The 57450-nt window shown below is 38.0% G+C and overlaps 2 protein-coding genes across 4 annotated transcripts; both read right to left on the bottom strand.

Moving 5' to 3' along the window:
• Window positions 1-2397: 2397 nt before the first annotated feature.
• On the bottom strand, window positions 2398-28862 carry LOC149832189 (uncharacterized). Its single transcript, XM_090013184.1, has 2 exons — window positions 28477-28862; window positions 2398-3865 (listed from the first exon to the last, which is right to left on the bottom strand). Exon 2 carries the CDS (start codon window positions 3856-3858, stop codon window positions 2398-2400), a length of 1461 nt encoding a protein of 486 aa, XP_089869310.1. The 5' UTR covers window positions 3859-3865; window positions 28477-28862.
• Window positions 28850-33991, bottom strand: LOC149832188 (calmodulin-like). 3 transcript variants are annotated; one of them, XM_090014356.1, is made up of 4 exons: window positions 33860-33991; window positions 30373-30530; window positions 29067-29147; window positions 28850-28991 (listed from the first exon to the last, which is right to left on the bottom strand). In XM_090014356.1, exons 1-3 carry the CDS (start codon window positions 33933-33935, stop codon window positions 29091-29093), a joined length of 291 nt encoding a protein of 96 aa, XP_089870482.1. In that variant the 5' UTR covers window positions 33936-33991; the 3' UTR covers window positions 28850-28991; window positions 29067-29090. The 3 variants fall into 3 exon arrangements, with proteins under 3 accessions (XP_089870482.1, XP_089870481.1, XP_089870483.1); XM_090014355.1 differs by lacking the exons at window positions 28850-28991; window positions 29067-29147 and adding an exon at window positions 29168-29853; XM_090014357.1 differs by lacking the exons at window positions 28850-28991; window positions 29067-29147 and adding an exon at window positions 29856-29978.
• Between the last annotated feature and the right edge of the window lie 23459 nt (window positions 33992-57450).

Raw genomic sequence — 57450 nt, 5'->3', positions numbered from 1 at the left:
TTTCCTTATCTATTGATTATTTAACACAAATACCTTTTCACGATTATCGTATATGGATACAAACCTTTGTGCCATCAGAACTCGTTAAATTATTGTTCATGGCTTAGATCGCCAATACTTTGTGCGCTATTCTTTCGAGGCGAAGACAAATACAGCGATTGCTAAACAGAAATGCTATATCTTAGCGATGCCAAAGAGGTTAGGCAATGCCACGATTTTTGAAGAAACATCTATTTTCGTTTAAAGTTTATTTATTACCGAGACCCAAAGTCGGAAAGATGTAATAATAAAGAATTAAACAGTAAAAGAATTTCACGTTACCGCAACTCATTATAAAATTACAACAAATGTATAGCGTGATAAAAATGAAAATCTAGGATTTATTCTGAGTCACTGGACGAATCTGATGAAATTTTATAGACTTGTCTCTCACTTTTTATTGGTGGACTGTCTATCCTGGGTGGCCTCTTCGTTGCGAAACCTTGCCTAAGAAGACTGGTCATCATGTCCACCACTGCAGTCAATTGAATGCCCATAGTGCTTACTTCTGTCCTTAATTTCTTATTCTCCCTCTCAATAAGTTCGAATCTTGCGTCAGATACAGTCTTCTCTTTTGGAGCAAGTGTTCGGTCTTCCTCGTGATTTGTTACTGGTGGACCAGTCGTATTAACCAGAGCGAGACGATGTTTTGGTTATAGAGGCTGGGCTACAACATGAGAAGGGACAGTTGGGAGGCATGGGTTGACAATTTTCTCAATCTTCCGATTTCGCCGCATTGGTTCCCAATAGCTTTCGAAATAAAAGAGATCAAATTGTCGTCCTTCATGATCATACGGTACGGCAGGGAAACCACCTGAGTTCCAATTTAATAATTCGTCCCTGTAGCGATCGCTCCAATTCACGTGCCTGCCCCCACCAATATTCATCTTCCTTCTCACCTCCAAAGGCTTATTTGGGATAGACTGCCCCAAGCCAGATTGTAGGAGAACTCGACTACCTTGTTGCAACTCGGCTTCAAAATTGCAGAATAGCCACAAATCGCGGTCAGACAATCGGACAGCCTCCGCAACAACGTCTTCATCATCGCCTCCATCTCCATAAGGTCTCCACAAAACCTGTACATTGGTAATTCTTTTTAATAATGAATGACAAATATATTAAAATTTATTTACGCATGATATGGCAACAACGATATGCACTACGGAAGACAATCCTGCAGCGATGTATACTTAAGAATGCTGAACATTACAACGATTTATAATACTCAATGGTAAATGCTGATGCGATTGTAAACAATTTTAGAACGTTTACCTCATTTAATTACAGCCCATCTAAAATGGACTTAGCATTATAAACTGTGACGTTTATTCTGACCCAGCGACCGATCTTTGAAAAACCACAAATCGGAGGGCCACACCGTGGACGCAATGGGATAATATGTTCCAACGCCCAGGCCTAACAAAAAAAATATTATTAGCAACGCCACAGACTGCAATGAGATTTGTCTACAAATACTAAGTATGTAATCAACAAATGGCCAAAATCCGCCAACTGTTTTCGTACCATTACTCGCACGGTGGAGTTGACTGTACAGGTGTGCGAGCATAGCGGCACCCCAGGCATAGTTGTCGATTTCGTCTAAGTCTGCCAGGTACTGCAGCCACATGGAACTTATTCTCGAACCAGAACAATCGGAAAATAATGTAAGAGCAAAAAAATATAGAAGGAAGCCGCGCAACTCTTGGTTAGCTGTTTCAGATGCACAAGTAGCGGAGTGGCCTTCCCATTTATTATGAAAAACTGAGACCTTCATTGATGTGGAATTGCTTCCACCAGAAATACATTGACTTCATTCGTCCATCGACATTCCTAGAAGGGCAGTGCAGTTTTCCCTTGCGTTATAGTTTGAATGCTGTAATAGGACAGCACTGCCATCGCACTTAAGGCCAGTGATCCTCGCCACATCTTCTAGAGTCATGGTGATCTCAAAAGAATCAAACTGGAATGTGTTAGTCTTATCATTCCACTTATTTACCAGGTGAGTCATGGTATTCCAGCAAGTTTCAAAATATTGCTGGTCCAAAAGGCCACCGAAGTGCATATTTCGTAGTCGGTCCTTCTGATATGCAGTCAGTTGACCAAACCAAAACAGAACTACAGGCCATTGACAGCGACCTCCGAGCTTTTCACCTGGTGCTCTACTTCTTCTGTGACCTCCCTGTAACACAAAATAACATATTATTCCTACAAATTATAAATTACTTCCATTTGTACTTATAAATATTATTCTACTAACCGCTATAAATAATATCGGTTGCAGACATACTATCGCAGTAATCGCTATAAATATCAATATCTAACACAGTAATCGTTATACCAAAATCGCTAAACATATTATTAAATTTTCGTAGACAGGACAGATATATTTACCTTGGTCGCTATTTTCTGCTGTTCTCCCTCCAACCTGGGACTTTCTGGTGGGTCCACTGCCTCCAACTGCCTTTCAATCTCCATCTCTATCGGCTCCATCGTTGCATGCCTTTCTCTCGCCTTCCTTTTCTCATCCTCCTTCTGCTTCCTTTCTCTGTCCCTGTTCTCCTCCTCCTCCTTCTGCTTCCTTTCTCTCTCCTTTTCCGCCTGCTCCTTCTGATTCCTTTCTCTCTCGCGTTTCTCCTCCTCCTTCTCCTTCCTTTCTCTCTCCCTTTTCTCCTCCTCCTCCTTCTCCTTCCTTTCTCTCTCCCTTTTCTCCTCCTCCTCCTTCTGCTTCCTTTCTCTCTGCCTTTTCTCCTCCTCCTTCTCCTTCCTTTCTTTCTCCCTTTTCTCTTCCTCCTTCTGCTTCCTTTCTCTCTGCCTTTTCTCCTCCTCCTTCTCCTTCCTTTCTCTCTCCCTTTTCTCCTCCTGCATCCTTTCTCTTTCCTTTTTCGCATCCTCCTCTTTCTCCTTCCTTTCTCTCTCCTTTATCTCCTCCTCCTTCTGCTTCCTTTGTCTCTCCCTTTTCGCCTCTTCCTCCTGCTTCTTCCTTTCCCTTTCCTTTTCTTCCTCCTCCTCCTTCATCCGCCTTTCTTTCTCTTCGATTTCTTGTTTCCTTCTTTGCCGCAGTTCTTCCACCTGCTTCTTCCTTTCCCTTTCATTTTCTTCCTCCTTCTCCTTCCGCCGCCTTTCTTTCTCTTCGATTTCTTGTTTCCTTCTTTCCTGCAATTCTTCCTCCTGCTTCTTCCTTTCTCTTTCCTTCTCTACCTCCTTCTCCTTCTTCTTCCGTTGCCTTTCCTTCTTTTCCTCATTCTCCTTCTGCTGCCTTTGCATTTCCTTAGTTTCCTCGAACTCCAACTCCCTCCTTCGCCTTTCCTTTTCTTCCTCAAACTGAGGAATATTCTGTTCCTTCTCTTCCTCCTCCTTATTCATTTGCCTTCGCCTCTCCTCCGCTTCCTTCAGTAGCCTTGCCTTGTGTCGCATTGCTCTACTCTCCAAGTTTCTCCTATGAGCCTCCGCCAGCATATTGCTAACATCCCTTTCCCACTCCTCCACCTTCTTCTTCCTCTTTTCCATCTGCTGTGCGTTAATCCTCCGCCTTCTATTTATATTCTCATCAATATTTCTGGCCTTTGCCTTCTCTTCGTCATCCTTGTTCTGCATCTTTCGTTCTTCAGAGTTCTTCCTTTGGTCTGCAGCCTCGATATCTGATGGATAATCCTCCGCATAATACGATTCCAAGGCTTTTTCCCTGTCTTCATCGTTCTCAATCTTAAGTATATTTTGGTATCTTTCAAAAACTTTAGATAGATGGGACTGGCGGATCACTTCTCTAATAGACAACTCATAGAACGACGAGGTATCTCTAATCTGATGAGGCGCAGACATTGCGAACCTGCACAATACAATACACGATCATCATCATTAGAAATCGTCGGAATATTTGGGTTCATAATACAAATCCTTGTATAAGAACCAATCTTCAGATTGAAGAAAGAAAACTTACACGAAACTCACCGAAACGATGGGAATTTGGATATTCCAACTGTAGAGTAAGCAACAGTAACAACTAATACGCAACAGAAGGTGGCAACGATGCTGCGACTGCGCGTAAGACAGAAACAGATGCTCTGGTAAAAAGGAAAGGATGCTCCGGCAACTCGAGATGAAAGCAAAGAATCTCTGGTAGAGTGCTTAGAGCGAGAAAGGATTTTTTTGAACTATTTGTATCATACAACATAACGCTTGCTACATACGCAAACTCTGCGGAACGTTTTCCCGCGATATCGATGGAGGGCAGTTTTGTCATTTTCATGAACCGACGATTCAGTTTTCTAGAAGGAGGGCATTTATGTTCGTCCGAGGAAGAGGAACCGACGATTCAGTTTTCTAGAAGGAGGGCATTTATTTCTGTAAATTTTCAGCGATTTCTATTGTCATTTCATTCCCCATTTTAACTTCAACGATACATTACAACCACAATCATCAAAAAAAAGATTGCCTAAGCTAAGAGTCTTGAGAGAGTAGAGGAGGGCCTCACCACCCACCGAATAACAAAAAATACGACGACTCAACTTCAAGTGCAGTAAGGACCCAGAGTCGAATAAATTTAGAGGCAGCTCATCAGTAAGGACCCACAACAGTCAATGTGCAGGTCAGTCGGTGCTTGATGGAGCAATATAGGATCTTGTGATGGATGTGCATAGAAGCAGAAATAGAAGGGAGAGAGAGCGAGAGAGGGTTGATGAGCCCCCGGACCCCCCTCCTGTAAGGGCAAAAGGCCATGAACACGCTGGGAGGAGCCCTCAGACCCCCCTTCTGTAAGGGTAAAAGCTCTGAATCAGACTCCATAACTCTTCAAGTTGAATGATGCTACCCACACTGAGAGGAGCCCCCAGACCCTCCTCCTGTAAGGGTAAAAACTCTGAATCAGGCTCCACAACAGTAAATGTGCAGGTCAGTCGGTGCTTGATGGAGCAATGTATGATCTTCTAATGGATGTGCACAGAAGCAGAAATAGAAGGGAGAGAGAGAGAGTAAGAGGGTTAATGTTCATGGCCTCCTCCAGGGGAGATTTCTTTCTCGGATAATCCTGCAGTGCAGAGACTGGGTCTTAAATAATCATCTTTGGGGCACTTAAGTCTTTACAACCACTCCTTTTCAAGAACCGTCATTTTTTTTGCACCAATGGAGGAGAGGGTACTTAAGTCTTTGCAATCGCATCAAACTCCAACGCTAATTAATGCTGACAAACATGGGGATACGAGACGCACATGCTTACATACGTGGTGCTCTTTGGGACCCCCGATCATGAGATGTAGCTAACTGCCCTGTTCGGGGGGGGAACATATAACCGGCTTTGGTCGCAGATCGGCTTGTATAGACTTGTTTATTTATAATAAATATGTTTTACATATATTTTATATTATAGAATGAAGATCGTTGAAGTATTTGTCCTCCAAGTGGGGTTCAAATCTTATTGCTTGTAAGTTTTATTTTGCAAATGAGTTAGTTTGAGTTTGGCGGAGTAGAATTATGATATAAATTTTATTGTTTTTAACTTTTAAAAATAACAGTTTTTTTATAAATGAACTTGCTCGTGTTCGTCTCGTTTCGCTCAGGCTTTTTCATGAGTTCAAGTTCGACTTGGTTCAGCTCGACACAGGAAACAAGCCAATCTTGGACACCCTCTGTTGGGTTTGTTCACCTCATTTACCAGCCCTAGACAAGAGCCCTTACTCACCGAGTGCAGGACCGGTCACGGAATTTGACAAAATACTTTTTTGTGTGTTTTGAAATCCCATTTATAATGCATAAACACTTAATTCGACAAAATACAATGTTTGTGTTTTGAAATCACATTTATAATTCATTAACGCTTAGCTCTCTCTCTCTCTCTCTCTCTCTCTCTCTTATATATTAACCTAAGATCTTGTTAATGGAATCAAGTGCATTATACATTATGGCGAGGCATGTGGAGCACCCGAGCCTAATTAAGCCTGATGTGGCAGATCTCAACCCAGAATTTTCTGTTGCTGAGTTTTGATATAAAGAGCCAAATTTCATAAATTTTAATTTTAAAAAAAATTCTAAAACTTGGATATCGGGTGACCTTGTGTCAGATAATCAACCTTCTATATCGGGATCCATATATTGCATATATACAGCGGGTCTGACACAGGCCACTTAGCTACTAGTCCCGTTACATTAAAGCCCAAACCAGGTTTTATGCATGGACTCAGACTTGACCCATTCAAAGACCTAAGCAGGATTGAATTGACTGCTTTCGTGACAGCTATACAGGGCACAAGGGGTATCATAGGATGATTTTCACTAATTTAGCAATTAGTCTGGTTAAGGCCTACTCTTTTGAATTTACATAATCAAACTAAGTTGGCGCTGTCCGAGAAGGCTCATCACGGCCAAACTAGCTATCACTACTGCAAGGTTTATTTAGGTGATCTGCCAGCTTGAAAACGCAGAACACAGTCACAACACACACAATCGCCATTTTTAATGTGGTCCGGTCTTAACGTGACCTACGTCCACGAGATCCCTCTCTCTCTCTTTCTCACACAACAGAGAAGAGAAGGTCTATGTTTATTTATAGATGTATGTATAAGTCCAACGGACGATCCACTCTTCTATCTTAAACTCACCTTGAGAGGACTCCCTTTTGGATTCACATTGGGGGCAGAAGTCCTCTCATTGGTACAAGTCTTCTTCTCTCTTGGATTTACGTTAAGAGGAGTTTCTTGCTTCTTGGACTCACATTGATGAGTCGTTGGATTGTCTTAACATGCCTCTCAAGCCAATCTCTGTGAGATTGGGCTTGTTTCTCAAGAAGCCAAATGTATGTTAAAAAAGAGGCTAAGTAGGAATCAACAACTTGATCTTGAGAATAAATAAACTGAACATTACTTTTTTCTTTGAAACCTTCTCCCGAATAAAATGACAATCTATCTCAACGGGTTTGGCTCTAACATGAAAGACACGTGACACCCAAATTGCCACACCACAGGACTAGAGTTTCATATGAAAAAATATTCATCTCAGTTAACAATTGTTTGAGCCATACAAGTTCAGAAATTGCTTATGTAATTCTCATATATTCAGCTTCAGTACTTAACCTCGACACAAGGTGCAATTTAATTGAGCTCCATGATAAAATGTTGGTTTCCATGTAGATGAGGTAACAACTTATAGACTTACTAACATCGCATCAATATCAAAGAATGCAGACAAGCAAAGAGAAGGTGACTTCTTGATTTTAAGCCCTAGATTTATAATTTTCTTGAGATATTTTATGATCCTTTTACCATATGTCCAATGGTAATGATTTGGTTTATGCATAAACTGACATACTTTGTTAGTTGCAAAGGGTATGCCTGGTCTATTAAATGTGACATATTGAAAAGTATCAACAATGCTTCTGTATTGGGTAGAATCTTCAAGTAATGACCAGTAAAACCTACCCGGCAGAGTCGGGTAGGGAGGATAAACATAAAAACAAAATAAAATTTTAAATAAAAGGGGGGAAGACGGTTCCTCCAATGAAGAACCGCCTCCCCCTCTCTCCAGCAGAAGGGGCGAGGATAAGCCTCGCCCTCCCCACAACACAGGAGGTGGGGAGTTATCTTGACCAACCATGAGGGCTCTATAAGAGCCTTCACGGCGCGTCTCCCTGCCCCGCTCGATGAGAAAGAGAATGGCAAAGAGGTTAAGATATCAGGAAAGAGGGAGGAAGTCCACCAGAGCACCGCCGATGGCCACCACAGGTAAACAATCCTCCTTCAATTTTGAGAGAAAGCCGACAACCATAGCTACTAATGTGTGTGAAGGAAGGAAGCCGATAAAAATGGCTACCAACGTGTTTGAAGGGAGGAAGCAGGTAGCCACTGGTTGCCAGGATCATCCCAAAGAGAGAAAGATGGAGGAAGCCAACAACTGGAGGTTGCCGGCGACCTCATCCTAGTCAGTAGGACTGACTCGGTCTGGGTGTAAACCAGACCGAGTCAGGTCTGTCGATACCCAGATGGGTTAGCCTAGGTGAGACCCAAATCGAACCGACTTAAAAAAAATGTCTCGATCAGTAGTCGAATGACTCGATCGAGACTGAATTAGACCTAGTCTGTCTGACCAAACCGGTCTAGTGTGAACCTAGACTAGGTCGGGTATGACGGAGACTGACTCGATCCGAGTCCAGCCAGGTCGAGTCTGATCAATGTGTTTAAAAACAAAGTAGTCTCGATCAAACGAACCAGTTTGAATTGAACCGGACCGAATTGGTCCGACCGAACTGGTCTGGGTGTGAACCCAGACCGACTCAATTTCAATCCACCCATACCCAGTCTGGTCAATGTATTAAAGAATCAAGAATGGTTAAGCCCTATCTCGGTTTTCTTATTTTGGATTTGTATTGAACTGAACCAGACTGGGTTTAGGTTCAGTTCAATCGAATTAGTCTGGACTGGTCCAGGTTGGACCAGACCCAAACTGAATCAGGTCTGGATCTCGTATGTGACCAGAAGGACTAGTCCTAAATCAAGACCAGGACTGGATCTAGATCTAGATCAAGATTGGACCTGGTTTTAATCCTTGACTAGTTGGATAAACTTTAGATCTCAACTAGATTTAGTCCAGTCTATTCCTTACTAAGACTCAAGTGAATTCAGTCGAGTCCATTCCTCCATTCTTGACTGGAAAATAAATTGGAATGTTCTATACACCAAACTGGATATGAATTTGCACCACTTAGTGAGTGAATCCGATAGAGAAATTTAAAGATGTCCAGGTGGGTCTGCAATCAAACTCAGTTGAATCCAAACTAGATTATGTAAACCTAGTATTTTAAACTCAAACTAAGTCCAGTCTAACTTGGGCTAAGCCAGGTCTGATCGTAGTAAGTTGAAATTATCAAACTACTCTTGTACGTGTGACTCGATATCAAGTTAGTAAAAGAAGCATAACTGCACACCCCAAATTCATAATTGAGTGAGGTTTGGTTCATTGAGTTCATGTCGTATAGAGCAATCAGATTGTCATATGGTTCTACCAAACCAAGGGCATTAAAATCGATGTTTGACATAACACCTTGGGAAAATATTTTGGTAATTTTGATAAAGTATAAAGAATGTTTGTTACTAATATGAGCATACTTGTGTGATGATTAGATTCTACTAATTAGAGTTACAAGAGACTCGCCTGCAAATTAGAGTCCAGTATTTGCATAACATTATATGCTGACGTATTTGTGAATTAGACTACATGAAAGCATGCTTACTTGATATTACAATTGTATTCTAATGAGTTTGCAACTGCATATTAGAAATATATTTTTCTAATGATTAGATAATGAATGCATGTGAATTAGTCCTAATGTCATAAATGATTTCATATATATATGCTACTTTAATATGAGTTGCATGTATAAAATTATTGTACTTTAGATGAAATGCATAATTGAGTTTGTGAAACTTAGAAATACTTGCTTGAGAACATAATTCTTGAGATGAGATTTGAGTCTCATACTAGTTATAGATGTGCTACTGTGACTTGAAGTACTTTAGCATGCTAAAATCCCATAAATTATTAGGGGTGACAGGCGAAAATGGCAACCTGATGATCGTCAGCCTAAGAGTCACCATTGTCGAAGCCCTCAGGATTTATAGATGTAGAAAGACTACATCTTTGAATGTTTAAAAAATTGGTGATCTTCATATTCCTAGGATTATCCTTTGAAAACACTTGTCGGGAGACAGTAAGTATAAACTCGAGTAAGAGTTTATGTGAATTTATGAAATGCATATTATATATTTTCTCAAGAATTTTACGGTTTCATTGAGATATTTGGGGTTCTAGAGTTAGATTAAGATTAGCATGAACCACGAAAACATGAAACAAATATAGCTCTAGTTACTGACTTGCTGGTTCGCTATTGGGGGTCCTACACTGTAGTAGATAGAGACAGATTGAGTGATTTATAGTCTAACCAACACCGTAAAATTGAAGTATTTTATATGGGTTGCTACGCCCATATTGGGCTATTACCAGTATAGCTGAAGTAGATAGTGGTTAGTATAAAGAAAATGCTCACTTTTATGAGAATCGAGTAAGAAACTGAGAGATTTAAAAGACACAAACATGTGTGTATTGTGTGATCGAAAACTAAAATAAGACTAGGGGCTTAGAGCCCACTAAAGTTGTAATTTTGAGTTTTTCTTCTTATAATTTATTTATTATTAAGTCGTAGACTCATCCTTCTTGTAATTATTAAAACTGTAGGTTTCAGGTGACTTTATGGGACAAGACTTGGTGTTAAGAGACTGCTAGTCTACTTCAGGACGTATGTGGCATCATCTTCTGTGAGAGCAATGTTCTCTTTCTTCTTTATTTATTGAACTTGAGAAGTGATAATTCATTTGGATGATGTAGCCTTTATGGCTTATGTGAGATTTCTTTATTTAAATTTAATTGATAATCGTTTATTTAAAAAAAAAATCGATGCCATGTTTTTGCTCGCTACTTTGATATTTTTCTTTGAGAAGTAATACCCACTAACCCAGACTCCAGAGGTTCTAGATAGAGATGTTACACGATCCACCGTATCTGAACAATGTAACATTTTGTGTGGTTGAAGTAATAGCTTGTTTACAATTTGTCCTGCCTATTTTGATTAAAAGATCTAGAATACACTTTGACACAATACGATTTTTAAGAATCCATGGACCACTTCATTTCCACGAAAATAATGCGAAGAACCCAAGTTCTTTATAGAAAAATCACAAATGAAATCATGTGTAATATGCTTCATAGTGTCACATGAATTTCTTGTCACAATGATGCCATCAACATATACCAAGATAAACATCTATAGGTCACTGCTATGATGAACAAAAAGTGATGGCTTAACTTTTGGTTTGGCAAAAATCATCTTTTTGAAATAAAGGCGAAGTCTTTCAAACCACATGCAATGAGCATGTTTTAGTCCATATTGGGCATGATTGGGCTTGCAAAAAATATTAGGATGGTTTTCTTTGAACCAGTCTAGGTTTGATTTGATAAAGTGTCACAATTTATTCTTTTATAGTTTAATGTCACTTGAGTACAATGTTGGCTTCATCAAAGGAATTAGGTTACTCTTTTTGGCTTCACTAACAAGAGTTGCAAGATATTTGGAAACATGGTTTTAGTGTCGCATACTGAGATAGTGTGACCATGTTGGTGTGAGTTTTGAAAAACACTTTTTAAAACAATATTTTTAAATAAAATTCAAGTGAAAGTCAGACACCAAAATTAATAAAAACTGGCTCGCTCGAGTGGTGGAGACTGGACCGGGTCAATGGCAGAAAACAGGATATACTTTGTATTCAAACACACAACTTAACTATGCTTTATTGCAAAAAAAAAAATTAATTAATCTAAATAAAAGAGTATGGCCCTCTACAGAGAGATTAAACAAATAAATAAATAATTTTATTACAGACCAAATTGAATTAATAAAATAAACCTTAATCTAAAAGAAATAAAAAATGGGCTTAGTGCTTCAAGTCTTTTCTTGTCCCTTCTTTAATGGAATAGGTAATGCATGTTTTCTTGAGGCTCTTGTAAGGCCTTTTGAGAGGACCTTTTAGGGACCTCAGAGAGATTTTTGGGAGCTTAAAATAAAGCTCATCGCACATTCGATCGCTCCCTACAGAAATCACAACTACAAAACGGAACAGAAATGAAAAAAAGTAATATTAAATCTAAACAGAAACTAAGGCACTAGAAAATGAAATAGAAAAACTAACAAACTAGTAAGAATTTTAAAAAACTAACTACTTAAATCAAATAAGCAACTAATGAATTCAAATCAAAGACAAAAAGATGAAACCGACTACCAGTATGTAAAGACGTCAAATAACCAACTAAATTAACAATAATACTATGAATTTAGGTTAATAAAAGTAAAACAAGATGGCAAATAATCAATCTCTAAAAACGTGAATTCAGAATTAATTACAAGTTAACTAAACATGCTATAAATTGAAGCAAACTAAGTGTTTCCTTGTGACTTACATTGTAAAGTTACGTCTAGAGTTTGTTTACTTTTGTTGAGTCTGATGTAAGCTACCCGATTCAAGTGAATTAATACTCCAAAAGGGCAGCCCGTATACTTGAACTATAAGAGTCTGCGAGCAAAATTATAAATGAATCAAATGCATTGAGCTTTCTTTTGTTCACCCTCATTGTGATTGATTCTTGTGATTGCAATTCTTCTTCCTCCATTTTCTCTTGCTCTCTTGCACTATGATTACAAGCTTCCACGACTGGCAAGCGAGCGATAAGTTGGCTTGCGATGGTGAGGAAGGATCATCGCGTTGCGCTAGCCCATTGAAGAAAATAAGTTTGTGACAAGTGGTACCAGAGCCCGTTATTGTGCTGAAAAAGGAACTCTGGAGTCTGTGTTGATAGACACACCGATAGGTTGTGATTTGTGAGCAAAACATCATGATGCCCTATCAAAACTTGCGTAACACCAGAGGAAAGACAGTTATCGAAGCTGAAGAGATGGGTTCACCTCAAAGCCATGAACAAATGGTTGCAATTGTCAAAAAGCTGGTAGAAGATATGACTTTGCACGAAGAAGCGATTTCATATGTGGTTGAATCATTCGATGGACTGAATGATATGGTGGCAAGCCTACAAGAACATGTGATCTTACTAATGGGGCAGGTCACTTCGTTGACGACAACAGTGGACAACTTTCAGACTGAAGTAGGAGAGCTTTAATTGAAAAATTGCACATTGCAACGAAAAGTGACCCTAAATGGGGGAAATTGTGAGAGGCCATCAAGGATTGATATGCCAATAGAATGTGACACTTAAAGATCTCAAGATTAAGGTTGCAACAACCCTACTGGATGGGGATGCTATCGCTTAGTGGAGGCGAAAGCGCAATGATATGGAGATGAGTCAATGTGTGATAAACACTTTTGACGAATTCAAAATAGAGCTTCACAACTACTTCATGCCGATGAATGCACAAAGACAGACTTACACATTGGTGACAGATCTTAAACATATTGGTTCATTGTAAGACTATGTCAAAATGTTTCAAAAGCTTATGCTTGAGGTGCCTAACATTGTCCTCATCTGGCTAATTGTGGGACTTCAACCATGGGCACAATCTGAGGTAGAAAGGAACTCAGTACTTTAAAAGATGCATATGTGACGACAGAGTGCTTAGCTAACACTCAGCGCAAGCCTTTCACCGCATCAACCAAGGTTGGGAAGAAGCCTAACTACAAAGGCAAGAAGGATGAGTGACGCGATGCGACAGCAAAGGTGAGGCGTCGACACGCCATCAATCCAACAAAAAACAGAACTACACAAAGTATAACAACAACAAGGGTGCGGTTGTGACATGTTGATTCTATGACGATAGACATATCACCAGGGAGTGCCTGAAGCGCCTCACGAAAGACGACGGGTAAGCCAATGTTGCACAGGCCAAGAGCAATGACACTGAGACTATGCAACCACAGATGGGAGTCATGTGGTCGATCAACGTAGCTAGAAGTTGTGCAGTTAAGAACATGCAGGTTAGCAAAGAACTGATGTATCTCAAAGTCATTACGAATGAAAAGTCTACTTCAGCAATGCTAGAGTCCAAGGCGACACACAACTTCGGCTTGAGGGAAGAGGCAGAGCGGTTGGGCTTGAAGCCCGGGTCAAAGCAAAGGATCATCAAAACGGTGAACTCTGAGGCGAAGCTCATTCTTGGTGAAGCAAGAGATGTGGTTATCCAAGTGGAGAGTTGGCCCAACAAAGCCAACTTCTCTGTGGTGCCCTTAGACGATTTTAAGATGATTTTAGGTATGGAGTTTCTGTGGAGCTAGAACGTTATGATACTACCAAAGTTTAACACGTTGACAATCATGTGGCCAAACATATCCCACACAATGCAATGTCTTACGCAGAAAGGCAAGTCTTTAGTGTTATCGACAATGCAATTGAAGAAGGGTATCAAGAATGGAGAGTAGACATTCTTAGTCGTCATGCACGCAAAAGAAAAGAAGGTGCAAGCAGCAGTGTCGTCGACCCTAGCCCCAGTGTTAGCAAAGTTTCGGGGGGATGGTGCCTCCAGAATTGCTTAAGCGTCTACACCAAGGCGCGAGGTCAACCATAAGATTGAGTTGACCTCGAGAGTAAAGCCTCCGGAAATGGTTTCATACTGCATGGGGTCAGCTGAGCTGAAAGAGCTACGCAGGTAGTTGAACAAGATGTTGGATGCATGCATCGTTCGTCCATCAAAAGCACCATTTGGCGCCCCGGTCCTATTTCAAATGAAACATGATGGCTCCAAACAGTTATGTGTGGATTATAATGCTTTGAACAAGGTCACGATGAAGAAGTACATGTTGTCACTGATAGCAGACTTGTTCGATCAGTTAGGTAGTGCACATATCTTTTCCAAGTTAGATCTGTAATCAGGTTACTCGCAGGTGAGGATTGCTGAAGGTGACGAGCCAAAAACAATTTGTATCACCCGCTATGGTGCTTATAAATTCTTAGTAATGCCATTCGGGTTGACGAATACTCAAGTCACGTTCACGACTTTAATGAACCAGATCTTCTACCCTTACTTAGACAAGTTCGTGGTAGTTTACCTAGATGATATTGTGATCTATATCAGCAACATAGAGGAACACGTCGGGCACTTGCGAACAATATTTCAGGTGTTGAAAAAGAATGACCTTTGTGTTAAACGAGAGAAGTGTCTCTTCAAGGAAGAGGAGATCAGCTTCCTTAGCCACGTTATGGGGCGTGGTATGCTGCATAAGGATGAAAAAAAGATAAAGGTGGTCATCCAGGAATGAGTTTCACCAAGCAAAGTGTTAGAGTTGTAGTGTACCTCTTACATATTTGTTAAAGAATAATCAGATATGATTATGGACAGAAGCATGCCAAGATGCTTTCGACGGCTTGAGAAAAGCTTTAGTGAGCGAGTCAGTGTTACGACTGTCAAATCATTTGAGTCCCTTTGAGATCCACATAAATGCCTCAGACTTTGTCATTGGCAATGTTATTATGCAGGATAGTCATTAAATCACATATGAGAATCATAAGCAAAAAGATGCAGAGTGGCGTTACACGGTGCATGAACATGAGATGATTGCCATCGTGTAATGCCTCAGGACCTGACGACATTATCTTTTGAGTGCCCAGTTCGTCATCAAGACCAACAATGTTGCTACGAGCTATTTTCAAACATAAAAAATTGTCACCAAAGCAAGCTCGATGCCAAATGTTTTTGGTTGAGTTCGACTTTGCCTTAGAGTACAAAGTTAGAAAGACCAATGTTGTGACGGATGCCCCGAGTCGCAGGGTCGAACTAGCAGTTGCGTGCATGGAGCATTCTGAAGTCCATTTGGAGAGCGCATTATTGGGCCGCATCCGCGAAGGCAAGCAACAGGATTCGACAGCACAACACCTTGTTTCTTTGACGTAGGCAGAGAAGACTCGACGATTTTGGCTACAGGACGACCTCCTCGTGACAAAAGGAGGGCACGTCTTTGTGCCACGGTGAAGAAACCTCTGCCGAAAACTACTTGAGTGTCATGATAATATTGGGGAAACCTCCGCGGTCAGGAGAAAACCTTAGCACTCCTTGAGCGCGACTATTATTGACCGCAGATGAGAGACGACGTTGAAGGGTATGTGCGAACATGCCTCATCTGCCAGCAAGATAAGAGGACAAACCAGAACGTTGTCGGTTTCCTTGAGCCTCTACCAATTTCAGAACGTCATTAGAATAGCATCTCCATGAACTTCATTGTTAGTCTGCCAAAGGTAGAGGGCCTCAGTTCTATCCGGGTTGTGGTGGATCGTTTCTCAAAGTATGTCACCTTTATCCCAACTTTGAAGAAGTGCCCTACAGAGAATATTACAGAGTTGTTTGTAAGGCATGTGGTGAAGCACTAGGGCATACTAAAGAGCATTGAGTGATCGTGATGCTCGCTTCACGGGCAAGTTCTGACATAAAGTATTTTGATTACTTGGCTCTGATTTGTTGTTTTCAACTAGCTTCCATCCGCAGACAGATAGTCAAACATAACGCATAAACGAGATACTCGAGCAATATCTTAAGCACTTTGTTAATGCCAATCAGAAAAATTAGGTAAAGCTCCTTGACGTGGCACAATTCTGTTACAATCTGCAAAAGAGTGAGTCTTCATGCTACAGCCCATTCGAAATAACCACGGAGCAGTAGCCGCTGACCCTGTACACTCTTGTCGTGCAAGAAAAGGAAAGGTCATCCTTCACCTATCAATTTGTTCGAGACTGACACAAGCAGAATGAGTTGGCGAAAGCATTCTTATATAAGGCGACAAAGAAAATGAAGAAGTGGGCGAACAAGCATTGTCGGCCCGCTGGGTTCCAAGTTGGAGACCAAGTGTTGGTGAAGCTTTATCTTGGTCGCACATGCATCTTTCGTGGGCTACACCGCAAACTGAGCAAAAAGTATGAAGGATCATTCACCATCACAAAGAAAGTGGGCAAACTAGCGTACAAGCTGGAGTTGCCCCTATATTTTAAAGGGCACCCAGTGTTCAACGTGTGAAACCTCAAGTAGTTTCATCCAGACGATGAAAATCTGAAATGCACTGTCACAACACGCTCTCATAATGCAGAGGTCCCCGACAACATAACAGGCCGAGAAGCACCTCAGTCAGATCCTTCATCATATAAGGTTAACTACTTGAGCGAAGCGAAGAGGTACCTAGTGCAGTGGGAGGAGACTGTGAAACCTACGTGGGAGCCAGCATTCTCGATGAACAGTCGTTACCCGACTGAACTCAAGGCTTACCATGAAACAGATGACGTCGAGGACGCCGCATGATTTGAAGGGGGAGCATGTTCCCTTGTGACCTACATTATAAAATTGCATCTAAAGTCTGTTTTGCTTTTATTGAGTCTGATGTAAATTGCCCGGTTCAGGTGAATTAATACGCCGAAAAGGCAGCCCGTATATTTGAACTGTAAGAGCCTGCAGGCAAAATTGTGAATGAATCAAATGCATTGAACTTTCTTTTGTTCACCCTCGTTGTGATTGCAATTCTTCTCCCTCCATTTTCTCTTGCTCTCCGATTACAAGCTTCCGCGACTGGCAAGCGAGCGGTAAGTTGGCTTACGACGGTGAGGAAGGACTGTCGCGCCGCACTGGCTCGTTAAAGGAAATAGGTTTGTGACACTAAGTGTATTAAATCAAAACAATAATGTGACTAAACTTAATTAATACTCTAATTCATAGAGAAATTGAAACTATATGTTGCTGAATAAGAATTGTTAATATTAAAACTACATCTACACCAATCTAAGTCAACTGAATAGGGAAAACATCTACATAACTATCAAACAAAAAAAGACGTAAGTGATTTTAGCGTGGATTGCTGAATCACGCTACGGGTGAACCGACATTAAGGTCAATGAGAAAACTCGTAATTGATGTTAATTCACGCAACTATGCTTCGAATCAAAATAAAATGCACTGATTAAAAATCGATTGATAAAAAATAAAACGTTGTATGCAAAGAAATGACTTTGATTTGCTAATAAAATGACCAATCTATTGTTGTATTTATAAGAAACATTAAATCTATGAACCTAAAACTAAAAAGACTTGAAAACTAATGCTAATACCGTAATTGGCTAATACAAAGAAATTTTTTAATTAATTAATTAATAAAAATGAAAACACTAAGTCTAATCTAAACCTAAATCTAGAATTAAACTAAACTGCAACTTGTGAACATATCAGAAACTCTACGCTACAACTACCAATTCAATTAAAATATTATTAACCTACACGTAGATCAATAAAAATAATTAAAATAGACGAAGCTAAATATAATATTTTATATTTTATTTTTTGATAAAAATATGATAAATCTAAATTAGATGTGATGAATATAACATGAATAAACAAAAACTACATGCAATGCTATGATTGGTAAGATGCAAAAACTACAAATTATGATGAAACAAGAAAAAACATGATGGTTTTTACCTTCTTACACCGAAACTGACTTCAGCCTTTTCTCGGGCAGAGGAAATGCGAGAAACCGACTACAAGGAGGTTTAGAAGGAGTGAAAAGCAAACGAAGCAAAGAAAAAGATAGACAGCCCGACGATCAAAAAGAAGGGAAAAAGAAAAAATGGGAGGCAGAGAAGAGAGAGAGAGAGAGGCACATGCTACATAGGTTAAAAATGTGTTTCTAAAATATTATTTATAATCCCTAATTAGGTTAAAAACCAATTTTTCAAAAAGTGTCTAAAGATTTTTCAATAATTTTCAAAAAGGCTCTTCTCAAAAAATATGTTTTTGAGAAAAAATTAAAAAAAATTATAAACTAATTAAAATTAGTTATTAAGTCCTAATCTAGCTAAATTATAATTATGAAAATTCTAAATTACTAAAAATGCAGGGCTGAATTAGAAAATGCGATATTTTCTCAAAAAAAATGATTTAAAACAAAACCTCGAAAACAACAATAATCATGAATTTTTAATATGATTTTATCATGAATCATGCATAAATAAAGATAAATAAAATATGAATATTATGCATGATCACATGTAATGGGTCATAAAAAAATGTTTGCTTTGAGAGATCAACAATTAAGCTTAGACCGACGGACAACAAATACTAAGCTCGCTAGGTTCGCTTGACGAGTAGGCCTAGGAATTTCAAGTTTATTTGATGCTTCTAGTTTCATGGTAATTTTGTCATATGGGATTTATAGATGGGAATACAAACGTTGCATTAGGTAACAATATAAGATTTGTAAGATGGCTCTTTCCAATTTGGAGTATGGTAAGACTCATTTTGGATCTAATTCAACATTTTTTGGTAAGTGACAGGCTCCTTTCGAGCATAAAGAATTTCGCTAAAAATAAAATATCTTGATAAATATATTTGATTTTCAAATCTAGCATAAAACACCTAAAAGAATGAATTTTTAAAGGGCCAAACAGCACAATCCCCATCCTCAACAACAAATATATATTTATAGTGTTATTCGCAAAAAACATTCAATCAAAAATTAGAAAAGCAATGCAAGTATTAGATAGTGTGGTACCACAGGTAGTACCAAATATAAACCTTTATTAAATCAAAAACTGAAAAGTCTCGGGCAAGTTGTTTTACATTGTTGAAGGAATCACTATTTCTAATCATAATTTCAAATATTATTGGGGAGGTTTTGAAAATATCATAATTTTGTTGCGATATTTCAAAAATAATAAAATTGTGATATTCTCATATTATCACAAATTTGTCATGATATTATTGTCACTTTATCATGGTTTGAAGTTTATGCTTTGCATACTTCTAAAATTTTATATCTTAAACATGCCATTATTTTCCCTAGATATCCCTAAGAAAGAAAGGATATATTACAAGATTTTCCCTCAGCTAAAGTTTGTCAATACATTACCGACTACCAAAACAGCATCGCAACAGGCATGCTCGAGAAGGTTAAAAAGTTAAATCAGAACCAAATGTCCTAACCTTAAAACAAAACCAAATGTCCTTCGATAATTCAAAACTCAGATCACTTGCTGAAGCAATAAGAGGAAACTAAAAGGCATTTTAATATTGTTCAAATGATGTTGAAAAACGAAACAGATGAGCAGGATATCACGATCAAAATGATGGAAATTCCAGTATACATGGAAGATCTATCATAATAGTATCATATATAGCTAAAACAGAGAACACACCCTAATCCGAAAGTAGAATTCCAAAAAGGATGCAAAAACAAGTATGGGTGTTCCATTGCTAAGGCATGTTGGATTATAAATCTACCGAAACTAAAACATGATCGATAGCATGCTCTCGCTGAACTATTGAAATAAAAAATAGAACAGAATCAAAAGTGGAAGCAATACCTGAATCTATAGCGCTTTGGTTGATCGTTAACGAGTATGATCTTTCAAAACCTGTATATTTGGTCATTTTCTTTCTCTAAACCTGATGAGAGAGACTGAATCACTTTCTGACAATAGAGTCTGAAGAGTGGGGGCCTTAATATAAAGTTTAAGGACTATAACCTAATGTATTTAGGATTATGTCTCAACTCAACACATTATAGAGTTACAAACAGAGCAGGTCCCTCCACATAGTGTTTCATACCATTTGAAATACTACAGGGCTCATCCGGATTAGACCACATGAACTAGTCCTCAACCTAAGACAGACTTATGATGTGTAGTCCAACGTATGTAGCCCACACGATTTTTTAACAATCCCCTACTTGGGCCACATACATAACCTTATAATCACACATTGTAACCTTATGAGCTCACAAATATTGTCTTATCAATTGATATCTCTACCAATCCGGTCCATTGATCATGTCAACATAAAACCAAAGCGTTTTTCATTACAAATAACGTAATTCGATCTATCAATGATCATGTATATTGACACAACCAAATGACATAGATCAAGTATGGATGTGAAACATGAAAATTACATGCAATGTGATTAAACATACCTATTTTCAACTGGTCTTTTCTAAAAACTTTAATGAGATCACAACATAATGAGTACAGAATGCAACTAAAACTTTACCTTTATACCAAAGTGGTAAAAGAGAATTTTATTATATCATAAAACTAAATACAAACTCCCACTAAACCAACATATCATAAAATGATAAAACACTCATGCGAGCAGTATGCTCATGAAAAACCTTGGTTAGCAAACCTTTAGTAAGCAGATTCGCAATCATGAAATTTGTGCTAATATGTTTTATCAATATCTGATCATTCTGCACTCTTTCTTTAATAACAAGAAACTTAATGTCAATATGATTTGACTTAGATGAGTTCTTGTTATTATTGAAATATAACACTGCTGAATTATTATCACAAAATAACTTAAGCAATCTTTCAACATTATCCAAAATCCGCAGACCAATGACAAAATTATGTAGCCATATCACATGGTTGGATGCCTCATAACAAGCAACGATTTATATTGCCATGGTGAAAGAAGCAATGAGTGTCTACTTGGCACTCTTCCAGGAAATAGCTCCTCCGACCAAAAAAAATATATAGCTTAACGTGGATCTGCGACTATCTTGGCATCCCGCAAAATCACAATCAAAATACCCAATGATCTCCAACTGATCTGACTTCCTCTATCTGAGCATGTAACCTTTTGTTCTTTGCAAATACTGCATAACCTGGTTGGTTGCTTTCCAATGATTCATACCTGGGTTACTAAGATATTTGCCTAACATCCCAACAACGTACGGTAAATCCAAACACGTACATACCTGAGCATACATAAAACTCCCCACAACAGATGCATAGAAAATTTGTTCCATATCTTTAATTTCAGACTGATGTTTGAAGCACTGAGTGAAACTAAACTTGTCTCATTTTGCAACGAGAGTACCCCCAATTTGCATTCCTTCATGTCATATTTTTCCACAATCCTTTCGATATAACTCTTTTGTGATAATCCAAAAATACCCCAAGAATGGTCTCGATGCATTTGTATCTCTAATACAAAAAAGGCATCCCCAATATCTTTCATTTCAAATTTTTTGTCAGAAATCTGTATGCCTATATTATTTCTAGCAAACAATTTGTCATCCACATACAAAACTAGAAAAATAAATTTACTCACTGAACTTATGGTATATGCATTTATCAATCACATTCATCTCAAAACCAACAACAACAACAACAACGCCTTCATCCTAAACAATTGGGGTCGGCGAAATGAACCAAAAGGAAAATCATTTTGGGTTCTCCACACGAATCCTTATCCTCCAATCATTTCTATCGAATGTCATGTCCTCGATGAGGTTCAAAGCATTCATATCCTTTCTTATCATCTCCATCCAAGTCTTCTTAGACCTACCCCGACCTCTTTTAGCTAAAAGATTTTCCCATTTCTCCACTCTTTTAACAGGAGCGTCATTAGGCCTTCGTCGAATATGCCCAAACCATCGTAAATGATTCTCCCTCGTCTTGTTTTCAATGGATGCAATGCCGACCTTCTTACGTATTTCCTCATTCCGAATCTTATCTTTTAGTGTATTTCTACACATCCATCGAAGCATACGCATCTCAGTTACACTCATTTTTTGAAAATGATGTCTCTTGGCAGCCCAACATTCCGTACCATATAATAAAGCGGGTCTAATTGTCGTCCTATAGAACTTCCCGTTCGACCTCAATGACATTCTACGATCGCACAACACTCCAGTTGCACTTTTCCATTTCATCCACCCAACCTTAATCCTATGATTTACATCTCCATCAATTTCTCCATTCTTTTGAATGATAGATCTCAAATATTTGAAACAGTCATCCACCGCTATTTGTTGCTCACCAAGCTTCACTACACTATCGTCACTACTTCGTTGCTTACTAAACCAACATTCCATATATTCTGTCGTACTCTTAATCAATGTAAAACCACTTGCTTCCAAAGTCTGTTTCCATAATTCTAACTTAGCATTAACCCCAACTCTAGACGCATCAATCAAAACAATATCATCAGCAAACAACATACACCACGACACATTTTCTTGAATTGATCTCGTAAGTTCATCTATCATTATAGCAAAAAGGAAAGGACTTAATGCAGATCCTTGATGTAACCCAACCGTTATATGAAAATTGTTTGTCACCCCTCCACAAGTGCGAACATTGGTTATTACTCCTTCGTACATATCTTTAATTACACTAATGTACCTGAGAGAGATACTTTTCATCATTGTCCACCAGAGAACATCCCTAGGTACTCTATCGTATGCCTTCTCCAAATCAATAAAAACTATATGTAAATCTTTGTTCCCCTCTCTATATCTCTCAATAAGTTGTCTAAGAAGATGCATAGCTTCCATAGTTGATCTTCTAGACATAAAACCAAATTGATTCTCCAATATCATGGCAACCTTCCACAACCTATACTCAATCACCCTCTTCCAAAGTTTCATAGTATGACACATGAGTTTTATACAACGATAGTTTGTGCAATCTTTTATATCACCCTTATTCTTATAGAGAGACACCAAAGTACTCTTCCTCCACTTATTAGGTATCTTATTTGTCTGTCAAATCTTGTTAAGAAGATTTGTCAACCATACTAAACCTTTCTCCCCCAAGCATTTTCAAGTCTCGATAGGTATACCATCCGAGACAACTGTCTTTCTGGATTGCATTTTCTTCAAAGCCTCTGCAATTTCTTTCTTTTGAATCTTGCGCATGAAGTCACAATTCATCTCATGAAAAGGAATAGAGAAGTCTCCAAGATCCTGAGCATGTCTTTCATTAAATAGCTTATCAAAATAATCTTTTCATCTCTCCTTAATCTCCTCATCTTTACCTAAAATCATTTGTGTTCCATCTTTGATACATCTAACCATACTCAGATCCCTTGAATTCATATCTCTCATCTTTGCAAGTCTATAAATATCCTTTTCGCCCTCCATGGTATCCAACTTATCATAGACCTCCTTATATACCTTATCCCTCGTGTTTCAAACTACTTTTTTAGCTTCCTTCTTTGCTACCATATACTTATCCAAATTCTCATTATCACGACTCTTACTTAGATTTCTATAATACTCTCTTTTAACCTTGATAGCTAATTTGACATCTTCGTTTCACCATGATGTATCCTTACCTAGCGGTGCACCGCCTTTAGACTCACCCAAAACCTCCTTTGCCACCTTTCGCATGCAACCCGCTGTCTTATTCCACATTGATTTTGCATCCTCCTCGAGACATCAATTAGCTTATTTAGCTATCTATTTTACAAACCAAACGAGGACAATTTGATGAAATTTATGATACCACTGACAGGAGGCTTGCTTAAGTCCATAAATGAATTTTTTTAGTTTGCAAATCATTTTCTTGACATTGTCTGAGACAAAATATTTTGGTTGGACCATGTATATTGTTTCATCGATATCTCCATTAAGGAATGCAATTTTAACTGTTGCAGCTCTAAGTCATAATGAGCTACAAGTGCCATCATAATCCTAAAAGAGTTTTTCATAAAAATCGAAGAGAAAGTCTCTGTATAGTCAATGCATTCCCTTTGAGTAAACCCTTTTGCAACAAGTCGAGCCTTATATCTTTCCACATTACCCTTTAAATTCCTTTTAGTTTTAAATATTAATTTACAACCAATGAGTTTCACATCTTCAGGTAATGGGACAAAATCTCACACATCATTGTCATTCATGGATTTAATCTTATCATGCATTGCTTCAATCCAGTTTTGAGAGTTAAAACTTTATATGGCTTGATGGAAGTTGATTGGATCATCTTCTATTAGGACAATATCACCCTCATGTTCTCGTAGAAAGACAATATAATCATCCAAAATTGTCCTTTTCTGTTTAGTGGATTTTCTTAATGGCACAAGTTCTTGAAGTGATTCTTGAGGTTGTTGAGTTTGAACTTCAGGAGTAAAAGCTTGATTTTGGGTAAGGAGATCTAAAACATTACCTTGATCCGAATTTGCAAAAAACAATGTTAAGAATAAAAATTTGATCGTTGTCATCCACAAATGTAGGAAGAGAGCGACTTTTCTTCAAAGGCAATGTCTTTTACTTTATCACTCTCCCTAAACTCAGCACCCTTAAAGAAACAAGCATTTTCTGTTTCAAAAAAGACGTATTCGCATGATTATAAAACTTATAACCCCTAAATCTTTCAAAATACCCAACAAAATAGTAGCTAACTGTTCTGGAATCTAGTTTATTTTTATATAGCCTAGCCTCAACTGGACATCCTCAAATATGAAAATGTTTTAAACTAGGCTTTCGAAATGTCCACAATTCATATGAGGTCTTGGTTACTGCTTTAAAGGGTACCCTATTCAAAACATAGGATGCAATCTTTAATGCTTCTCCTTAGAGAAACTCTGTTAAGGTATAATAAAAAATCATACTCTTTACCATATCTTTAAGAGTTTTGCTTTGTCTTTCAGCAATATTATTCATGCTATAGGTGCCTGACATGATATACTGAGAGACAATTTCACATTTTTCTAAAAACCTAGCAAAAGGCCTTAGAAGTTGTTCACCCGATCCATCATATATGCTATAGTACTCACCACCACGGTCAAATCTGACTGACCTTAATTATTTTCATAAGTTGGTTTTCAACTTCGGCCTTATACAATTTGAACGCATCCAAGAACTGAAACTTTTCATGAATTAAATATAGTACTCATAACGAAAATCACCGTTTATGAACGTAATAAAATATTGTTAGCCATTTCAAGAAACTGTAAGAAAGAGTCCACAAATATCTTTATGGATTAGTTCTAAGACGTTTTTCCCCTTTCAACACCTAATTTCCTAATGTTTGTTTGTTTTCCTTTTATACACCCAACACAAACCTGAAAGTCAGTGAAATCAAAAGAACCAAGAATCTCACGTGACACAAGCCTTTTAATTCTTTGTTTAAAAATATGGCTTAAGAGCTTATGTGATAACAAAACAGAATTCTCATTTGTTAATTTTAGTTTTATACCACGAGAACTTATTTGCAAGGTTTCATTAAACGAGATAATAGTATCAAGCATATAAGGGTTGTCAATTGTAGATAAACAATCGATTCCAATAAGATTTGAGTCAAGAAATAATTTAATTCATTATTTCTAAATAAACAAAAAATAAATGTATTTGTCCAAAATGAAAATAAAAACTAAATTTTGCCTAAAAGACAACACAATAAATGTTTCTTTTAAATCTAAAAAAAAACAATCTTTAATGATAACCTAAATGTCCCTATTGTCTCGATTTCAACTGTTTTGTCATCACTTACATAGATGAATCTTACAACATCAATTGGTAGTCGGCAACTTAGGCAATCCTGCAAATACACACTTATGTGACTGGTAGTACCAAAATCCATTCATCAAGTGTGTTTGAGCACATAAGTCAAATTAACTTCAGAACAAACCAAAATAAGGAGCGTACATTTCTTCTCTGTCAAGCATAATACTTGGTAAAGACCTTTTCCATGTGAAGCACCCTTTTGCAAAACAAACTAGACTTTGAATCTTGATGTCTTTTCTGTTTCTTCTGCGATTGAAGGTCAACTGCAGCTTTCTTAATATTTTTTTTTTAACATATCCTTAGATATTACTGTCAGATGAACATTTTCGATCTTCTCTTACTTCGTCATATCCTCTTCTTGTATACAGTGTAAAATAAGCTCATTAAGAATCCATTTTTTCTTCTAACAGTTATAACTTACCTTAAATTGGTTGTACTATGTAAGAAGGGATATCAAAACCAAATGCACGAGTAAGTCCTCAAACAACCCTAACTTTAGTGCATTAAATTTTAAAGCAAGACGAGACATCACCATGATATATTCACATGCAATAACATAAAAGATACACATTCAAATAATGGTGAAACCCATCACAAGATACCTAACACAACATAAACACTTAGTCTTTGAATATAAGTGTCAACTTGTAAGTGGTACTCTCAATACAGTAATCAAAATATGACCAGTCAGTCAAACAACGAGCCTTTCTTTGGACCGACTTCTTATTCACATGAAAAACTAAATGATTGTCTCATATTCATTATTAAAAGTATACATTTGGGCTCAACCAAATAATAATCTTCCTTTGGGCCGATCACTATTCGCATGAACCACAAACATATAGCCATCACAATAGATTACTTTGGCAACATGTTGATTCAATTAATTCAATTTAAAATACCTAACACATAATAAAAAACAATATCAATGACATATAATGAAAAACAATACCAACGTTCAAAAATGTTGATAAGTGCATATGAAAAGTAAAGCAAACACAATAATATGTATGTGCCAAAACGTAACTAAATATCAACCCACCAAAGTGACCCATAAAGTGCTCCAAATAACCATATAAAGGTTGAGTGCACATATTCGACCAGTCAAGCCCGAACGAACCCACCTGCAGGTCACGAAGTAGATCTGACCCAAAACAGGTCAAACCCTGAGCCTTTTGGTCGGATCCATCAAAGTCTCGACCCATAGAAGGCTTGTACCGATAGGTCAAATTCAAAAGGGTCTAAAACTGACCGAGTTCAACCCGCTAAACTCATGGAGTTGAACCGGAAAGCAATCCTTTAACCCTGCACAAAAAGAACTTGGTTCAATCCCCGTAACCAAATTGAGCTGAATCGGGTCTGCCAAACACCCCACCCCCAATGCTGCCTTGAATTGAGTCAAACCTGACATAGTCGAGAAGGCGCTCAATCAGCTAGAACCAAACAGGGGACCCGCTCGATTCCAATATCATGTGAGGCCTGAACCGATAAACCAACATGCAGTCAATACGACCTGCACCTAATGGTCGAATCGGCCTAAAACAAGAGCCTGACCCGACCCGAGGTCGATATATGAATCGCCCTACCAGACTGAGTCGGCAGATGGCGTTGAACTAATCCTGGACTCAGTTGAAGGGAAATCGAACCAGCCCTGCAAAAAAAAAAAAAACAGCAATGGCCGAAAAAAATTGGTTGGTTCCCACCAATCAACGGCTAAACCAAACACCATCAGTCGTCGACAGAGGGCCAAACCTAAGGTTGTCACTGCCAATCTGACGATGACCCCAAAAAGACTGCAGTCCTCAACGAGCATGTGCAGAATCTTTCCGACGATGGTCAAGATTAACCCTCGATGCCAGCAAAGATGAAAATAAATCCCGATTACCGTCAGCCCAAAACTATCCTGCAATAAAACAGGACGAAGTCATAGAACATCATCGAGTCAATCCCGACGTTGAATCCCTATCGATTGACGATCGAAGTAAATCAAGATGTCAGGCGGGTGGACGATCGATCCAGTTGAGAGGCTCAACGTCAATGACCGAAAGGTAACACCGATCAAAATATTATGGCAGCCAAATGCATGTTCGGCGTTGCGATCCAATAACAGTTCGCCAAACGACTATAAAAGGTAAACCGCTATCCAGTGATGGTCAGAAGGGGACATCATAACCCTTTCGATCGAGGTCCAACAACCGACTCCAGGGCTAGTAAAATAACAAAACAAAAAGAGTATAAGCCTTGACTTTCAAGCAATCAAACCAATCATTTGTCAATCCGGTGGTCAAAATAAGGGTAAGCCCCCTGTACCACCTGACGACAATCCAACGATAAAAAAAAGCCCTCCCATTAAATCGGTAACCATACGAAGGGCTCGATAGCTCTTCATGTCTGGCAATCCCAATGGGGATAGAACCCCCATGTCGTTCGATAATGATCCGCAATCATAACGGATCATCGCCATGAAAACAAAAAATATATATGAAATCATAAAATTTTCAACTATTCAACGAAAACATACGCTTTGATACCAATTGTTGGATTATAAATCCACCGAAAACTAAAACATGATCGATAACATGCTCTCGTTGAACTATTGAAATAAAAAATAGAACAAAACAAAAAACGGAAGCAATACCTAAATCCATAGCGCTCTGATTGATCGTTGACGGGTATGATCTTTCAAAACCTTTATATTTGGTCATTTCCTTTCTCTGAACCTGATGAGAGAGACTGAATCACTTTTTGACAATGAAGAGTCTGAAAGGGGCATTAATATAAGGTTTGGAGACCATAACCTAATGTATTTAAGACATTGTATCAACTCAACCCATTATAGAGTTCCAAACAAGGCACCACAGGGCTCATTCGAATTAAACTACATGAACCGAACCAACTTAAGACAGACTTACGATGTATGGTTCAACGTACGTGCTTAAGCCCACACGATTTTCTAACAAGGCAATCAAAAAATAGGATAAACCAACTGGACCTCTTGCTTGAATCTCCTCTCTTGTAAACATCACTCGGCCAACATTATCCTCACAAACTTCTCATAGTTAACTTGGCCATCTCCGTCCATATCTGCTTCACGAATCATCTCCTCAACTTCTTCATCAGTGAGCTTCTCCCCAAGATTGATCATCGCCGCAGCTGCACATTTTTTAGCATCAAATGAATGTTGATAAGAAGACACACACACATGTTCAAGGACTCGGCACAACTTACCTCTGCTGCAGAAATGAAACCATTTTAATCCTTGTCAAAGACCTTGAAAGCCTCCTTTTGCTCCTCTTTCGAGTCAGTATCCTTTAAATGTGAAGGGCAAAAGAAAAAAAAACACAAAATGTGAATATATCAGGATCTACTAATGAAAAGTACAACGTGACATGAATCAAGGACATGACGTATAAAAGCCAACCAAATAAAACTAGGGTGTGTTCAATTTTGCCTTTGATCTGAAGAATCTCTCTAGCAGCTTTTAAACTTCGAAAATTTTTTGTTCATGTTCATTGTAATTGTGTTGAGATAGCTAATACCATGATCTACTCATCCCTCGGTCATGAAGAATGTAGACTACTGAAATTTTAAGCACTCTTCAAGCAGAGGTTCTTGTCATCTTGGAAGAACAAAGAAACCAACCAACAAGCCAATGTGAATCAGAATCTGCTTAGCATCTAATTAGCAACAATGCACTAAAGTTCCTTATTTCGACATTTAAGTGCTTCTAACGCTAATACTAGCTTAATCCGGACATGGATGGTTTAGTGGTTAGCCTTAGTTATATGTCATTAGTTCCTGATGCTGCTAAGTTGATGAAGCACAAAGTATGCAATTGAGAGTTCATACAATTCATAAATTAAATTTTAGGCAGTACAATATGTGTGTGCATGAGAGAGAGAGAGAGCTCAAAGTCAAACAAGCAATGCTGATAATTTCCACATTTATTCAAGGGTAGACTGGTAAGAAACCCCAACGTACAAAAGCAATCAATCCAAAAAACAGTCACAAAGTCCTGCATAATTAAAGTAAACCAAAAATTTATGTTAGATTTTATTGTGTTTTTTCATCAGTAGCAAGTTACAAAAAAGAAATAGGCAAACTTTTATGAATTTGTGGTATATTTAATCAGTTTTCCCCCTGTAAAAATAGAAAAATGGTTTGTATTAACTTTCTATCAAAAAGTTCAAAAGGATGTGAAACAACAGCTATCAAATTCTACAAATTTTGGAAACATCAAATCAAAATAACCAAAGAATCAATTGTGAAGATGGGGGCTTAAAAAGGGAGATGGTCAAGCATGTAGTATAACTTTAACATAGTCAGATATTATATTGATGATTTAAATAAAAAAAAGACATGGTGATTCAAATAAGAGTGATTTTTACAGATCTCTTGGTTATAGGTACACTAAAAAAGAAAGAAGAATGATAAAACCCAACAGTAAGATCAGAAAACAATAATATAAGCATCATAAATGTAAGTATGTAACTTCCGAACATCACATTAAGAAATATTGTAAAACTAAACTCACTTTCATTTTTCGCGCCATTAAATTAAGGAACTCCGGAAAGTCAATGGTGCCATTTTGATCAGCATCAACCTCATTGATCATGTCCACAAGCTCAGCTTCAGTTGGATTTTGCCCCAGAGATCTCATAACAGTTCCTAATTCTTTTGTGGTGATGCACCCTAAATGCGAAGAGAAAAACAAATAAAAACAAGAATGACGTGACATATGATATCCAAGTTTGTATCTGCAAGAATGTTGGGGAAAGACTATTCTTAGTCCAGAACCATCAAATAAATTTACAAATTATAGTGAATTAGAGATAAAAATAAAACACACACATGAAAAGATGAACACAAACGCCGAGGTTGAACCATTTTTTATAAGTTCATACTTGAAATAGAAATTAAAGAATATGAACACATTCAAAAAAATCATAGCATATAGGTTACCATCATACTCTTGAGAGAGGGAGAGATCCAAAAATATATGGTTAAATGTATCTAGATTTTCAAAAGGATTAACATAAGAAAGAAACACCCATCCAAAGATTTTGTTTGAAGTATACGATACAAAACAAACCTTGAAGTTGAAGAATGCAAAATACTTGAAGAAAGAAAATTTGGGAAAGTTGCTAATGACTTCCCACAAACTGATAAATAACTTATTAATATGCACTGAATTTGGCTAGATTTCTAGAGGAGCATGCTTACATATTAAAAAATAAAGCTAGAAATACAAAAGCATAAACTAGATTACTCCATTTTCCTTTAAGCTTTATGAATTTGATTTTTTTTTAAGAATGTGCTATCGCAGGAAAATGCAGAGACTTAACCACTGCATGCTGTAGAAAATATTTACAAGATATTAAAAAATAAAACCAGAAGCATGCAGAAATCCATGCCAAAACCAAAATCTAGATGATCAAGAAATGACAGTAAGGGCCTGTTTGGAATCTCGGCACTGGGATGGGCGTTTATGCATTTGGTGTTCCCGAGGCAAAATCTTGGTCAAACGCCCATGGTGGTCCCGTTTGGAATCTCATCGCTAGGATGGGCGTTTATGCATTTGGGATGGGAAGTGAGGCCCTTTCTCCTTTGTATTTACACTAAAGGATGGATTTGGCAGCTACCACCTCGTGGTAGCTGGCAAAGCAGCTGCCACTTCCTCATATGCATAAACTCCATAAACGCCCATCCCAGCTACCAATCCCAAATAGGCCCTAATACCTGGTTTAAAAAAAATCTTCATATTTTACAAAAAGAAAAGCAGTAACTCATGTCTAAACCAAAAAGTAACTAGATTTTCTGTATGTTCAAGAAAAGAGAGCAAACACTCAATCCAAAATGAACTTTAAAATACATGAATAAGTGGAGTCACATGGATTTGGCTAGCAGGGTGCCGCACCCGCGTCGACGCGACTCGACGCAGGTGCAGGTGCAGGTGCGGGTGCGGGTGCGGGTGCGGGTGCGGGTGCGGGTGCGGGTGCGGGTGCGGGTGCAGCATCGGGTGCAGTCAACCCAATCCTGGGTGCGTTCACTGCACCCAGGGTTATTTCAGTCTATTTTTGTTTGGATTTTTTTTTTTTTAAATTGACCCACGAAATGGGCTGCAGAATTTAAAAAAAAAAAAATGGACAGCTGCTTGCTGCTGCTGCTCTTGTTTTATAAAGGGGCACTTGTGTCCACAACATCTGACGAGCTTTGTTGGCATCCCATGCTATTCCTGCCTCCAAACAATTAATTCACAGCATTGGAAAACATACTGTTAACTTGGAAATGATGATCCATCTTCCTCAAAAATTAAAACCAAAATTCAAGAGCCTTTTGAAGTCTTTATGCTTCAACCAACCAAATCCTTTTTCGTCAAGGATTTTCTCTCTCCATAATAAATGATAATGGTGGTGGTAGAGTAGAGCCTTGGTGGCTATTAGGATTCACTTTTCTCCTGACGAGATGGGTGCTCTAGTCGTAGCCTTGTGTAGACCTCTCTTTTCCACATGTCAAATCCAATAAATTTCTTTTAGCTGTCATCTGTGTGCAATTGTATATAAAATGAAATTTGAAGAACCCTAGGCAGTGGCGTGGCAGTGGTGCCGTAGGGCTCCTGAAGACTCTCTCTCCAACAAACCACGTCAAACCTTTTGCTTATATTTTTTTTCGTGAAGACCAGGGAGTTTCATACATGATTGAATCATGACAGTCAGCAGAACGCAGCAGGCTGGGTCGATCAGATTGTCAATCCTTTCGGTTCATCAATTTTGTCCTGTTGAGCTGAAGTACACAAGCAGAACGTGGGTAACAAGTCTTCAAACAAACACACCAGAAAAAATGTATATATATATATATATATATATATATATATTCCCCTGCCGCACCCCCGCACCCGGGTTTTTTGGAAGTGCCGAATCCCCGCACTCGCACCCGCTCCAGCACCCATGTGACATAGGTGGAGAATCAAGGCTTGAACCCGACACCTCTCCATTTTTGCTCAAAGTGTGCAAGATGGATCAATTTCTTGAGCAAGAAGATGGAGTTCAAAGCAAAATCTATCACATATTTCTAGATAACCCTCGTAAGATCAGCAAAGAACTAGCTCACTATGATGTACTGGAAAAAAAGAACATAAATATCCATACCAAAACTCAAGCCAAAGCAAACATTTATGAAAGATCCTTTATCAGTTCCAAAGCATTGCAGATATTTGAAAAAAAAAAACTCGCACCTAAAATATAATTTTCCAACATTTTCCAAAGGATTGACACAACAAGAACAGCAACCCTCCATTTCATGCCTGAGTTAATGTTTCACAACATTTTCCTGATGATCGTTGAAATGAGACGAAGCATTCATCAACACTCAAGTCCAAAACGCGCGAAACAAAACAAACACTAGATCGTTCTATTTCCCGCCTAAACTTACACTTATGCTACATTTTCCAAGAGAATAAACGATTCAAACAGATTTAAAGTCAAACGCGTCGGAAGAAAGACAAACACAACCAGAACATAAAGGAAAAAAAACCTAAACTCCTCGTTCAATCCTTAACTGAAAATACCTTTACATTTTCCAGAGGATCAATGCAATGAGATCACAAATCCCGCAGGCTCAGCTTCAAAACGTCGGAACGAGATAAATACAACGAGAACGAGAACAGAAAAAACCTAGATTCCTCTGTTTCCCGCATAAACTAACATTTTGCTACATTTCAAGCTAGGGGAAGATCCGTCCTGGTTTAGTTTCGAACTGTTCGGAACAATACAAACTCAATGAGAATGGGAAAAAAAACTACAAACGCTCTCTCTTTTGCACCGGAACTCTATATTTTAAAGATGATGGTTGCAATGAGGGCCTGATTAGCCAGATTTAGCATCAAATCACTCAGAACAAGATAAACACAACGAGAATTTGAAGATAAAACCCTAGATCGCTCCGTTTTGCAAGATCCCGACGGAAACAATGAGCAGGAAGACGAGAAACAACAAGAGGGAAGAGGAACATGGAGGCCTTACCATCACCGTCCTTGTCGAAGAGGCTGAAGGCCTCCTTGAACTCGGCGATCTGCTCCTCCGTTAGCTGCTCCGCCATCTTTGATCTTCCCCTTTAACGCAGCAGAGCACGCGAGAATGCTCGCAGAGCTCCTCCTTTTATCCCATTCTGACTCTTCTCTGCTCTCTTGAGCGCCAAAAAATGGAAAATTGCGACTCCAGGAATTCTAAGGTGTACACGTGTTCAAATCTCTATGTCTGTCTTGAGAATCTGACGGTGTGAGGAGATTAGCGAGTTTATGCGTCTCTCATCTGCGGTTATCGCAGCACACACGTCTGTTCGTGGCCTTACGACTTCATACTGGTGCCTCGAAGCTCGAGCTTAAACAGATTGCCGTGTGCGTTTGGCTTGACCAGTCTATGCTACCTTTCACTTTAAGATCGGTGATATTTTGAAAAATATCATGATTTTTACTTTTTAAAAGTTTATAACTGATATTTTCAAAGTATGTTATATGTCCCCCCCCCAAACAGGGCCGGTAGCTCCATCTCATGTTCGGGGGTTCCCAAAGAATGTCACATATAAGATGCAGACCGAACAGGGCCGGTAGCTCCATCTCATGTTCGGGGGTTCCCAAAGAATGTCACATATAAGATGCAGACAGGCATGTATCCCCATGTGTGTCTGCATCACATTGTATCGTAATTTGGTACCGTCGCAAAGACTTAAGTACCCTTTACTGTCATTCTCTTCATATTCCTAGAACGGACATAAATGCCCTCCATCTAGAAAACTGAGTCGATGGTTCATGAAAAGGACAAAAATGCCCTCCATCGTTATCGCGCCAAAATTATCAGCAAAGTTTGTGTACATAGCAAGCTGTATGTTGTAGGATTTAAATAGTTCAAAATAATTCATTCTCGCCCTAAGCAGAAAACTCTACTGAAGCATACTTTGCCTTCATCTATTGTTGTCGGATCATTTGTTCCCTTCTTCTGTTGCCGCCGGAGCATCCTTTCCTTTGTTCTGCTACCGCCACAGCATCTGTTTCCATCTGTTGCGTATACGTTCTTACTATTTCTTACTCTACAGTTGAAATATCCAAAATCCTATCGTTTCAGTGAGTTTCGTGTAAGGTTTCGTTATTCAATGTGAAGGTTGCTTCTTATACAACGATTTGTAAGTTTGATAAATCTTACAACGATGTGTATTTATGAACCCAAATATTGCGATGATTTGTAATCATGATGATCGTTTAATGTATTGTGCAGGTTAGCAATGTCTGCGGCTCATCAGAGAAGAGATACCCCGTCATTCTATGGGTTGTGTATTAGAGAAGTGATCTGCCAGTCTCATCTATCTAAGGTTTTTGAGAGGTACCAAAATATACTTAAGATTGAGAATGATGTAGACAGGGAAAAAGCCTTGAAATTGTATTATGTGGAGGGTTATCCATCAGATATCGAGGTTGCGGACCAAAGGAAGAATGCTGAAGAACTAAAGATGCAGAAGAAGGATGACGAAGAGAAGGCAAAGCAAAGAAATAAGGAGGAGAATGAAAAGAAAAGGAAAAGGAAGAAGGCAGAGGGGAGGGAAAGGCAAAAAAAGAATGAGAAGGAGAAGGAAAGGGAATTGAACAATCTAAAGGAGCAGGCTAAGACGGAAACAGACAAGATGTTGTTGGAGCATAAACCAATGCGAAACATGGTAAAGCTACTGAAGGAGGCAGAAGAGAAGCGAAGGCAAATGAATAAGGAGGGGGAAGAGAAGGAGCGAAATAAGCCTGAGGATGAAGAAGAAAAGGAAAGGCGAAGGATTTTGAGGAAGGGAAGGAAATGCAAAGGAAGGAGATGGAGGATGAGGAAAAGAAGGAAAGGCAACGAAAGGAGAAGGAGGAAGAGGAACAAAAGAAAAAAGAAAGGAAGAAGCAAGAGGAGGATGTTGAGGAAAGAAAGAAACAAGATTAGGAAGAGAAAGAAATGCGGCGGAAGGAGAAGGAGGACAAGAAAAGGAAGGAGAGAGAAAAGAACGAGAGAGAAAAGAAGGAGAAGGAGCATGAGAAAAACAAGGAGAGAGAAAGGAAGGAGAAGGAGGAGGAAGAACAAAAGGAAAGAAAAAGGAAGAAGCAGGAGGAGGAAGTGGAGGAAAGAAGGAAACAAGATGAGGAAGAGAAAGAAAGACGGCGGAAGGAGAAGGAGGACGAAAAAAGGAAGGAGAGAGAAAGGAAGGAGAAAGAGCACGAGAAAAAGAAGAAGAGAGAAAGGAAGGCGAATGTGGAGCCGGAAGAGAAGAAAAGGGAAAGGCAGTGGGAGGCAGTGGACCCACCAGAAAGGCCTAGGTTGGAGAGAGAACAGGAGAAAAGAGTGACCAAGGTAAATAAATTTGTCCTGTCTATAAAGATTTAATAATATGTTTAGCGATTTTGGTATAGCGATTACTGTGTTAGGTATTAATATGTATAGTGATTACTGTGATAGTTTGTGTGCAACCAATATTATTTATAGCGATTAGTAGAATATTATTTATAAGTATAAATGGTACTAATTTACAATTGGTAGGAATAATATGTTATTTTGTGTTACAGGGAGGTCACAGGAGAAGTAGAGCACCAGGTGAAAAGCTCGGAGGTCGGTGTCAATGGCCTGTAGTGTTGTCGTGGTATGGTCAGCTGAGTGCATATCAGAAGGACCGATTACGAAATATGCACTTCGGTGGCCTTTTGGACCAACAATATTTTGAAACTTGCTGGAATACCATGACCCACCTGGTAAATAAGTGGAATGATAAGACGAACACATTCCAGTTTGATTCTTTTGAGATCACCATGACTCTGAAAGATGTGGCGAGGATCACTGGCCTTAAGTACGATGGCAGTGTTGTCCTATTACGGCATTCAAACTATAACGCAATAGAAAAATGCACGGCCCTTTTAGGAATGTCTATGGACGAATGGAGTTAATGTATTTCTGGTGGAATCATTTTCACATCAATGAATGTCTCATTTTTTCGTAATAAATGGGAAGGCCGATCCGCTACTTGTGCATCTGAAACAGCTGACCAAGAGTTGCGCGACTTCCTTCTTTATTTTTTTGGTCTTACATTATTTTTCGATTGTTCTGGTTCGAGAATAAGTTCCATGTGGCTGCAGTACCTGGCAGACTTAGACGAAGTCGACCACTATGCCTGGGGTGCTGCTATGCTCGCACACTTGTATAGTCAACTCTACCGTGCGAGTAATGGTACAAAAATAGTTGGGGGATTTTGGCCATTTGTTCAGGTATTTGTTTATTACATACTTAGTAATTGTAGACTAAGCTCATTGAAGGTTGTAGTGTTACTAATATATTATTTTTGTTAGGCTTGGGTGTGGGAACATATTATCCCATTGTGTCCACGTTGTGGCCCTACGATTTGTGGTTTTATAAAGATCGGTCGCTGAGCTAGAATAAACGTCACAGTTCATAATGCTATGTCCATTTTAGATGGGCTACAACTAAATGAGGTAAATGTTCTAAAATTGTTTACAATCATGTCAGCATTTATCATTGAGTATTATAAATCGTTGTAATGTTTAACATTTTTAAGTAAAGTAATCATCGTTGCAGGATTGTCTTCCGTAGTACATATCGTTGTCATCATATCATGCTTAAGTAAATTGTAATATATTTGTCACTCGTTATTAAAAAGAATTACCAATGTACAGGTTTTATGGAGACCGTATGGAGATGAGGAGGACGATCACCAAGACGTTGTTGCAGAGGCTGTTAGATTGTCTGACCGCGATTTGTGGCTGTTTTACAATTATGAAGCCGAGTTGCAACATGGTAGTCGAGTTCTCCTACAATCTGGCTTGGGGCAGTCTATCCCAAATAAGCCTTTGGAAGTGAGAAGGAAGATAAATAGTGGTCGGGGCAGGAACGTGAATTGACGCGATCGCTACAGGGACAAATTATTAATTTGGAACTCAGGTGGTGTCTGTGCCGTATCGCATGATTATAAAGGACAACAATTTGATCTCTTCTATTTCGAAAGGTATTGGAAACCAATGCGGCAAAATCTGAAGAATGAGAAAATTGGGAACCCATGCCTTCGAACTGCCCCCTCTCATGTTGCAGCACAACCTCTACAACCAAAACGTCGTCTCTCTCCGGTTACAACAACGATTCTTTCAGTAACAAAGCGCGATGAAGAGCGAACACTTGCTACAAAAGAGAACATTTTCTCTATCGCAAGGTTCAAACTGATGGAGAGGGAGAATAAGAAATTAAGGACAGAAGTAAGCAATATGGGGATACAATTGAACTCAGTGATAGAGATGATGACCAGCTTTTTTAATAAGATGGACGCAACCAAGAGGCCACCCAGGATAGATAGTCCACCAATAAAAAGAAAGAGACGAGTCTATCATATTTTATCTGATTCGTCAAGTGTCATGGAATAAACCCTAGGTATTTTTTTTATCACGATAGGTATATGTTGTAATTGTATAAGTAATTGTCGTAACGTGACATTCTTTTATTGTTTAATTCTTTTTATTACATCTAACAGACACGTTTTGTTTGTGGATCTCGTAAATAAATAAACTTTAATCGAAAATAGATGTCTGTTGTTCAGAAATTGTGACATTGCCTAACCTCCTTGATTGATTGAAAATCGCAATATAAGTCGCAATATAACTCGTCATTTTTGAATGACAATCGCAATAGATGTCTGATTGGCACAAGTAATATTGTTCACAAATCGCAATATAACTCATCATTTTTTAATAAAAATCACAAAAAACATGCAATTTATGCGGTCAATATGGTCCTGTAATCGACGTTAGGAAATGATTAAGGTCGCCATCGTTATGATAGAGCATTTCTGCTCAGCAATCGTTGTATTTGTCTCCGCCTTGATAGAAAATCGCAAAAAGGATTTGCGATGTATGCCATGAACAATAATTGAACGAGTTCTGACGTCGTTAATGATAACAGTCAACAGCGATAAGAAAAGTTTGATGCTCAGAAATCGCTATTGATGATTATCAGTAAATTGAAATCGCGCAATAGGATGTCGGCCAGCCAAAATCGGTATAATATGGTTCCCGGTCAGATACGCTCATTTGCAGGGACACCTTCAATGCAAAACGCGAAATAGGATTGCAATTTATGAGGTCAACAACGCAAACGCCAATGGCTTGTAATAATTGGCCTTTGTAAACGGTGTAAGTCAACATTGATTTGCGATGTTAAATGATACTAGTATAAAGCGATAATGAACGTTTGTTGTTAAAAAACCGATAAGGAAAGTATGTGGCATGAATATATCGATGTATCCATATATGATAATCAATACAATAATCGTGTGACGCTGGGAGGTAGGAGGCGGGTTTGCATGGCGAGGGACATGGTCGGCGCACTGAGGGTGGCCAACAGAAGATCCACCACGTCCTCTTCCTCTCCCTCGCCAGGAGGAGGTTTCAGACGAGCGGTCGTTCCGGTGACGGAGGTTCATCTCGTCGGACTCTGAATCGTCTGGTTTTTTTTCTGTATCAACACAATCGGAGAGACAGAGAGAGAGAGACAGACTGGAGATATGTAGGAGAAAAACTTTCGGTAGGCAAATTTTGTAAGACTACAAATTTTGTAAATCTGTCTCCGTTGAAATATAATTTGAACATTACAAAACACGCTTGTAAATCGTTGTACTGCTTCATCTACAAAAATTAAATTGTATCGAGAAATAGTTTTGTGTTGTATGTGCTTAACCAATGCTAGTAATGCTGCTCTTCAGTAATTAAAAATACTGCACAGTGGAAGATATTTTGTTGTTGTTCCAAAATCTTTGTATAACTCGCACTCCGTGAATGAAAAGTGCGGAAATAGATTTTCATGATTTTTGGTCCACAAATGCACATAATGTTCGCCCTGAACAAATAACAAAGTATTTATCGATAAGAAAGGTTTGTTCCTCAGAAATCGCTATATTGCTGAACTTACGAGAATGAAAATCGTAATATATATGCCCCATCGTGAACGAATATAGTGCATAGCTAGATGAGAGTGACTTGGGTCGACCCAATGTCGAGGTGTAAGTCCATAATCTACACCTAAGGCGATTTGTTGGGACGCGAGTGGACAAAGTTGTGGATTTATATAAGACCAAAAAATATTTCTAAAATCAAACCCACACACTACGTGCTATCGTGATTTGAACTACTATGTCCAATCGCATTGATTAGTTTTGGGAATAGCTCTCTGACATGACATTGTTCAATTTCATTAATGCGGAGTGTATTTTATTTGAGATTTGCTCTGTGTTTATTAAAACTATCGTATTTATTTAAAAACTGACGGAGGGTGATAGGACGTTTCATTAATATATGAATGACACATCACACAGGTTAAGGATGTGTTCCACTTTGCTTCGTGAATAAGGAACCGACAAACCGACAATTCCTACATGAATGACTTGTTCTTGAATTGAGTGTATAGGCGGCTTCGACGCAATTGAGGTATCCGTCTAGACTTTTTTCATATGTCTGCAATATCATAATTAAAGGAAACGTCATTTCACAGTCCAAAAAATTTCAAATTATTACACAAGATTTCATGGTAGTAGTAGTGAAGATGACGTTAGACCACCATTTTTGAACATCAAACCTGTCTTATCGCTGTGTACTATTTCTAATTACGAAAGCGACATTAATGACTCTTGTTCACTGCATTCATCGTGAATCTCTTCTGTGATTTTCATTCTGTGCGTGTCAGCAATAAAGCGATGTTTAAACATCAAACATTTCCTATCGATGTTGACTATTATCATTTCGAACATTAGAAGCCTTTGTTGATTGCATACATCGCAATCTAATTCTGCAACTGTCAATCATGTGGGTTGAGCGCACATCTTTTATCAATTACAAGCTTTCATTATTTGCGCATGCTTACCGTATAAATCCTATGTTTTCCTTGCGATTTGCATTCAATGATGACGAAGAATATTGCGATTTCAGAACAGCAATCGTTCCTTATCGATGTTGAGTATTATTATTTTTGAGCGAACATATACATGTTTTTTTAGAGCATGCATAAATCGTGTTTGCTGTAAGATATGTGCCCATGATAAAGGTCAATAGCGGTAAGATTTGTTTGCTGATCAGGAATCGCTCGTTTGCTGAGACACTTTAAATGCAAACCGCGAAAAAGGATTGTGATTCATGCAATCAACAACGACTTCTAATATTCAGTCGAAATATGATAGATTACACACAAGTTAGTTGTACCGTCTCTAAAATCTACATGAAATTACTCTAGCGTGGTGGGCACCGTTGTTTGTTGCCTTTTAGATCCTCATGGCGGCTCTATTAGTTTCTCCTCCGCAATTAGAAAGGCCGTCAATTTTTTGCAGAGTTCTTCGCGTAATCCAGGTATATCAACCTACAAAAACAAATTGTAATGTGAAACCAATATACATGCATTTAATCCCCAATAACAGAGGCCAAGAAATGGCATACAACGTCGAAACAGGGTTATGCACCATTGTATATCGCTTCAATGTACTTCATTACAAATACGCCGCACTCAATGCCATTATTTTGTAAAGGAGCATGGTATGTCGTGTGATAGATCCACTCGCTAACGTCGACTCCCAAAATGCCTTTGACGAAACCGATCTGAGAATAATGTGGCCAAAAGTAAATTCATGACCCCAGTACACGACACGATACTCATATAGATGGAATCTTACGAGATGGGAAATGTAAAGTCGTAAACCACTGTCAACTATCAATGAATTGTAACACCATAGTTGTTTTTCATGTAAATCCATCACGTATAAGACCCAATGCTTTTCAGATTGCCAGAGTGTAGGAATCAATATCTGCAAAAGGATTGTAAAAATGTTGTTAGCACTGTTATGTTGTAACCTTGCACTCTAGGTTTGTTTACTTACTTTTTCACTTGACAAAAGGTCTCTACAATAATTACTGTTAACCCAAAAAGGTAGGTCGTCTTTAAATCCACTGGAGTATGGCAAACGACGTAAGATAGTCTGCAAACCGAAACATTGTTAACAACAATGTTAAAATATGAATCAACTGGACTAAATCAATAACCAAAAGCAACATAAAATACAATCAATATACCATGAAAGACGAGCTGACGATGCTTATAGTTTTGCTTGGTGCGTTGCTTTTAATATAACTGACGAAATCAGATATAGTCTGTTTGCAGCAAATATGATGTTGTTAACGTACGCATACATGACTTACGTATATAGACAACTCCTACTAGTTTCATACGAACAAAATTATTGATCATGTTGCATTGTGCGAATTCATTGTGCATTCGTTTGATGTCCTCCAGGAGTGATTGACTAAGTTTTCGCCCAACTTCGTCGGTGGATGTTCTACTGAAATGAATAAGGACTTTGCAATGAACGATATTGAAATTACATTATAGAGTACATAACATAAACCGTAAAAATGGCATGAAAGAGACAGATTTTGATGAAAATGGAGACGATGTGTAGACAATATACGCATAATTCGCCATTGTTGGTCGTGTAGCTGTCTTCGTCTGCCTCATCGACCACAATTTGCTATGTAGCTGGTTACATGTTCGAGGGAGGAACTCCAGGTCTATAAAGAAACTGTCGGTTTGACTGTTGCTGGTTCACGAAGTAGAAGATAATCACACCCTCCAGTACTTGTGCGACTATTTATGAGCCAAAAGATCTATTGCTCAACCACCGTGATCAATGAATAATGTACTATCAATCAAAAAATCTCAATACATCCTTTGTTGTCCGTAGGAATCGCATATGTGCATTGTGATTTACTTTCAATGACGACGAGGAAAATTATGATTTATGAACGGTTTAGTTACCTTATCGTTGCTGACTATTATCATTCAACGAGGAACATTACCATGTTTTTTTTACAGCATACAACCCAAATTTGTTTTGCAATTTTCAGTACAGGAGGTAGAGAATTACAATGATTTATGAACGTCAATCATTTTGTATAGATCTTTACTTTTATCATTTTCGAACGTCGATTACATGCCTGTGTTGACCGCATAAATCGCAAATGTGTTCTCCGTTGTTCACTTAGTTTAGGGTATAGGGTTTATGTTATAGGCTTCATGTTCAATTTTCGTCTCCATTTGTACTGTATTATGATGTACGTACATCAATTTATGTGTTGAAATCGTTACTTTGTTATAAATTTCTCTTAAAATCGATGCACATGATTTGTAGTATGAATCATTGTAAATATGTATTAACCATATACGAATGACTATTATAGATTACTCATACAAATCACAGTTGGATGACTGCACAAATCGTTATACAGCGAATACGAAATCGATTCACGCACCACCAACCACGGATCACAAATCGTCACCGACAAATCAAAATCCAGCAATTACGAAAGACTTCCTCGGCAAGATCAGTGGACGTCCTAGGAGTTTTGTTGCGGTCTGAATAAGAAGGGAAACCCAACAATTTCTCAGTAAACGACCTCTGCTGGAAACCCTAAACTCTTAACAAATCTGACAATGTGGAAATTAGGTCATGCAAAGAGGCATGACCACTTAATTAATAGCCCAAATGAGATTCTTGTGTACCAGTTTTCTCTTGCGAATTTATCAGAGTCTGTCATGAAACACAAAATATAAAACACTGTCTTAAGTTTCACAAGAAATGCAAACCTCATCCCAACATTGATTACATACCAAAAGACTTGTAAAACTGAAGCTATCGTTGCCGGAAATCTGGTCGGGAGGAATGAAGGTTAGCACATTGGGTATTACGTCTTTAGGGTATTGTTGCATGTTGGACATTACACGAGTTAAATATTGACAAGTTTCACGTAATGGGAAGCAATATAATGTCTTACATACCTGTTCATGAGAAGAGTTTTGTTGCTTTTGATTAGAGGTTGGTTGTTTCTTAGACCTTTTCTTGCCAACCAATTCTAGTGCACCCTTTGTTCTCTGACGACTGCGATTAGAGGCAGGTTTTCTTTTGATACCCTTCGCTTCATGAATATGTCCATCATAATCAACAATGTTCACTACTGACTTGTTGAAGATGATGTTTAGGCTACGCCACAACTTCTCACGAGTGTCGAGCGAAGCATGATTTTCACCTACGTTGTTCGATCCCATTATCTTCGACTAATATTTATTCGCTGCAACGGACTAAAGGTTAATTAACTGCACGTTTTCAAGTAACTCCCTTGACGCTTTTCTCGTGCATACATAGCCTTCTTCACTTCTCGATGCCAAATCAGCAACATACATAAATGACCTACACAGTTGTTGGTAACAGAAGGCTATGTGACACTTCTCGTCGACACCAGGTTTACTCACATTGTTCATATCAAGCATTTTAATCTTTGCTTGTCTTCTCCATCTTCGCATTATATAAGACTCTGGTATTTCTTGTATCTTCTCTTGATTAAGTGCCTTTAATGCATGACAACATAAAATACTTTTGAATTCATACATTTTGCATGAACATTCAACTCGTCCATTGTCCACATTGTACGTGACATGTGCTTCTGGCCTTTTGTGATGCTTTTTGCCCTCCCATAAAATATAGTATTTGCGTAAATTCTCGGTTTGCATGGGTCCTTCAATATTGCAATTCATGACATGAAACACCTCTTTCTTGATCCATTCAAATACAGTTAGTGTATACAGATGTGCAGGTCACACTAATATTTTCATGCCAAAAGTTGGAGGTCGTGTATTAAAGCATTTCATGTCTTGTTCAAGCTCATTCTGTCTTAGACCGTCTATAAATAATTCATACTGTTCCATGAAGCGAAACATTGTTAAACATGAATACAGGGTTTTCTTCAAAGTGGCATGCATAGATTCAACTCTTTGTGTGCTTATCATACCAGCACAAAAGTATTGTCTTCCATATGCCAATGCCCACTTCTCTTTTTCTGCATATAAATTTTGTAACCACAGACAATCTTCAAGGTCGTATGTCTGAATTATTTCCTCCCAATCAAACATAAAGGTGATCTCATCTATGCTCTCAAGCACACACCTAGTAAACTTTTTATCAAACCTTGTCTTCTGATTAAATATGTGTCCTATGTTCTTTGCTGCATTTTGAAAGATATGCCACAAACATAGTCGATGATGTGCATCTGGCCACACATGAAGCATTGCAACCGCAATTGCGTGATCACCATCTGTAAGTACAACTCCAGGTTACTTCTCGTTCATTGCTTGTGTAAATACTCTGAACAACCACTCAAAGCTTTCCTTGGTCTGGTCATACAAAAATGCACCGCCTAATATACAACTCTGTGAGTGATGGTTCACTCTGACAAACTGCGCAAATGGCCACTGTTCAGTATTAATCTTTACTGTAGTATCAAATATAAGCACATCATTGAAGCATTCATAATCTACTCTTGACTTTGAATCAGGCCAAAACATATTCACAACATATCCATCTTCATCCAGTTGAATTGCACTAAAGAAACCAGGGTCATTGCTTGATTTCTTCTGTAAGTAATCAACCAAAGAACATATTTTTCCATTCTTCATGTTATCATTCCTTTTCCTTCTCAAGTGGTTTCTTAGATCCAAAGGTGTGAATGACACATTATCGCGACCACCGTCTATGTGGGCAAACAAATTGTATGTCTTCCTTGGTGCAATGTCGGCTCTATCAGCTATTTCAACCACTGCAGCATGCACTACTGTTACTTTACGATGTGACTTTAACATAGGAGTCATAAATGATACAGATAAATCATGATTATGATCACTGATTAAAGTACGAACTAAAAATTTCCCATTCGGATGTCTTCTCAAAACCATTCTAGCTTGACATCCACATCTTGATTCTGGCATGCTCATCATTGGATTTTCCATTGATTTCTTCCAACCTTGCCTTGAACAAACATATGTCTTTCTCACCACGACACCCTGTGGATTTTTTGACCAAGAAAACCTTCTCACACTGAAGCCAACTATTAGGGCATAATCATTGTAAAATTTATATGTTGTTTCCTCATTATTAAACTGCATTCCTTCTATCGGAACATAGTCAAGTGTACTTCCATGTTCATTCGCAGTGCCTACACTTTTATTATGTGTACTGTCATGATAATCTACCTCATTATTGAATTGCATTTCTTCTACTGGAACATTCAAGCAAGAGTGGGTCTAATGCCTGCACCCTTCTTATCATGTGCATCATTAGTGCAGATGTTCAATTCTTCAATTGTGTCATTACTATAGATGTTCAATTCTCCATAACTTTCAATTGATTGAGCTACATCGTCTTTATTACAACCTGATGATAAGCTCAACAATGTTATAAGCAATATATCAGTTTGTGTTGCCAGCAAAATAACAAACAAATCAATATTAACTAACAAAACAATATCTCACAAATTGGTAGTATGTTACTAATACAGCGATTTGAGATACAAAGCATATAATGAGTGAATGTAGGATACCTCATGGGTTGGAGGCCCTTCCTTGCATTTGTAAACAAACATTCTTGTCAACAGGTCCCAGCTTCTTACAAATATCGATAAGTTTCCAACCATCGTAAGAACAAGAACTACCTGCAGTAATAAAACAATGCCTTAATGGCACACAAGACGACATGGGTCCTTCATCGATAGCATGATGAGATGAAAAGCTACTCACGATGCCTTAATGGCACTGGTCGGAATGTTTTTGCGTCATTGTTTTTTTTCTGTAATGCCTAATGACAACGCAAAAGAAGAGAAGACACGGGAATGCTTTGTAAGCAATAAATCATGTTGCGTTAGCAAGCACATACGTTTACTACGATTTAATCAGGATGCATATAACAACGAATACCGATAAGGGTTAGCAAATCAAAGAATCGATTTAAAGAATGACAGTATAAAAGCAACTATGATTTGATATCTGCTTATACTGAGCCTCGAGTTGTCACTTACCATGCCAATAAAAGACACGAAATATCATACATGTGTGTTGACGATAAGCCTGTGAGTAGATCCAGGAGGTTGTGAAACGAGTTCAATCCAAATCGTTGACAGAGCAGCGATTTGAATGTGTGTAACGATGTGTTTCTGGTGTGTTGACGATAAGCCTGTGAGTAGATCCAGGAGGCTGTGAAACGAGTTCAATACAAATCGCTGACAGAGCAGCGATTTGTATGCGTGTAATGATGTGTTTCTGCACGCACACGTTTTCAAAGTCTATGTACAAATATCTTATGAATACATATTATAAAACATATAATATCTTACAAATCGATATACATATCGAATAATATATTGAAAATCGATACGACAGTTAAGCATAATAACTTACAAATCGACAATACAAAACCATAATATCTAAAAGGTCGATAAATATATCACACAATAAATTACAAATCGATACAGAAGAAATTGAGCATAATAGCAAACAAATCGATATTAACTAACAAAACAATATCTCACAAATCGGTAGTATGTTACTAATACAGCGGTTTGAGATACAAAGCATATAATGAGTAAATGTAGGATACCTGATGAGTTGGAGGCCCTTCCTAGCATTTGCAAACAAGCATTCTTGTCAACAGGTCCCAGCGTCTTACAAATATCGATAAGTTTCCAACCATCGTAAGAACAAGATCTACCTGCAGTAACAAAACAATGCCTTAATGGCACACAAGATGACATGTGTTCTTAATCATAGCATGACGAGATGAAAAACTACTCACGACGTATTAATGGCACTGGTTGGAATGTTTGTGCATCATTGATTTCTTCCATAATACCTAACGACAACGAAGATGAAGAGAAGACACGGGAATGCTTTGTAACACAACGCAGGCACGAGAAGGCGACAATGTGTTGTAAAACATGATACAAAACAAGGCGGAAACTTTGACTGGAGACGAAGGCAAAGCTTGCGTTGACAATAGGAGCTACTGTTACAGCAGATGGCACAAGAGTTTAATGAATAGAAAACATCTACAACTTAAATAGTTAACATCAAACTTTCTGGATGGATGACATTTTTATCCTTTTCTCAAACTGTAGTTTCACAACTTTTGAATGGAGGATATTTTTGTCATTTCCTCGAACCGTCATTTCAGGGCAAGAAAAGAAAGTAAGGGTGATTAAGTCTTTGCAACAACACCAGAGTCCGATGCAAAGTTATGTCATCATACACGGGAATACGAGCCCTATGTGTATAAATATGTGGCGCTCATTCGCCCCTCGAACATAGACGTGGGATTCAGTGAATCATCGGGGGCGAACATACACCACCCTCTCGTGATCTCATCCCTATTTTCTAAGCTTTTATTTTCTATGCTTTATTATACCTTTTATTTTTGTTTTACATGCTTTTTTATTTTTCTTAAAAAGAAAATTTTCAAATAACCCAAAGGTTTCTGCCTAATTTGTGCACGTACAAGCCTTACACAGCTTTCAAATGCCCACCAAAGGTTTTTATTGTTTAATCAAATTACCTTAATCATAAACTAACTTTGAGTTGTTTTGGGGTTAACCTAACTTATATTTTAAAGTTACTATTTTGCCCTTATAATTAGAAAACTAAAATTATTAGTTTTCTCTTATCCTAAGAAAGTAAGTTTGACCAAAACAAAAAACTAATAACTCAATCATCAAACTCACTTATATATATATAATTTAAGTAAGCCAATCAACCCAACAATTACTCGGCCTACTAACAACGGTATGTTTGGTTCCTCAATAACTGACCTGATAAATATTTGAACCCAAACTAAATGCATTTTCCTAAAAACTAGGCCTCATATGGCAAAACATATGGGTAGCATGATTATGTAAAAATATATATAACTGAATTAATTAGAGATAATTAAATTAAGAGTCATTTGATTAGCTCAGGGAAAAACTTTGATGGGCATTTACACATTTTGAAACATTTGGTGTGCCCATGAATTAGACGTTTAGAAGGTATTTGAAAATTTTCCTATTCTATCTTGCAATGACAAATGGTGCAATATCTGAAAATTAGAGAAGAAAAACACGCGACATATAACATATCATGTTATTTTTAAACATTACAATGGAATTGTTTTAAATAACATTTTACGAATTTATTATGATATTTGTATTTTTAATGATAAAATTTTGAAAAATATGAAATAGTAAAAGTTAATCACAAAATAAATTGTATATATTGGAGTCTGGTTCGGGTGCAATACGATTGCACAAAAATTGTGCATTAAGCACCCGATCACCCTCCATCAGGTCTTAGGCTCCACACCTGCCTTCCCTAAAATGGAGGGTGATCAGGTGCTTAATGCACAAATATTTGTGCAATCTTGCACCTGATCTTTTTACTATATATTGGGGAGAATGACATTATCACATCTCTCTCTTAATTAAAGAAAAAATCCGTATGGTTAATTTTCATATTTAACTCTTTAAAATTTTGTTGATTTTTATCAACATAAAAGCTTTGGTTTTGGGGTTTTGGGGAGAATGACATTATGACTGAAGAGCATTATTACTTGGACCCTCGTTTGTGAGAGAATGATCCCACATATACCATTTTCTCACGTAATTGATGCAGGGATTTCGGATGTACATGGATTGGATCTGGATCGGTTAAATACATAAAAAAGGTCAGATCCAACCGAAGTCGGAGCAACAATAAATCATAAAAGTGTCATATTGGATCCAGTCCATTTGCATCCTTGGGCAAAACTTAATTACAAATGACCTATTTACGATTTAAAAGGGTAAAAAACAAGTTTATGCTTAATCCTTTTGATGATTTGGCTGGTTTTCAAATGTCTAAGTTCATCTGGGCTCAGAAAACTGAAACCTATGCAAGTCTTGCTCAGTATTTGTGCTCTTCTTGGCATGGTTGGTGAATCTTTTCAAAGCTTTCCATGAAGATGAAACCAAAATAGGTTTTTGTGTAGTTAGTTTTCCATGATATAATGAGACTTAAGTTTTCCATTATATAATGACAATTTGGCATAATGGGTAGATGAATTGGGTAGTGGGTTGCTTTTTGCAGCCAAGGCCTGATTAAATTCTGGCCTCGCCAAGTCCAACTAGCAAACGGTCCTCACTCAGGGCTAGAACAAAATCAAAACCCAATGGGCCCAACACTGCCCTGCCCATTTACTGGTGAGGCGTAAAGGGCCACGCCCGATACAACCTGGGTTCTGCCCAAACCCAACAATACTCAGGGACAAGCTTTCAGCGCATCCGGGTTCAGGCCAGGCCTATCAGGCCCTTAAGGAACCAAGGTCAGGCTGGGAAGGGCCAGCCTAATGGCCACGCCTATCTAGATCCATTGGGAAAGACTTAGTTATAGCCAAATTAGTTAACTATTACAATGCACTTCATGGTGTGATATTGCCGACTATGCATCGCATGTCATTCAATATGAGAACATATAGGTGCGTGGAAGAACTAGACAATAGAAGATGCACAAAAAAAATGGAATTGAAGCATAACGACTTGTCTTTGCCAGAGTATACCAGCAGATTCAGGCATCTTAAACCTATTGCCCAAATACAGATACAACTGAGTGAGCCCAAGGACTGAGAGATGGGCTCAAGATTAAGGTGTTAACTAGAGTTCCCAAGACGATGAGTGGGGCATTGAAGCAGCCAATGTTATTGAGGGGGACTGGGTAGCCTTGAGGAAAGCCAGGAGCTTTCAGAGACAGAGGGCAAGAGGTTATTTCTCAAGGACAGGAGAAAAGCAAAGATGCAGAGCACACAACGTGATAGGCACTGCCAGAGGCCGCCAACTGGGATAGGGTGTTGCGTGTTCTCCCCCGAACACAACATTGTGTGTTCCTATGTGTATGGCAGAATATCTTGAGACCTGCGATAATTCATATGCCAATGTTACCCATGATGATTTTTAAAATAAAATAGCATATAAAAAATATAAATGATATATTAAAAGATAGATATGTGTTTTACGGAAATGTCCTCTTGTAAAATAGATATGTGTTTGTACTTCTTGTCCTCCCGTAAATAGCTTTATACATTCTCGCGAGTCCAGGTTCCCGCCTTGGTGTTACAACACATTGTCATCTTCTTATTCCTTCCATTACGAAGGATATACCTATCAGGGATTGGCTTACTGCAATTTAAGATTTATATATATATATATATATATATATATATATATATATATATATATATATTTTAAAATAACTATCAGTGAGTTTGATGATTTAGTGATTAGTTTTTTGTTTTGGTCAAACTTACTTTCCTAGGATAAGAGAAAACTAATAATTTTATTTTTCTAATTATTAGGGCAAAATAGTAACTTTAAAACATAAGTTAGGTTAACCCAAAAACTACTCAAAGTTAGTTTATGATTAAGGTAATTTGATTAAACAATAAAAAACTTTGGTGGGCATTTGAAAACAATGTAAGGCTTGTATGTGCACAAATTAGGCAGAAACCTTTGGGTTATTTGAAAAATTCCCTTTTAAGAAAAAGAAAAGCACGTAAAACAAAATGAAAAGGTATAATAAAGCATAAAAAATAAAAAACCTAGAAAATAGGGATGAGATCACCATATCCAGGCATGAGGGATACTTTGAAAATATCAGTTATAAACTTTTTAAACGCTACATAAAAATCATGATATTTTCAAAATATCACCAATCTTAAAGTGAAAGGTTGCACACACATAGACTGGGTCAAGCCAGACGTACACGACAATTTTTTTTAGCTCGAGCTTCCAGGTACCAGTATGAAGTCATAAGGCCATGAACAAACGGGTGAGTGACACCAAAATCAGGGTACCACAATCATCACCATACATCACAAAGGGCAGCATGATATGCCTATAGGGAGTTTGACTAATAAAGTAAAGCATATTGGAAGCACCTCCTTGCCATGTGACCTAGTTTGTCACACACTTCACGAACAACTTTATTTGACGTATTTGTAGGGCCCCCATAACTTTTTCCACTGCGAGGTTGAGAGCCTATATTGTAGCCTCGATAACTACCACGATTTCCATTATTCTTCCCATGATACCCGCCTTTCCAATTCGAGTTTTGATTTTGATTCTGGCTAGTAGAGAGGTTGACCGTAGGAACGGTCACCTTAGAAGCAGGTTCATTTTCACTTAGTTGGGATTCATGAATCAACAGAAGTCCATGGAGATCAGTGAGTGTTATAGGTTCGATGCGAGTCGAGATGGTTGTTCGAAACGAGTTAAATTCAGACGGTAGGCCACGAATGATATGGGCCATTAAGTCATCTTCAGAAACTGGTTTGGCAGCAATTGCCAATTAATGCGAGATTCTTTTTGCATCCTGAATGTATTCTTCAACACTTTGAGTGCATTTCTTTAGCTCAAAAAGCCTATTTTTCAATTGCATAATTTGGGCTTGAGACTAAGCAACATAAGCAAGTTTTAAAGAGCTTTAAACTTCATAGGATGTGGAGAGACCCACAACATGAGTATGGAAGGATTTCGACAATGACGATGAGATCCAACTAAGTAAAAGTTGATCCTGATGGTGCCATAATATGAAGTGTGGATTAATTTCATTTGAATCCATCTTGAATTTCATAGGGCATGGCTTAGACCCATCAACCAAACCAATAAGGTCGTTTGATTTCAAAAATTGTGACTCCTATAATAAATAATTATTAGCCGTTAATTTGGTAGTTAGAAAATTGTGAAGACCGGATTGAAAATTTGGTTGAGGTAAAATAATACTGATATTACCTGAAGCCTCTGCCTGATTTCCTGGGTACTGAGTGTTGTTGGAGAACGAAGATGAGCTTGCCATCGATGCAACACCTGATGCTCTGATACCATAAAACAAACTACCACTCACACAATAAGGCACAAATTGCAAAGGCATGAAGAATTTAATGTGGTTCAATATAAACCTACATCCATGGTTTATCTCTTTCTATTCTAACTTACGAATAGAGATTCTCTTTATGTGTATTACATTGGGCATCCAAAATAGCTAACATTACATGAGGATATGGAGTTCTAAACTTAGTCTTCACTTGCCCATCCTTATCATCTTGTTTTGATAAAACCGTATGGACTTTATTGAGCTTATAGATTGTTCTTTCAACTGAACTATCGTGACCTTCTGGAAGCTCAAGCTCATTTACTTTATCCTGCTCTTCATTAAGACTCTCAGTAGTTGTGCCTCTCAACCAAACTCTTGTGAAGTTCTTCAGAATCGTGACTCTAACAGTTTCTTATTTATTTTTAATAAATTAAATAAAGAACCATGCATGCCTCGCTCAAGTCACTGAGTTGGTTCACTCAACTGGGTCGCATATGGTCGATATGAGTCCGAGCTTCAAAAATGCAAGCCATGATTCAAGAAATGGCTACCATTATAAAAATTTTGCATTAATACAAAAACATGCAATGTACTGGCAAAAGAAGAGGGAATACCGTTTAGAACTCGTTAGGTAATCCAACATTTTTGGAATGACAGGCTCCTATATTTGGAGTAGGAAGGTAAATTCTAAGCTTAGGGAAGGGAAGGAAAGGAAAGAAGTGTGGAAAAATTGTTTAATTATAAAATCTTGATCTAGGACTTCGAGAGTCCGAGTCAGAGGGAAAGCATAATTATAAGCAAATATTCACTTTAACTTATAACTATAATGAGATCTAAGCTCCTAGTTTGAGTTTAGTTTTCAACGCACCACACAAAGGTTTGTATATTTTGATTTTCTCCCTTTAACTCTCCCAATCACTCACTCGCACCAAATTAAAATACTAGGTCGACTATACCGATCATAGTCATCTATAGGTGTAAAAATGCGCATAGAACACCTTAATTATAAAATATTGGTCAAACTATGAATCATACACAATTGTAATTATATAGGGGGTGAGTCTACAACCCAATAAAAAATAATTATAAGCAAATAATAACTTTAACTTACCACTATAGTGGAGTCTAAGCTACTAGTTTGAGTTTAGTTTTTGACACACTACAGAAGGTTTGTATGCATTAATTTTTTTCCTTTTAACTCTCTCAAATACTCACTCGCACCAAACTAAAATAATAGGTTAGCTATACCGGTCATAGCCGCCCAGGGGTATAGCAACCCGTGTATAACACCTCAATTCTACAATGTTGGCCAAACTATGAATCATACACTATCAGTGAACCCCAGATCACCACGCACTGCAATGAAACAATACGGGGACCTCACCGATAGTTAGCTGAGAGGTTAGGCTCAAACTCAATCTTAGCATGATTCATGCTACATCTTAATCATGATGACTTTCAACCATCCCTAATTGTTTAGAATCTCAAATACTATATAAATATAACCCTAAGCCATATTTGATGTTAATTACATTTAACCTTATTCTCAAGCTCGTGCTTTACTCTTTCTTTCACGAGTGATATCGTAAAATGATAGCGACGAATCTTAATCTCAATCTTAGAATGACATTAAGCTTCACACTTGTATCATACTAAGCACATAACGATGTAGAGTCTCTACATTGTTAAATTACTGATAGCTCACTCTCCATGGTGACTACACTCTGGCAGCCTTTTCTACAGGTCGGTCTGAATCAAATGAAACCGGTTTTGACTAACTCAATCAAACTGAACTGGTTTGAGTGTGAACCAGACCGAGTCAAGTCTAACTAGGTTTCGGTTCTCAGTTTGGATATGGTTTGATTTGAACCAGACCGAATCTAGGTCTAGTTCGATCTAGTCAGTCTAGACCGATCCAATAGAACTAGATTTAGATAAATCTGGGTCTGGATCCTATTTGACAGATCTGGATCTAGATCAAATTGAATCTAGTTAGGATCTAGCATGGATCCAGTTTGACATTTCTGGATCTGGATTAGTGTTGGATTTATATTCAACTCACATCTGGATGGATCCGTCTGACAGTTTTAGATCCAAATAAAAAATGGATCTTGATACAACTTGTGATCAAGTATGAAGTTTGAGAATCCAATTGAGTTTTGAACCAAACCCAAATGGATTGAGACTAGGTTCAGTAAACCTAGTACTTTAGGCTCAAACTGAGTGTGTTTTGACCTAGGATGAGTCAAGTCAAATCATAAGGGTTGAAATAACCAAATTACTCTTGTATGTACCCAAGATTCGATTAAGTAAAGTAAGCATAACTTTGCACTCTAAACTCAAAAATGAGTGAGGTTTGTTGCGTTGGACTTGTATCGTAGAGAAAAATCTCCTTGTTTTCTAGTTTTGGTCAAATCAGGAGCATACAAATCAAGGTCTGACGAGTCAACTCTGGAGGAGTATTTTGGTAATTTTGTCAAAATATAAGAAGTTGTGTATTAATATGAACATGCTTTTGTAATGATCATATCTTACTAATAGAGCCTCTTAAAACTCAATTACGACCATAGCACAACATTTATTTTCAAGATAAGGAATATTATAAGTAATCTTATGAATAATCCATTTTGCATTGCATGTTATTGTTAATGTTATGTAATCATATGATTAAAAAGATAGCTCTTGAGTGTGAGCATAATATGCATAAAATGACCATGAATTACAATGAGATATTTATATGCACATATTAGTTGTGATATGTCATGCATATTAGAAATATATTATTTTTGTGATAAGATATATATATGCTATAATTTATAAATAATATGCATTATCATGAAATTATGATTAGACTTGAGTCCTTTTATTAAAGTCATGGCATATGACTTTTACATTGAGATTAGTGTGCATAATCCCTTTAATTCAAACTTATTTAGTCTGAAACAGTTCGACCTTATACCATTTTTTTAACTTACCTAGTTCGGTCTGGATGCAACCCATATTGCATGGTTTGGTCTGGGTGCAACCCAGATAGACCTGATCTTAATAAAAAGGGACAGAAGGGGCTCAACCCCTTCTATCTCTTTCTCTCAGTTAAAGAGGAGCCGACAGTCGGAGCTGACCATCTCTCCCCCTCTCTGTTGTAGAGGGGCCAACAGCTAGAACTAGCTGGTCGACCCTCTCTCTGTTGCAGAGGAGATTTTTTTTCTTCACCTGCAATTCACAAGTAGCCATGGCTGTCAACCCTCTGTTCAATTAGAAAAAGAAAAGAAAGGAATAGGATGACGTACTTGGTCTCGCTAGCAGTGGTTTTGGTAAGCTTCCCACTCTCTCTACAATTTTCTTGTTTTTTCTCACCCTCTCTTGATCTGTCGCTCCCTTGGTTGATTGATGGGTGGAGGAGAGGGCTTTTTATAGAGCCCTAATGGTGGGTGAGGATAAACCTCACCTCCACCTGTTGATCATGGGTGGTGAGATTTATCCTCATCTCCCCCCCCCCGTCACGCGATAAGGGGAAAGGCCGTTCTTGAATTTGGGGGAACCATCTTCCCCAATTTTTTTTTTAATCTTCTCGCCTGACGTTGTCGGGTGGTTTTACAATTCTACCTTCTTTAAAAAAAGATTTATTATGAATTTTACCTTTCATATTTTGATACATTTTGGTACTACTAGGGTAGATGGCATATCTAAATTGGTGTGCCTTATCTAACATTAGATTTTTGAGTCGATCATCCTTAGGAATGCATACTCTATGACAAAATGTGAAAAGACTCTGGTCATCAACCTTGAAGTTTGACTCCTCACTTTCAGAAATTCTCTTTCTAATTCGGGGCTACTATGGACCTAAGGGTTGATTTTCCTTAATTTGCTCCCCAAATGCTGTCGTCAACGTGATTTGCATAAAGAATACTCGACTTGGTAAGCATTAAACTTTTGCTTTTTGATGCACAATTGAAGAAAATAAATCACAAACTGCGAGTCTAGCCAATGCTCCCAACTTTATGCTAAGAGTGTCAACGACTATATTCGCCTTTCTCAGGTGATATTTCAGCTCGAAGTCATAATCTTTTAAAAATTTTAGCCATCTTCTCTGCCTAAAGTTCAAGTCTATCTGCGAAGACAAGTATTTGAGGCTTTGATGGTCAGTAAAACTTCAAATTGTTCGTTGTATACATAGTGTCTTAATATCTTAAGGGCAAATACTACTACTATTAGCTCCAAGTCATGCATTGAATAGTTGACTTCATATGTTTTTAATTGGCGAGATACATAAGCTATCACCTTATCATACTACACTGGGACATAACCTAAACCTTTGTGAGAAGCATCACTATAAATAGTGAAACCTACAGATCTAGAAGGTAAGACCAAAACTGAAGTAGTGGTCAAACACTTCTTTATCTCCTGAAAACTTTGCTCACACTTGTCATTCAACTCAAATTTTACGTCTTTCTTAGTGGGTTTTGGCATTATAGTTGTCAACCTAAAAAAATCTTTCATGAATCGTCGGTAGTACCTAATCAATCTAAAAAAACTACGAATCTCTATAGGATTCTTGGATCTAGCCCACTTGGTGACTGCTTTAATCTTTGTAGGGTTTACCATAATTACCTCTTTAAATACAATATGACCAAAGAAGGACACCTACTCCAACCAAAATGCATACTCTAAAAATTTGGTGTAGAGTTGATGTTCTTTGAGTGTCTGCAGAAGTATCCTTAGGTGTTCCTCGTGTTACTCTCTTATGGTTCAATAAATAAGAATGTCATTGATAAATACTATCATGAACTTATCCAAATATGGTATGAAAA

This window comes from Nuphar pumila, chromosome 7, assembly GCF_984573655.1.
Source record: "Nuphar pumila chromosome 7, dmNupPumi1.hap1.1, whole genome shotgun sequence".
In the NCBI taxonomy this organism is placed as follows: domain Eukaryota; kingdom Viridiplantae; phylum Streptophyta; class Magnoliopsida; order Nymphaeales; family Nymphaeaceae; genus Nuphar; species Nuphar pumila.
Note: the sequence above shows the minus strand (reverse complement) of the source record. Positions and strands in the feature narration are given on the sequence as shown.

Excerpts from the sequence above, each read along its gene's own strand:
- LOC149832189 (XM_090013184.1), bottom strand. The coding sequence starts at position 3,858 with ATGTCTGCGCCTCATCAGATTAGAGATACCTCGTCGTTCTATGAGTTG.
- LOC149832188 (XM_090014355.1), bottom strand. The coding sequence starts at position 33,935 with ATGGCGGAGCAGCTAACGGAGGAGCAGATCGCCGAGTTCAAGGAGGCC. Across the intron at positions 30,531-33,859 it reads CTTCGACAAGGACGGTGATG|GGTGCATCACCACAAAAGAA; the intron begins GTAAGGCCTCCA and ends CTTCGCATTTAG. Across the intron at positions 29,854-30,372 it reads TAATGGCGCGAAAAATGAAA|GACTTTGTGACTGTTTTTTG; the intron begins GTGAGTTTAGTT and ends TTAATTATGCAG.